Genomic DNA, 63,978 nt, shown 5'->3' on the forward strand with positions numbered 1-63,978 from the left:
TTCCCAGCCGGTAGAATGTTGTATGTTATACCCCCTCTCTTGCTGTGTCTCAATTCAGGGGCTGCATCCTTCAGAGGACACAGTCTACCCAGCCCACAAAGACCCTGAATTTGAGACACAGCGTCTGTCTCTTCATCAGTGTTTCCACTCTCTCTGGACCGTCAGTTATTATTTCCCCCTTAATTTAAATATTTGTTTTTTAGGATTTCAAACACAAAACCTTTCAGTTAATGTCTTAATTTAAGATTTGTGCATATAGTCAGTACAGAAGATGGTGGACACCATTCACTGCCCGCACATTTAAATAGTATTCTAGCAGTATGTTAAATATCATTCTATTTCTATTGAAATAGAACAACCAACTCCGTATTTTTTTTACTCCCCCATGTGACACACACTGTTCAACAGGAGTAAATGATGCGTTTGAGGGTTGATCTCAGGCATGACTTGAGAACAAACTACAGTCGGCCATTTATTGTAATGAATGAACATCTCACTCTGTGCAAAGTTCTAATCGAATACACTTTTTTTTGTCAAAGTCAGCGAATATATCTTCTCATGGTGTATGCTGGAAAAAAATCTGATATTCTTTCACTGGCACTGGTTCGGCTACAAAACACTTTTCCAGCGATTCAGCGACAGTGGGCGTTCATGCTCTTTTTAGCCAGTTGCCAAGAGCGGCTTTATTTGCACGTTAATGCTGCCAGGACACTTCTCAGGCATGGACACGATTAACCAGTCACTCAGCTGCCAAACTGATGAAAACTGGTCCCTCTGATCTGCCAAATGTTTGTGTGATCAGAATACGTTTTACTTCTTTTATGTAACACAACAGTAAGCAATTCTTTTTGGTTGTTCTCTTATTATATTGTGGTAATTTTCTTTTTAAAAAATGGATTTCAGTTGCTAGAGCTCATCCTAAGGTTCTTAAGGGCTTATGCCAAGGGCCCATGCACATCCAACAATCTGTATACTCGGGCCAGTGTGTGTGTGTGTGTGTGTGTCCTGCCAACAACACTCTTTTTGCTGCAGTTACAATATCAAGGTCCCATGTGTATGACCACGATAACCATGACCTTTGACAGTCAGTCGCTCGCACGCACACACGCACACACACACACACACACCCTTGGTAAAATATGGTTTAAAACAGGCTTCGTCTTGTTTATCACATCACATCAAATTAGCAAAAGATACATTTACCTTGTCACTCTTTATATAATATTAATATCATATAAACGTGTAAAGTTCAGCCATATATGTGCAAGTGAACTAAAAGCCCTTATTACTATATTCCATTTTCTAATCCATATATCTGTTCCCATTCCCTCACATTCTTAGCAGTGTCTAATATTTATTAGAATGCAGTAATGAAATCTCTTATCCCAGATTAAATCTTTTGCCATAAAATAGGTGAGTGGAGCGATTTAAAAAGGGACAGAATGATTTGATTGTCCTGCAGGTCTGAAAGGTTTTGTAGGGTTGCAGACCAACGAGCTGAACTCTCACTGTCACATCATGATTGAAGATGTTGGTGTTTAAGCTGAAATCTCAGTTGTATCTCAGAAGGTATCTTCTTCATGCAGTATATGGCACCTCTTTATTCATTTCTATGAACAGAATCTGCAGGCGAGGGACCAGATTTTGGGTCAACATTAGTCTTACTTGTGGAGAACAAACGAGGCAGAACATTGAATGAAATGCATGGGCTATCATCTTTTTAATTGATTTCCATTCAAATGCAGATACTGTAGCTTTTAATTGAGATTAGCCAAAAATGTATTCCCGTTTGTGTTTTATGTGAAGAAAGGTTTGACTCTAAGTCAAAGTCCTGGCCCAGATTTCTGCTGTCTACTCAAAAAAATCCCCAAAATATTGCCCGTTGCCCCAAAGGCTAAATCCTCATCAGATGATGTCTGATGAGCTCTGAAATTGCATCCTGATATTTGTTGTCCTCCAGTTCTTGTCCATCATCTGTTTGAAAGTTTATGAAAACAGCCTCTCACTTGCTGTGAACTTTCCAGATATGTTCCTGCTGAATTCTCACATGGGCTCAATGGTACATTTTACCAGGGGGCTGGCAGGAGGAGGCAGTTGCTATATGGATATTTTATGTTCTCACATGAAGCCCCTCAGGAAAATTTCAGGATAATGTCCTGACCTCAGAGCATGTATGAAAGCGGCTTATGATTTTGAATAGAACTGATATCTCATTTTTTCCCACAAGTACTGAGATTATGGAGCCAATGATAGGCAGCTCTATCACTGGTACTTTTTAAAGATTACATTGACTTCTCACCCAACTATTAACTACTTTGTTTGTTTAATGGTCTTTGTCAGTTCAAAAAAAGACAACTGAGAAACTGGGTGGTGATTTTTTGCTGGGGCTCCTCCTAAATGTTTAAATGGGTCAAATGTAGGGAGCAAATTTCCCCCAGGGAATCAATAAAATGTAAGTTACCATGATACTGGGTAATAATATTGACTGTCAAAGAGAAAATCCCACAACACTCACTGCAGCTGTCAACAAAGCCTTTGGGCAACGTCTTCCTTTTGATCCATATATCTCTTTTTACTGCCATTCCAGTAATATCTGCTTCCATTTCCCCTGCAGTAATTATTTAATAGAGTCTTAAATATATGTTTCCTTTTAATGCGAGGCTCATGACTTCCTCACCCTGGCCGTCTTCCCACGTCCTCCATGTGCCGTTGCCCATCTTAAATGGATGGAAATGAGCTGCTCCTCCAAAATCTACTTCTGAGATCACCTGATTAATTTCGCCTCTGTCTGAGGCTCCTCTCGCCCACCATAAATAAAATTGACTTTGAAATGTCCTCTTGTCGTTTATGCTCTCTTCCTGGCACTGGTTGCTTTGTCCTCTGGCAATTTATTCATACCCAGGTGAACCAAAACAAATGATGGGAAAAAATGCAAGCTTATTGCAACAGGTTTGGTTTCATGCACAGACACACACATTGCTCACGCACACTGCTTAGTCAGAGTCTGTCATGCCTGACTGCCACGGCTCGCTGCCACTCGGCCAGGCCACTCGCCAGTGTGTGGAAATGTGCACACATTTGACTTTTAGAAACAAACGCAGGGCAAAGTGTCCTGTCCTGACCTGTGTGTGTGTGTGTGTGTGTGTGTGTGTGTGTGTGTGTGTGTGTGTGTGTGTGTGTGCGTGTGCGTGTGCGTGTGTGCGTGTGTGTGCGTGTGTGTGTGCGTGTGTTTTAGTGAAAGGAGATCATCGCTGAACATTGCACAACTGACACACCTTTATTCTCAAATTTGAATACATACAACACACAACACTACAACGACCACAGTGTTGTTCATTAACTATCCATAAATAATATTACATGAATAATATATAGAGAGACGCATAGATTTATGGGATGTGTTAAGATGTTGAAAATGCCTTGATGCATACTGATGTATGTGAAGGTTAATGAACGGATAGGCTGGGAAATTAATGGATATGAATATGGTAATACATTGGAAAACCCCTGAATAAAAGAGTGACTGAATAAGATTATAGTTACATGCTGGAAAGTTATATTTGTTGGCTGCGGCTCAGGGGATAGAGCGGGTCATACATTAAGCAGAAGGGCAATAGTTCAATCCCTGGCTCCTCCACTCTTGCGCTGTGCTTTAAGAATGTTGCGTAATAGAGAGAACTCAGCATAAAGTTGTAATGTGTGTGTGAATGGGTGAATGTGTCTTGTAGTGTGAAGTGCTTTGAGTGGTCGATAAGTAAAGCAGCATATAAATATGGTCTGTCATGAGGTTACCCAATACCCTGTAAAATATAGGGTAACAAACACAAACGAGGGACATACACTTCTACTTTGTTCCATTAAGCTGGTTAATAGAATTGCGGTTATTTGTCATGAGATACGTTAACATTATTGGTTGCACCATCTCAGTAGCATTAGCATGGCCGTAGCATTAGCCAGCATGGTAGCATGTTAAGCTAGCACTCACATAGACTCTAGATCTTGGTATACTGAACTTACACACAGAGTCCACAACAATAACGTCTTACCTGTAATTCTCCCCACCCCTCACCTTCATGCACGGTTTCCTGGTCCCACTTGCAAAGAGGAAGAGGGAGATTCCAACTCCATTTGTAGGGGGGGGGGGGGGGGGGGGGGGGGGGGGTCTGGAGTGTGCCACATGAAAGTCAGTCCAGAGGGGTGTTTTAACTGCTATCACAGAAATGCTCTTTTAAGTGCCCATGTAATATAGCATAGTGATATTTCTGTGACAGATAAGGTTGGGTTAAATGCTGACAGGTATATACATGTTTTTGATTTCATGTCTTGCAGCGATATTCTAATTGATTTTGTCTGATTCATGGTTTGTCTTGTAGGAGGGGCTTCAGGTATAAATCCAGGGGGTAGATGATGCTCTCGAGAGAGTGGAGCTTGGACCTGGAGGCTGCATGTACCAGAGCCCTAGAGTCAGGGGCCTAGTAGTGGTTGTCTTACTTTAGTTTGAAGAGTTTCTTGGGGTTTTTTTCTAATCATTTCTTTTTATTGTTATTTTCAATTGTTTTTTAAAACCGCACTGGTGACAACAATAAAATGTAAGCACCAGGTACCATATATCCATTCATTTTCTACATGTGTTAACTTTAATTCTACTGTATATGAATGTGAATATAGTAGGCTAATATGTTTCCAGATCTTGGTTGTTTTTCTTCAAGTATCATAACTGATGTTAACTCTTTTGTTTTTGGTTTTGTGTGACCCCAGAACGTTTCTGCTGCTGCTGTGACATCAGCTGACTGGGATCCTGATAAAACCTGTAAATGTAAGTTAGTCTTTATTTTGCCTCTGAGATTAGTCTAGTGCAAGTTTCACAAATGTAAAGAGCAAGTATAATCACTTTTCCACCCCCGGGCTAACTCTGAACCAAGACCCATAGTTTCCATGGTAACAATCAGACACATGCTGACGAGTGACACCAGATGACAAAAAGAGGACAAACATGTCTTTTATTTAGTGGTGTGGTAACAATGCTGTGGTTCCTGAAGGACAATTTTAATGCAACGAATATGATGTCAGTAATTTTCTTTTACCACAAGAAGATACCCTGAGCCTGAGAGGCAGCGAGCGCTGCCACATGAAGAAGCCACAACATCTCAGCCCTGTCACAGATCTGCACTGAGATCGTGTTCTTTTGTGATAGCATCGTGAACATCTACGCTCTCTGCTGCGTTCTACCAGTAAAATATTTTTTAAGTTTGAAAACATTTTGAATTTATGCACATTTCATAGCAAACAAGTATTTTCTTGCATAATAAAGAAGTAGACCGCTTTGTGCATCAAATGACTTCATGCATACATCTGAATTTTTTACAAAATCTAACAGAGAAAACACATGTCAATTATTTGTACATGTTTTCTTGGTATTAGTGTCAAACATTATTGCATCATTTATTATTACATTTTTTAGATAACAATTCTGGGAAGTGCCAGTCATGTTGTTTCAAAGTCATCTTCTGTGTTTGAGGTGCAAAGACCTTGCCTAAAATGTCTATAGAGAATCTTTTTGACTACTCAACACGCTTCTCTGTGCAACACTTTTTCTATCAAACCCTCATACACTGTTGGCCCAGCCGTCAGAGGCAATTTCTGGTCTCAGTATCCTGCCTGAGGACACTTTCGAATGCAGACTGGAGAAGTCAGGGATCAAACCAACAACCTGTAGGTCAGTGGACCTTTTGAACCACTCAGTCTTGTTGTGGACCTCTCTTCTGCAGCTTGACATAATGTAAGCCAGGATTCGACGCAATCCAAATCGCAAAAGCATTTCAGTCAGAAAACTCACATATAAAATATTTATTGCAACAACACAACATAGTCAGCCATTTTTACACACTTTTCTGACGGTGTACTCACCTTCACTGAGGTCTGAGGTGTTTCAGGACCACTGTATAACATTTGTACAAAAAGTGTAAACCCACAAATGGTTTGAGGTCGCTGTGTTGCTTCCTGTGACTCAAAGCAAACACTCCTGCTCCCTCACGTTCTCTGTGCTGCTGCCAAAGCTCAGTATTATTCAGATTTTACACTCTGTTGAGTTTGTTGTCATGTGTCTTGCTTCCATGTGCGTGCGTATTTGTGTGCCATCATTACTGTCGACATGGTTAAAGGCTTCCCTTGTGACCTATAGAAACAAGCTCTCACAACATGTCCAGGTCAAAGGTCGCACCGAACCACGAATTGCATCCAAGGACAAAGGGTGATTCATCTGTCAGATCAAATCTGCCATAGTAAATGTCATCTGCAGTTGTTTTCTGATTAGAAGTCCATTTTGGTATCAATTTATTTTATTATAGTGTGTGCAGTCAGAAATAAACCTGGTGGAACCTTCTCAAGGTCGTTTTATAAGAGCCAGATTTTATTTTGAAGCAGCAGTTAAATGTCAAAACACAGAGCTGATTCCATTTGATACAAGCTCCTGTAAAAAGACATTTGATTCTTATCGTCTTTTTAAAGTTATTCAATCACATTAAACCTTTATTAGATTAATATAGCTAAGATGTCAACCTTGTGGACTTAATCATTTCAGAAATATAATCAGGATAGCAGAGGGTAGTAAGAGCAACTGAGATTAAATATTGTCTTGAAATAACGCAAGAAGTTACACAATCTACACAACTATATACTGCACATGTTTTCTTTACTGTTTTATTCTTTCCTTGCCTTGCAAAGAAACATTTTATTATCATGTAGGGTGATCAGGCGCTAAACCAAACAAGAAACTGGTTCCTCTCTTAGAAAAGTAATGCAAAATGATTTGCCTTAACAAATGAATCTTTTCATTTAATTATTTAATCTTTATCTTTGCAGAGGAAGTAAAGTTAACTAACTAACTTAAAACTTATCTGTGATAAAGTGAAACACAATTTTTTACAATAAATAACTTGACGTGAGCTCCCGCTGCCTTTTGGCTTGAATGTGTTGTGGAAACTGAAGCTCAAACAGAAACCTTTTATGATGTAAAAACGTGTTGTGTCACAGCAATAACATTCTCGTTGCAGTGCGTGGCGGTGCATGTTAAGTGTCGGTGTAATCTCACTTTGCTCATGGGTATTTGCAACTGAGTTTCTTTTCAAGTGTTTGGGACGTAGCGTCAGAAAGGAGGGTGTAAAAATAGAGGCATGTTGAATCAATTAGAGCAAATATGAAAAACATGAAAGTAGAACTTTCATTAAATTGTTGTGTAATTCAAATAAAACCTTTAAAAGTTTATAGTAACATGTGTTTGAATCATATTCTGATTCATGTAAATAAAAAAAACATGATTTAGTAAACATTTCAACAAAAGTAATATATATTGGCACCATAAAAGTAAAAATACATAATTCTTTTACACATTAATGAAAACAAGAAGTTTGTTGCCTTCTAACAATATTGTGATGAACATCCATTGGGGCTACACTTTTGTTTTTCTTTCTACTCTGCATTGTCACCAGTAAGACGGCCAGTTTGTCCCTTAGAGTCACAATTATCCTCTTTGATTTACCAATAAAAAACCTGTCCTGTCCATCAGCCAGGGCCCATATGGTCCACATTGTCCTTACTACCTGCTGTAAACCATAAAAAGCAGCCATTGCTGTTACGTACCTGCCATTAACCACAGCCCCCCTGCTAAGCCCACGACTTAACCCTTCACTTCTCCTTCTCCACTGCCGCCCTCTTCCTCTCTTTTTCTGCATCTCATATTGAGATTGCTGCCTGTGTATGTGGCCGTGCATCAGGAAGCCGAGGGTTAAGGCTTCGCGCTGAGCAATAGACGGGACATACAGTGTCACAAAGCATCTACTGAACATCTGCAGGCAGGAAGTGACAGGTGTTGAAGTGTGCACTCTGGAAGCAGTGTCCTTCAAACGGTGTCCAGAGGTCAGAGCTGAGCACAGGGAACGATGAGTTTTGTAAGAATTGTAAAATAAATGAGCTACAATATAAAGATAGAATTAAACAAAAGATAACAACTGCTCTGGAGGATTCTTATTATTCAGGAGATATGTTAGCTTGTTTCTGACGTCCAGATGATATCAGGTTTTCCTTCAGCTCGACCATGTGTGTTTGCTCATGTGCATGACCGTGTGAGCACTCTGGATCTACATGACAAGGGCTCTTTTTGCCCTAGAGCCTCCCCTTCAGCAGATTTCCCAGTAGAGCCACCTCAACCTTTCCATACACTCTCTTGTTTACTCCGTCCATTTGTGACCACTCTGTTTTTTTGTGTGTTTTTTTTCACTTCCAGCTCCACGCCATTTCAGCTCATTGTTTGATCCTGAAAACCTGCTCGCCCACTGCCTTCCTTCATACAGTCTGTGGCAGAGAGAGCGAGCGCAAATTAATTGAACATAGTCATTTAATTTGATCATTTTAATCTGCAGCCGTGCCCTTTTAACTCAAACAGCATTTTGTACAGGGAGGAAACCGGTGGGGCGGAGTGTTAATTAGATCAGCGCTTTTCTAAGACACATTCACACGTGTTTATAAATAATTACTCTACGATGACTCTGAAACGCTGTTGCTGCTCTAATGATTTTGTTTACATCAGGTCTTATTGGTTTTAATTACTGCTTTGCCTCAGATACAGTACAGAGGCGTGTTACACTGTAAGGACTGTAACAGTGCGGAAAGCTAATGACTTGGGAATGTGCCAATATATACTGCACCAGGAACAATTAAAAACCAGGCTGTTTCATCAAGTGAATTGAAAATTATATCACTATTATTAATTACATACTTATTTGGACCTGCATCAGCTGACACGTTGTCATGGTGACCCTCTTGGCGATCTTCATTTCCAACTCCATTAATTTGGAGTTGCTTTTCTGACCTCAGTATAAATCCTAGTCCAATTTCCATTCCACTTTTAGCTCCACTTTGGTCTCCACCACTTCCTGAGTAAAATAAAAAGCTCTTTAGGTGAAAGATTCTCTCCTGTGTGTCCTGAATAGTTACTGACTTCATCTGTCTGCTGTTTGGTGCTGAGCAGGTAGAGTACAGTGCATTTTGGAGCTGCAGCCCAAAATGACAGCTGAGATATTTGCCTTAAAAACCAAAACGAAGAGCTGAAAGATGCTAAAAAAGATCTCCTTGTATCTCATAACTGAGCCACATAAAGATAGGACTCCCCTTCCACGTTTATATCCACATGGCAGGTGTTTTATTTGTGGACATAAACTGCTCTCTGAGGACCGTTGCATCCTACTAGAACGTCGAAGAAAGAGTTTGTGGGTCCGGCGTGTGAATCGCGGGAGGATTTCCCCTCTGTTGATGTTGGTGGGCAGAGGTTGCGCTATTTAGCCTGTAATTAAGAATCCTTCAAGCCTAAATGTTGTAACATTTATCAGCACCTCGAGGTCTCGTCTGTGCACTAACTACAATTAAAGTAAGGCCATCACAATGTGTAGCTGCCTCGCGGGGATTTATCGCCTCAGTCAGGCAGCTACTGTACATATTGTTCTCACAGTCGCAGTGGTGACCCGGCTGAATGAGTTAGGATGCAATTGGGCGATGACGTCTGGAGGAAACCGCGGCGGCCAGTAATGAGCTTGTATGTCAGGACAGTAAACTCATCTAGATGTAAATGTATTCCGCTACAAGTTGGCCCACTAATTTATTCATCCAAATGTAGCCTCATCTATTTATTCCTCATCTCAGTATCAGCACACGAGTCCGTCTGAGGAGAAGAAGCGGGGACGTCCGATTCCACCAGGAGACGTGGTTGAAGTTTTTCTTGGCGGCAGGGGAAAACATAGAGAAAGAGAGCAGGGGTTTTCTTTTTTCACCTTAAATGCAAGATTGAGAAGCTTGTGTAAGGCTGTGTAATTGCTCCATATTTAATATGACAAACATGAAGCGGTGGGTGAGAGGCTGCCTCAGACGAAAGGAGTGGTTGCGTGCCCTCGTGCTGCTACTCTTGCTTTTATCCTTGTCGGGCCTGTTTCCGGTATGCACTTCTCGTGTTTGCTGCAGCGGTGCATAAAACGTGTCGCTGGATGAATGTGGCCAAGCACTCACGGCGAACCTGCCTCCCTGGTGTGTGTGTGCGGACATATGTGTGTGGTATCAGGTTAGTCGTGTTAAATCGTTCTTGTCTGGTTGGACTATTTTTGGAGGGTAAAATGGAGACAAAAGAAACCTTAAACTACTGTCTTCACCTCAAATCTCAGTTTCTTGTTCGGTCCCCGCTCTGTGGACGTCTGCTGGAGAACTGATGTTGCTCATTTGTCAGATCACTGTTGCTTCCTCAGCAGAAGACGCTGGGGTTCAAACCGCAGCTGCAGATTTTCCTCAGGGGTAAATGTTGCTGTTGATTCAAGGGCTGGAACCATTGAAGTCTTCATCTACAGAGTTTGTACTGATTCTCACATCACCTCTGCTCACATGCAGATTTGCTTTGCTCCAGCTCAAAACATTTTTTGTGCGCACAGATACTCCTCAGATTGCTCCTGTTCCTCAGTGTCAGTTCTTCTCCTCTCACTCAGGCTTCTGTGCGATCGCAAATTCAAAGTACATCTATCCTCACTCATACGTTTAGGTCATGGTCACTGGACGTCTGTGAACGTGAAAGCTTTCTGTGTGTTTTATATACGTGAACAACCTGTAGTGATGTAGTGATGAGCTATGTCTCGTGTGTTATTTGTGTTATCCCACAGAGATCTATATAAACTTTGTACATTTGTTTGTCTGTGTTGACTGTAACATTCCTCACTTGAGAAAAACCTTCTTCGATGAATTTTTAAAGGGATAGTTCACCCAAAAAGGAGAAATCCATCATTATCTAGTCACCACAATGCCAATGGAGGGGTGGGTGAAGTGTTTGAGTCACACAAAACACTTAGGGAGTTTCAGGGGTAAACACTGCTGCCGCCAAATCCAATACAGTTGAAGTGACCGATTCTTCAAACAATGACGACTGACTGAAAACAACTTGAGCTTCCTGTGAGTGAATGTCTTTCTTTGGACGAAGGTTCAGTTAAGTGGTCTCTAAAACGCTGTCAGTGTTTATTAGATGATAGCTCTCTGAAAAGGTCACCAACCTTGTCTTTTCACAGTCGCTCACAAAACACAAACATAACCGTCACTCCTCTCCTGCCTTTCCCTTAAGCAAAGATGTGTAACGTGACGTGGGCCACAAGACTGAAGGATAAACACAGAGGCCAACGTCATTAACTCAAGGAACTGGGATCAAATCACGGTGTATCACTTCAATTGTTGGTTTTCTTCAGCTGGTTAGAGGGATAATGAAGGACGGTCCGTGGTGTTTAATACCAGATGAGTTCAGATAAATCAGACAGTAACAAAAGAATCAGATGCCAGTTCAGATTTAACAATTTCTGTGAAGCACAAAGTCTACAAACATGTCTTCAGTATTTCAAAGATACAGAAATATTTCTTCTAATTTCATCAAATACTATTTAAAGCAGTTGTACACTCTCTTAGACATGTTGTTCAAAATCTCATAAAATAAAATCAAAGGCTGTCAGATTCAAAGTCACAACTGCATTATTTTCACTCTTGTGTTTCAGTCACTTACAGTAGAAAAGTCATATGGCTCATATATTTATTTTTCTGAAATAATTTTGAAGGATGTTTTTACATTTAGTATTAAATCAGTTTTTAAATCATTAATTTAAAAAAAGGAACCACAAAGTTTTTTTCATACAAACATTTCTGAATCGTTTTGTTTAGGTTGAAGCTGATATTTAGTTGAATCTTTAGAATTTTTTTTTACATTTTTAAAATAATTTGAAAATAGATTCAGTTGAGAATGCAAATGCAGATGATTCTGACATTTGATGAACCATGTTTTTGATATTTGATAATTTTGCTTGAAGAATGACTGAATATTAATTGATTCGACTTTATTTTGATCAACTGATGATTTGTTACAACTCATTTTTTTTAGATCGATTTCATTGCTTTGAAGGACACAAGGTTTCAAATTCCATTTATTTTGGAGGAAGCACAGTGTATTCTGACTTGTCCTCACCACCAGAGGACCCTGTTTACTGCAGTTTTATTGTTGTTCTTTTTACGGTTTACAATAATATTCTCTTAACGACTGAATGAAACTCCAAAGCTGATCTGCAGTGACTGATGTTGCTGAACAAACAACATTACAACACACTGCTTAAATCTAGTTTCAAGTTTCAAGTCTGAAAACTTTAGAGTTTTTTTTGCACATTTTCAAAACTCTGTTTATTGAGCTTTGCCAACAGAGACATCACAACACTGCAGCGTTGTGTAAAGAAAGAAAATAAACCCCCAATCATCCCAAATAAATAAATCAGAAGATGTTACATACATTAAAAAGAAAAGCTGTAGGCTGTGCCAGAGCTAATTGCCATTACGTTGTCCTCAAAATTTAAAGTGAGAGGAGAATGTCTCAACAAAATCCTGCCTCACATGTCAAATGTCACGTTAAATTCCTGTGAGGTTTTACACTTAAAACTGCCTTTATGAAGATTATCTTTTTTTTTAATGTCCTTACAATTTCTTAAATCCTGTTCCAAAATCCATACATGACTACAGAGATCAAATGTGCAGTAATGTGGTCTCATTTCGAAGGGGTCGAATAAGGTTGCGAACGTGTGCAATTAACAAGGATGAATTATTCATGCACACATGAAGATCCAATACATTAACCATTCGTCCCCAGACAGTGACACATTCTAGACCCAAGCTAATGGAATAATTGTCTCCTCTAATTTTGTCAGTGGAGTCCAGTGAACAGACATTTGAAAGTTATTGACTCGAGAGGTCGTTGTTGACGTCGGACTCACATTTCAGCGGATTTAAAAAGGGGAGGGGGAGGGGATGATTACAAGGTCAAGTCTGTTTGTCGATGACGTTAAGAAATTGTTTGGGTGCTTGACGACATATTTACTGTCTGCGTTTAGCTCTCTGACGCTCATGAAGGCTTGATGTGTCATTATTTCCTTTGGTACCCTGTGTAGCTTTAAGTGGTATGAACATGGAAGGGGCCTTGTTTAATGAAGCTGTGACATGTCTGAATTAGTCCTCAGTCTGTTTAACAGCTGACATCCCTTCATTTCAGATGAAGCGTTTGTTTCACACCGCTCATCTCCCGCCAGTGGAGGGTCAGCTCTACTGTCATTGGTTCTTTAAAGGAACAGTGTGTAGAATGTTGTGATATCTAGTGTTGAAGTTGCATGTTGCAGCTGAACACCCCTCACCTCACCCTCTCCTTCCAAACATGAAAAAGAACCTGTGGTAGCTTCAGTTGTCATAAAAACTCATAAGGTGTTTAGTTTGTCCAGTCTGGACTATTGTAAAAAACATGGCGGCCTCCATAGAGAGGGTCCCCTTGATGTAAATTTAATGTATTTACATATAAAGGGCCTTTCTATGGTAAAGAAAACTACAATTCATCCAATTTAGATGAAACAAACTAGTGAAAACATCATGAGGATTATTCTATGTGGTGTCTGAAATGCTATGTGTTGTCTTCCCTTTAAAGGAAGTGTATCCTTGGGTTTGAGGCCCCCAGCTCCTAAGAAAATCTGAGGAATTTTAGGTTGTTTGAGAATAACTGAATGTATACATTAGAGCATTAGACCACGGCTCTAACTGACACCCTAAATTTGAGCTGGTGCTATTCCCTTCCTGGCACCGGACAATCTGGAGGAAAGCCAGATGCATTTTCTTTAGGTTCACGCAAACAACCCTCCTATATAAACGAGGAGTTGAAGTTGCCCCTCAGAGGAGATTCACATTGGCCCTGAATCTCTCTCCAGGCAGGAGAGATGCACATTGACCCCGGATCTCTCCATATGCAGATTGCATTGCTTGTATTGATGCTGAACTTTTTTGTAATAAACATTTTATACAATTAAGACGGTGTCATCGGAGATTCCTTCATCATCTTCACATCATCGCAACCCCAATATACGACATCTACATTAAATTTCTGCCAATAGATCCCTTTCACCTAAATCTTAAACACTGGACCTTTAAGTTGTGTTAACATGTTCTGCATGTTCTCAAACTTCAGACCCTTATGGACGCCTGGGGGGGGGGGGGGGGGGGGGGGGGGGGGGGGGTTGAGAACATCCACTCTAAGAAACACAAACACAAGAAATCGATGAAACAATTAATCTGCTTTTGTGGTGCAGACTCTCTCAGTGTTGTTCTCTTGTCTCTGTTGAGTCTTTGGCTTCATGGTGATTACCTACAGGATGAATCCCGTTGGGGGGGCGGCTGAGTAAGCTGGAGTCTTGACATGATCGACTGCAAAGATGGACAACGACTACAACTGAAAAAATGCTGTGTCGAGACTTGACCTCAGTTAAATCACAGTTTCCCATTTCATTCCCTCCATCATGACCCTGAGTTCACGTGTCACTGTAGTCATTTTTTTTTTTTAACTCTTGCCTGGACTTTAATATTAGAAATGAGATTTTGTTCTGAGTAGATCACTACCTGTCTAAATCAAGCGCTCCCTCTGCTGAATATCAATGAATTCAGTGCCAGTGCACGGCCAAGTGGAAGTGGACTCACTTTACCACAGACTGAATACAGATCAGGCCTCGACGTCACACTTTTAAACCTCTGAGCAGCGAATCAGCCGTGAAACAAGCCACCAAAGTGCCATAAAGATTTACTCAGACATTCAGGGCGTCTCGTCTCGTCTGTTCGTGTCCTGCTGGTGATGAAAAACATCCTCGGTTCCCTTTTTCTTCCCTCCTGAAGATTCTTTGCTGTTACCTTCTGTGTCAACTAGAGGTCAGCAGCTGACAAATTTTGGTGGGGTCCTATCTTTATGCAGATCACAGTAAAACGTTGGGATGAGATCATCTCTTATACAGTTTTCCTGGGGATGGACAGAATATTATTAATCTAATGCAACACAGTCAGAATGTAAAACGTAATAAATGTCTGTTTCAAGGTTGAATGATGTTTAATTGTGGATGATTATATATAAGAGGGCGTGATTCTTTTTTTGCAATTTACTGTGAGGCAGTATGCAAGTGTACAATACACTCATGTGCAATATACTGAGATCTGACATTGGGCAATACACTTGGATATACAATCAAAAAAGTTACACTGCTTTTAAAGTTGTTGTATTTTTCCTATTTATATTTATTTTCAATATTTGTGAACCGTCAGTTGTATTGTGAGCCCGACGCAACATTTCATTCAAACTTGTCTGGAAATTATTAACTATTGTGTTTTATCGTTGACCAGTAATTATGCACCGATTCAACTTGGTATTATATATATATATTAAAGTGTCACCTATGAATTACAATGACCATTTTGCAAAGGAACATCTCATACAGTCTGCTGGCATATTAGAACACTACATCCTTTTTTAATTGAATGCAGCTTAGGCAAAGGGAAATGCAATAAATGTCTGGTTTTCTGATTTAAGTTTATATTATACGTTTAATTAAAGAGACTTATACATATGTGGTGGTGCATTTCAATATAAATGTGTTTACTTTAATGTGTTTATGTGTTTAATACTAAGAAGTATCGCATTGATAAATCTGTCCTCTATAAATGACAGTGACTGTTTCACATGTTTAACGATATGCACGGACTCTCAGTACCCATCAGCAGAGGACAGTATGTGCCTATTCTCCATCTGTCTCCTTTCTTCTTTTCAAACACATGTTTTCAGAGCTGTGAAATCCCTCTGGCTTCTCAGATGAAGACATTTCCTTCGTAAGACATCTGCATGCTTGTTTTGTCCACCTCTGTGTCCTACGCCCGTCCTCACTCTGCTGTTTAATGGAGAACAAATCAATGCAATGTTAGTTTTTCAGCTTCGCAGCTGTAGGTGCTCGACTCCAACAAACAGACAGCCGCTGTGATGATTGTGACCCCATTAAATGTGACTCGGTGCCAAACCGGACTGCTGCTGCTGCTGCTGTTGTCCAGTTTGGCACCGAGTCACATTTGATTGGGGGGGTCCATTTATTTTGTTGATGCTGATCTACAGCTAGAAGTCATGATGCTAATGAGGTACACTGATGTAGGTCAGATCTCTTAGGGGATCAATCCTGAGCAATGTGTGTTAAATATAAGTCGTGTATAACTGTCACATAAGTTACAAGTTATGTTTTGTAGTTAAACACAATTTAGCGAAACTTAAACATAAATAAGATAATGAAAAGACGTTTTCACATTTAGCTTAATTTTGGGGATCATGTGGTGCTTTTTATTTCTAAAGACATAACCTGTTTTATGCTGTTGTTTGCTGAAAGACAGAGAATTAAAACTAATGAGAAAAGTTGTATGCAGGAGCACAACAAGGGACTGTGGGGGGGCCCTAAATCCAGCCAAATTGATCGCCCCCCTAAAAAGAAATAAATCACACCCAACCACATCATTACAATCTTCAAAGTTAGGTTGTGTAAACAAAGTAGAAACTGTGTAAGTACAAACCTCCACCATCATCCCAGACACATGCATTCAGACATTCTAATCTTCAACCAAACTTAGAAAATTACAAAGTTCTTGGAGGAAAGTTAGTGGCACGGGTTTGGTCATGGGGGTTTCTGACCATACTGTCGCTGCATTCTCTTGTACAAAGAAGATCATATCATTTAAGTGGGTTCTCACAAAAGCATTGCTGTGGACAAATGTAATCAGACATTCTCGGGTGCCCCTCCCTGTTGTGCTACAAGGCCTGGTTGTAGATGAAAACATATTCTGTTCTTTATTTCCAGTCTAGCCTGACCTGGAGAGTACAGGCATTCTGTTTTTTGTGTCCAAACTGAAGATAGACCAAACCAAAGCTTTTTTTCTGAACCCAGCCAGACTCATTGTGTATCCACAGCCTAATTTGCACCACTTAGTGTATATTACAATAATTATGCCGATAAAGCTTCGTATTATTGATGGCACAAACAAAGGTGTTTTTTATCTTGAAAAGCAACCACTATGTTACCCCAGGAGGCTACATGCTTTCCTCTGTCAGCCTCCATTTTCATATTCCCAGGCTTAAATCACATCAGCATAAGTTGCTCTCTATAGCAGAGATGTGCTTCAAACAGCAGGAACGAGTGAATGTACATTCAGAAACCACGCGGCGTGTGTGCTATACCTCTACAGCTGGACTGATTGAAGTGCACTGGGGTGTTTCAGCCTGAATACGGCTGTGTCTGGTCGGCACCTCTTTTCTTTTTTTTTTTTTCCTTAAACCTCGCCTCCACCAGACCTTAATCATTTGGCCGGAGAGTCGTCCATTCCTCTCCTCTGGGTACAAATCAGACTCAAAGTGAGAAGTACAGTAAGAGCAAAACCCATTCTGCTGAGCTTGTCCACTACAGTGTAAGTAGTAAGTGAGCATTGATTTCACACCAGATCAGATACATCTTGAACTTTGTGATCAGCAGTCTTTGCAGGTTAATGCTGAATGCAAAAACAATAAAGGTTCAGATTTGAGTCGGTGATGTTTCACACGCTCGCTGCTCTTGAACAGACAGTTCACCATAACAGTGGATTTGCTGGATGCCCCTCGGTCTGCACTCTATCGATCAGCTCAGCAGTCTTTGTTTAGACATCAGTGACAGACACTGGGAGCTGAGTCCTCCAGTCTCAGCTTGAGACAACACAGCTGTCCCTCCCCCTCCACTTCTTCTTCTCCTCTGCCCATTAAAAAAACTGCTTGCTGTGATCTGTCCTTTCTGATTCTGGCACCATTTCATTTTTTCTTTTTTTACACTGTTCTTACAATCGTTGTGTCCTGTGCAGTACATTCTTTTACCAAGTACATTTATTCAGTGATATAACTCAGAGAAATCACATTTTAGCAATGTCACTACATATGACTGATAATTAGCTCATAACCATTGACAGTTATTGTGTATTCTATATACATATTTTTTTTAATGCAGCACTGTGAGCTGAGACGTCTCTGATCTCCAAACCACAAGTGAAAATCTTCCAACTCACAGTGAAACTTTCCAGTTGACTAACGCAACATTTTGGCAGATCAGCCTGGATTAAAAGAGAAGTTGACAAGAGAATGGCTTCATCACACCAGATTGTAGATTCATATTAACCCAGTTTTCTCAGCCTCGCTTTCAACTTAACAGAGCAGACTACTAACTGACAAGGTCAGTTTACCCTGAATGTCTGGTTAGTTGGCTGGTTGGTATGATGGCTGTTTAGTTGGTTGGTTGGTTGGTTGGCTGGCTGGCTGTTTGGTTGGGTGGTTGGTTGGTTGGTTGGTTGGTTGGTTGGTTGGCTGGCTGTTTGGTTGGGTGGTTGGTTGGTTGGTTGGTTGGTTGGGTGGTTGGTTGGTTGGTTGGGTGGTTGGCTGGCTGTTTGGTTGGGTGGTTGGTTGGTCAGCATGATTATGCAAAAACTACCGGATAGATTCCATGGAGGCTGTGGAAGAATGGGACGTGAACATAAAGAGAATCCATAAGATTTTGGTGCGGAGCCGGACAAAGGAGCGAATCCAACAATTTCTCATCTGGTTATTTTTAAATTGGGAGATATGGCTTTTGTTGACATGTTCAGCAATTTCTTGGGAATTGTATGTGGACCCTAATGGAAAAAAGGGGGCTGATACTTATCAGTGTTGCGATTTTGGCATTGATACTAATATAAATCTGCATATAGTGGATAATAATTAAGAAATGTGCAAAATTAAAACATCTGCATTCTCTGATAAATTGAAACAAAGATTAGTATCTCAAATTAAAGACTGAGTCTTGTGAACTTTTGTAGATTTAATCCACTGTGTTGATAACGATGACACATTTTCTAAAGCAAAGACGACTACTGAGCATGTTCGTTCTGTAAAGTGAGGATCCTTCGCTCGTGTCCTGAAAGCAAGACCAACCGCTTTGAAGCATCTTCTCCTTCTAATGACTTTGTCTTCCTCATCTGTTCTGCTGCTACTAAAGCAGTGTGAGTGTGTTTGAGTGTGTGTGATTGATAATGAAAGGGGAGATAAATGTGTGGGTCTGGTGTTTGCATGTTTATTATGTTAATAATGCTAGAAAATGAGAACAGTTCTTACACAGTGAGGGGGAAATTAATGGCTTTTTTCCTCATTAGTCTCTGTTGGTCAAGGTTATAGTCTCTAGTTTTTTTTAAATGTGCAAATGAGGCAGTCAGGTAAATTATTCTCAAAGTTGTACTTAAACATATATTCCCCTCACTTGTAAAAAAGTTTTTATTCTTCCAAAATATTGGCAACAATATAACCATCGGATATAATTGTCTATCCTTATACGTAGTCTTTGGTAGTAAGGTGCATTTGACCACTTTTGCAACAAGTGAAAGAAATACACACCAACAAATCTTTGAACTGAGCTAAGGAAACAGTTCAAATTTGTCATTTCCACTAAATGAGCTAAATAGCTAGTATTCCAAAAGTAGAAGCTATCGAATTTCTTGCCTTTCCCATTAAATATTGCTTTTCAAATGTACTTAAACACCCTGTTGTGTTTGGTGAACACTCTCCACACATGGAGCATTGCTGTCTTTTTCTCTGGGTAACCCTCTAACCTCAGCACTTCTTTACTTTGGGATTTGATCATGACAAAGCACTTAAGCCTTTATGCAAATACAATTAAACTTCATTTTTATTAGTTAATGAAAGAATTATATATTTTTTTATTGTTTGACTTCAGGAAAAATGTGATAATCCACCACCGCCCTGCTCGGATCTTTTAAAAATGATCTTCACTGCACATTTCTAATCCTCTTCACCTCGCTCAGAACAAAAAGATCTCCACCGAGCCTCCCAAATATTTGTGATCTTAAGCTCCAGCGTCCTGGCTGAGAGGTTGATCTCCAGCATAACATGACTGAAAACATTCACCATGCATAAAGAAGACGAAGGGAAAAAAAAGATTTGTAATCTCTTGACAGTCAAGCTGAACCTGACACTTTGACGCTTTCTTCTCCCGAGTTTTACATTTATATCAGGATTTGTCACAGCTTTCAAGTCCGTTCCCTGATTGTGATCACAGGATTTATTTCTTCACATGAATAAATGTGGAGAAAGGCAGCTGGATATGTTCACCCTTTGCGACAGGAAATCTATATAGGACACATCTGCTGGAGAAATCCTCTCACGTCTCTAATTGAGGGAGAACTTGGATTCAGAGAAGTCACGACTCTGATACTTCAGAGTGAACTCTGACCCGGTTAAGAAGTGTGGCTTTGTTTTTCTGTTTCTTTTCAGACACGAGGTTATATGACACCAGCCTGACCCAGGTCTTATCTACTTCCGCTACTACTTGAAATCTTTTTTCTTAGTTGCAGTATGTCACAGAAGAGCTGTCAGAGTAATCCATCATGTGTTCTGTTGAGGTATTTCATCCCCACTTGAGATCAGATCCCTCGTACACACATTTTATCTCTGCATTTTCATTTAAAGGAATTGTCATTTCATGTGAGCATGTCTGAAGAGCTGTTTGGGATTCAAAAGTCTGTATTCTGTTGATATCATTGATAACACAGAATAATTTGGTTTGTGTCCTCAGTTTGTGTTCTGCTGAAAACTACACTCCATGGTGTGACATTTAATTGTAATGTGTGCATCTGCCACAGGTTCAATAGCGAAGGAAACAGCCTGACGTTGGCAGCCATGACTCTGTCTTGTTGATTTGCTGTGGCTTGTGTGGTGGACGGATTAATCGCCCGCACAGCTTTTTTTTTTCCTGGGAAACCATCAAAACAATGTCAGCTCAGCGAGATAGAGATGGAACGTCTGCACGGACAATCTTCTCGCTTGAATCATCCCTCAGCGACGCGCCACAATCTCCCGCACTATGTTCAGTGAGCATCTCTCATCTTCAAAACGGGGGATGTGATTTTGAAAAAAGGCTGCTGCCGGGATGCAGGTGAGACAATAGCTCAACGAGGGCTTCTGGGCACGTGTGAATTTAAGCGGCAACAAACAAACAACATCTCCTTCTCTTGGTTCACTGCCTAATCCATTACATTTAAAGAAAAAGTAGAGTCGAGCTGTGTTTTTCCTCCTCCAACAGGATTGTTCCAGTGCGTCTCCATTCACAGAGCACTCTTAATGGAGTGGGGAATCATTCTGACACATATATGACCTATAAGATCCAAACCAAAAGAAGCTGGAATAAAAACTAAATTGTCTATAGAGCGATTTAGTTTCTGTCTCTTTCCTGCAGCTCTGTGCTTCGTCCGTTTCTCTCCATCTTTCAGATTGAGTTGCAGCGAGACGGCGATATACGTCTCGCAGGATGTACGGCCGCAGACTCTTTAAGGTTCGGCTTCTTTCCCCGTCTTCCTCTTCAAAGCTCTGTTGTAATCTCACAGAGCTGTCAGATGCGGGATAGTATAGATTTTCAAAGATCTTTTTTTCTCTTGCCCACACTGCTGTCGAGCAAATGCTTTCCACTTTTCCACCTTTTATTTCAGAATCTGCAACGCTGAAAGAGTCTTTCAGAAGTGATGTCTATTGTATTAATGAATGTAGCTGATGTGCACTGATGCTCGGGCTGCGTTGCATAAAACTGCATATTTTAACATTCGTCTCCGTCCCTCCACACAGAGACAACACAGTGAAAATCTGTTTTTAAATAGTATTTATTGAACATTTTGTAACAAAACTGCAAGCTGAAAAAACCTTGAAACCCTTCCTTTAGTCAACCACAAGAGACGGATTCAATGATTGTAAATAGGATTAGCATACACGTGAATAAAACGTAAGAAGAGTTGAGATAATATAGCTTCAGGAGAGATAAGCAAAAAATAAGGATAACAGGAATTATCAACTTTTACATCAGGTATGAATACATTCATAAGACGTGTCCGTGTGCTTACTAAGCCTTCGTTTTCTTCCGAGTACGAGCGCCTCACGCCAACAAAAGAAGAGCTGACGTCTTATCGAGCGAGCCGTGTTACATCCCAGTCTCTTTATGATGCAGTGGATCAGGATACGTGTTCTCCTGCACTTCTGCTCCCCTGGTCACATGACAGGTGGCCTCACAAAGGTACTGGTCTCACTGGTTTCCGTCCTTTCTCCACTGGTGAGGTTGAGACACGTTGATCTCAGGCACTTTCTGAAAACATGAGGTTGTTGATCGACAAACACAAATGTAATGTTCCATAAACAAAATGTAGCCTGTTGTCTATAGACGTAGATTCTCTACATACAGCACATCCGTATTTATTTCTTTAAAGGATTAGGGCAACATTTTCTCTCAACCAGCGTTTTCCCCAAAACGTTGACAAATTTATAACCAACTATCAGAAAAAAACACAGTTACAGGGAAATCAATTTGCATCTTCAGCTCAGTTCAAACTGTCACAGGACTTCATTTAAAGATGGGGTAAGTGATTTTCAACCCAAACTGTTTTTGTCAAATTCTGCTAATATCTCCTCACGTTCTGTGTGTGCACTGAAAAATAATCATTCCTCTGCTTTCTGCTATTGAGGGATGGGAGGACAACCTGCCCTCAGATTACGTGCACCGGCCTCTTTATCTAATTTAGTCACTCCGCAGCAACAGACAGCAAAACAACATATTCTTGTTAAATATAAGTTTAAACTGTCCTTCAGCTTTTTATGAGATCAGCGGTTCACCTTGAGGTGGAGCTTCTGAAGGAACACTGATGGGAGGGGTGTATTTGTTTTGTTCTTGAATTATAATACAAACCCCAATATCACTTACCCCACCTTTAATTTATAATAACTCAATTATTTGCAAAACTCTTTTTCTTTAGTTACAAAAAAAGAGTGTTGCCATATTTCCAGTCCTGGGTGATACAAATTTCAGGTTTTAAGCTTCGACATTCAAATCAGTGGAGTGTGAGACATCGAGGACAAATGACACAGTGTCAATCCACTCAATCAAAGCTATGATAACACAAGGTCATAATACTAAAAGTTAAAATTGTATGTGAATATGTAAATTTCCCAACATTCACAGTGTTGTCCAGTGTGTGGTAAACCCACGTCCGTCTTACACCACAGAAAAGATCAACACAGGACTTGGCCCAGGTCTGGAAATAACTCAGCTTTAATTCGCTCAATGGTTTTGCTCAGTGTTGTTTTAAGACAAAAGCAGGGTGGGTTATAAAATGACCCATTTTTGACCTCTCATCAATAAAAACAATACGACATTGGTATTGAATTACATGTATATACAACAAGTGAAATCCTTCACAAAGTAGTAATAACCTGATACGTTTATACATTGTGGAAATAGCCATTTCCTCATGTTTTAAGGCAAACAGTTATTGTGCACGAGTCTAAGAATCAGTGATGCACAAACTGAGGATCAATGGCTGAGCAACGCAAACTATCTGAAGCTCTCACGTTAAATAAACTCTATGTACATCTACGGGTGGACGGTTCCGTGTGTTTAAATCAGTGTTGATAAACTCATGCAGCCTGAAGTATATGATAGAACTCAACAGCTAGTATTACTTTTTTTTAATCTCAGCCTCCTGAGCCGAGGCTCGAACTATATGTTAAACTCATTTTCTAACACATGGATGCATCTAATTTCAGATGAAAAATGAAGAAGAAATGATAATCAAGCAATTATGTATTTTATCTATTCCTCCTCTATTTAATGTCAAGCACAAAGTCAAGTGCGTCCATTAACAGGCGTATTTCAGCACTTAACCCTGACACAATGCCCCCGCTTGTTAAGTAAATTAGACAACCCAGTGTTGTGTGAATGTGAGCAGATTTTCAGGTCCAACGTTGTTTTTCCCCCCAAAATTTAAAAACAAATAAAAAATCAAGCTGAATATCAATGATATGATAATGTGTTTATTTAAATTGTATATAACTGAATGTATGCTGTGTTCTACCAAGAGGATGTTTGAGGAGAGATAATAGACAACAAATAATATACCTGTGTTTTTACTTTCTCTGTACATCTTCACCTTTAATCCCAATCAGCAATGGATTGAGTTGGTAAGAACGTCTGAAAAATATTTTCTAAAAGCGTCCACTCTCTCTCTTTCTCTGCCATCTTTCACATCCCTGTCAAGGCAGAAGCTGCATCTTGTTTTTTAATGTCTCTCAGTGGCTTCATGCATATATGTACAAGTCAAACGTGTCCAGATATTCTGGATAATCCAATCTGTAAAAGGAAGAGGAACAGACCAGCTTCCCAAAGTCTGAGTTGCTGAAAGTGATGCAGGATTGACTCCATATGGTGATCACACATCAGATCCAGTCCACCACATGGGAATAAGGGCATCGTCCTTCCTCCTCCCATCCTCATCCCCATACAAGTCGACATACTGCAGCTGCAACAGCTAAGACCAGCTCTGGTCAATGAAGCGCAACAAGCGTTCGAGACCTACAAGGTTGTGTAGATGTAGACAAAGATGATGACTACCAGGTTGAGGATGGTCCCAATGATGCCCAACATGGCCAAGATGGACTCCTCCTTGCCTTCCTTGTCTTGGATTCCCTTTTCCTCATCACTGTAGACAGTATTTACCATTTTCCCCGGAAAAGTCTGCAGTTTTCGTCTCAGACGAATCTGAAGCGAGCAGATAGGAGAGAAAAAGAAAATCCATGAGTTAGTTACTTCAACTGGTTAATATGTTTGTTGCACAGTGTGTGGTGGTGAGCGATAACGTCAATGTTATCTGTTGGTGAGATGATTGGCGAAGCAGTAAAATGATTAAGAATTATTTTCTTTTTTTTTAATCTTCCTGATGTGTGTTTCAAGGAAATAATGAAAAAGTTAATTGAATTACATTCGCTGGAGAGAAAGCTGCATATTAATGTCTGATTATCAAGACTGAGACCAAATCTGTTTTCAGAAGAAAATTAAATACCTTGGAAATTGTTGTGGTCTAATCAACAGATTTAAGAGTCAGAGCTGGGATGGAGAAAAAAAACTGTGGGGGTTGGTGCATGTAGTTTGACTGTGTTCTGTGTGTGAAGAAAGAAAATGTGATTGACTGGACAGAGGATCTACGAGAGTCCAACACACACACACACACACACACACACACACAACTAGATTTCACCGTACTGCTGCTTTCTGTGAAAGATTTTCCATCAAAAATAATACAACAATTTGTGTGAAATGCAAAACCTAATTGGTCAGTTCCAGGAGTTTTGGATAATTATACAGATGCAACACTTAATACATATAATCTATGCACGTGAAGTCAGTTCAGGTTATCTATACAGCTTAGTTTATCTATATTGTGAGAACTTGCGATAGCTGCAGTTATTAGTTCTAGCTGATCTTGTCTCGTGCCCCCTGGGCGAGAACATAGAGGCGAGAGCTGGTGCAGTGTTTGTGCACAAACATAAACAGGGCTCCTGAGGATTCTAGGTTCTGAGTCAAATCTGGATGTCGGGGCTTACGGACACTTGACACCACAGGAGCAGTATGGAGGCATTTTAAACATTTTTCTGGTGTTGTTTTTACATTCAAAGAAGTGGTCGCTATCTACTTCAATTGTATCAGATTTGCTGCAGCACTGTTTACCCCTGATTAGATTTGACTGGATTCTGAAACTGTAAAGTAAATTTTTTACTCCTATTGTTTGCAACAAATTGAAGGCTAAACCATGAATGGCTTTTGGGTCACTAAATAATTTAGACAGGTATTATGATACTCTCAGTTTTCATTGCTCTTTGTCTGTCAGGACTACTCAAAAACTACTGCACTGATTTTATTGAAACTTGGTGGAAGTGTGGGGTAAGGATCTGGATTAAAGTTCCAGTGACTTTAATTTTTTCTGACATTTTTGTGAATTGCTCACAATATTTATGAAAAAGTTAAGTTATCTGTAAAGTGCTCATTTCCATGAACAGGTGAAATTTGGTGCAGATCTGTATGAATCTGATCTCAAACATGCAATATGGTGATAAAGTGGCCTCGGTGGATGTACGTGCCCTTTAAGTTTCTTCTATAACTACCCAGATGAATTAAGACATGGCTCTCTCCACACAGACACTTATTATTTTTCAGGTACTATGATCATGTTATTACTATTTTGCTGCAATACACGGAACCTTTACTTTCACTGATTCCTTTTGTGATATGCTGGACATCTGAGGAATGACCACGGCAGCTCTCTGAGACACCAAGTGAAGAAAAACATTCATTCATGCACTCGACTCTAATCAGCTGTTTTACTTCTTGTACGTGTGTGTTGATTTGTGGAGCCCGTGGTAGGGTATTAGAAACTAGCTGTATGTTTTCAGCCCATAGGCGCAGCAGTTTGTGCAAGTTGGCATCAAAACACCCCCCAGGAGGAAAAACATCCTTTTGCGGGTCACTGGGTTTTATACGCCGGCTAGCAACAGAAAAGCATGTAAGCTAATGCAGAGTAAAAATAAACCTGCGATCAGGGAACTGTTTCTTTTTGTAAAAAGCTTAGAAGCAAGATACACTCAACATTTACCTCCAGTGAGAGTTTAAAAAAAGAAGTTACCTGAAGTACAAGTACACAATGTCCCTCTTTGGCTGATACACTTTGAGTGGAGAGGACATAAAATAATAAAAACAATCCTGAAATACGTTTCAATATGTTTGTGAAGTGAAAACACTTTGTTAGAAGGAGATGGAGCAAGAATATAAAACAACACGTCATGATGTTCTCCACTTTTCTACCAACTCTGCTAGTTTGCTTTCTCTTCACTCTGCTGAATTCACCTCAAGTTGTATCATCCTATAAAAATATATAGATATTGTCCATTCCTGTGTTAAATTACTGTAGAAAACATGCCTTCTTAAACATTTTTCCAGATAAAGATAAATGTAACTTCACAGAGTTGTTTAATGCAGTTAACCTTAATACCCACACTATTATTTACAGGTGTAGTTTGATTTAATTCAAATTTATTAAACCTTTTGGTCACCATTTCAACACTTTGCTTTTTTTTTTTGACGACTGACTGTGTTCTCAGAGGGAAACAGTGTTTGCAGAAATCCCAATTTGCCAGGAATGAGATTAATTACATATAATAAATAGAATGGGAACAAATTTCATGCATTTTTAGATTAGATTAGATTCATTTTCAATCAAGATTAATTAAATATTCTGTGGGAAAACAGTGAAAATGTTGAAAATCTCCCAATGTTACAGTCTTGGACCTTGGATCCATCCCTGATCCATATCTGCAACAAATCTTAATGGGATCTTCCTCAACCCATCCCTCATCGATCCACCAAGGTTTCTGAAAATCTGTTTGGTAGTTTTTGTGTGATCTTGTTCACAAACAAACAAACGGGAGAGGCGTGAAAATATTACCTTCACAAACACAATGAGAATTCAGTCATATTAACACGTTGTACTTGAGGCCAGAGCTGCTGCAAAATTAATAAGTCAAAATGGAAATCACTGACATAAGGGCCATCATGGTTTTTGTGTTTATGGATTAACCTATGGGTTGATATAAAAGGCCTTTCATACTGTGAAAGTCAAAGGCCTCTTTGCTCGGGCCTGTTTATGAGGCCAGGAGCATGAAAATGACTGTCCTCTCTAAAGGCTAACATCCCACACAGTCACTCTGAATTACAGCGATGTCCAATCATCGACATGCATTGTGCTCTCGACGTACATAAAAACCCCATCAGGCTGCTGTTCCTCCTCTGATCTGTGACAATGGGCTTTGATGGCCTCTCCTGGGGTTCACCATAAACGGGGCTTTCCTCAACCTGAATGGAGATGTTTGTGTGGCGCGCTGGATGTGCCCTCATGCATGAAGACACTGCTCGCAGCTGATACACACGGCTCCGCGGCAAAAGAAAAGAAAAGAAAAAACGAGGGGGGAAATCGTGTCTAAGGGGTTGTGGGTGCGGGGGAGATGGGGGTGGTGGTGGAGTCCAGTCTCTGCCAAAACCTGAGGACGTGGCGAAACGCTGGAGCGTAGCCGTACGTCACAGAAAATAAAAAAACCTTCTGGACGTCCTCCAACGTCACCTTCTTCAGGTTCCAACAGAGAACATTCTCCTTCTAGTGACTTTCCATAAACATTAACTACCCATCCTAACGTCCTCAGTGTGTGATGGCAGGACGGAATCAGAGCTGTTCTACTCCAGAGGAAAGTTGTGGATTATGACACAATGCATTGAATGAGGAGATTATCAATCCAGCCAAGATACAGTACAGCCTTCTCCACTCCTCCTCTTATTGATTAGCCATTTGACTTATTCTAAGGTAAAGAGGATTTAGTTATCTCAGCATCGATTCCTCTTGTCACTCAAGAGCTCATTCTCACACTCTTAACTCTTTTCCCTCTGTGAGGAATCTGAACAAGCCCGTCGCTGTCAGGATTCAAATGACACACCTGGCGTCTCTGGATCAACATTTCCTCCCTCTGTTCTGAAAGTGAACAGCGTCTCCTCAGGGGGCGAGCTCACACCTGGTTCTTCACTCGTACAGCGACAGCCGGGAGCGTTTTCATGAGCAGACAGAGAACGAGACAGTAGAGTGGGGGGGGCGACGCCATATACCTGGGACAACAAATCTTTGCTGCACCTAACGGAAGCTAACATCCTCAGATCAGACCAGTGGAGAGTAAAAGCTTGTGTCACTTGAATAATCCCGAGCATGTCAAATGACTCCAGATGCTAACAGCGTCTGACAGGCAGTGTCGCTTTTGGCATTGTTTTTAAAAATGGAATTAAAGCAAACGGCTCACCGTCCTCTACCACGATGCACACACACAAATACACACAGGGACAGGTTGACGCCCATCACTCACAACACACGCACACACAAACACACACACACATAAAGAACCCTGACTAATAATGCATACAAGTGTATCAGAGAGGAAGTAAGGAGGAAGAGAAGAAGAGACGTGTGTTGGTGAAATCAGATGAAATTAGTAATGAGCATGACCTATTTTCCAAAAACCTGTGCTCGTTGTTCTGTGATGGAGAGGAATGCGACAGATGTATTTTGGATGGAATGTGAACTGTGTTTACTGGAAAACATTTTTATCATTGAACAGGATAAAAAAAGAATCACACTAAACAGTTGAGATGAAGGTATCATGCAGGTTTCATGTTTTGGGTTATTTTCAGATGAATATGATGTAGAACAGAAATTCAAAACATGAATTCAAACTTCTGTTATAACTTCTGTGCAGGATCTCATCAGGCACCAAATTAAATGTTTCATATACAAAAACCTGGAGAGATGCTGCTATGATCCTTTGAAACTTGTTAAAGACATGCATCAGCAGCAAGTCCCACGGGAGTGTGTGGACATGCTTCCTGGACAAATAGCCAGCAGCTGCAGCAGCGGCAAATATTATCCGTCAGAGTGAAGCAGTAAAAGTGTCTCCGCTGCCTCAATCAATGATTCATACAAAGACAACTGAGCCTGGAAATGTCCCACATTTATAAAGAATATATAACGATGCATGATCCATTCACAGCTTGCACCCTGTCATGAGACATTTCAGAAATGGTAGAAGTGTTTGTTGACAACTGTGCACATGGTGATGAGTTCTGTGACAAGACTCTGGGAGGGAGCACGACCTACCTTGCAAAGCATCAGGAAAAGCATAGCATCGGACATGCTGGAGGGGGACGCCTCTCTGGAGTGCACAGGCGTCCCTGGCAACTAAGGTGAAAGTCGACCCCTCTCATCCTTCGGAGAGCAGGGTCCAGAGAGGGCTGACTCGTCTTCCAGCTGCTCCAAATGTAGGGCTCTTGTTGGATGTCGTACCCCGCGGCGTTCCGGTGTCTCCTCCCTGAATTTCATCTCACCACAGTGGCCAAGTTCTCGCTGCCATCACTTTCTCCCCCCTCAGCCTTTTGCGAGAGCTGAAACTGTGCTGCCCACCTCCTCCTCTTGCTGCTTCACTCCTCTTTCTCCACTCTGGGTTTTGTTTCCCTTCCCTACCTCTGCTGCCTCTCTGCTCTCCTCCTCTCCGTCTCCTTCTCGTCTGTGTGGAGGGGTGATGTCAAGTTGAAGAATGGAGTCAGATGATGGGCAGATGGGGGTGGGAGAGTAACAAAAGCACTTTCATATGAATTTTTGCATCGTCCGTTGTCTCACATGAAGCCTTCAGAGAGAGAGGGAGAGATAGTTCAGTCTTGTCTTTGCTGCCAAGACGCCTTTTCAACCCTTAATACAGGCTGACCCCTGCTCTCAAACTTTTTTACGGCTCAGCACCATAAAGCGTGTTTGATGTTGACCTCTCGGCGTGTAAGTGTTTTATAATGAAATCTTTAAAAAGGAAAAAGAGGAGACACCCCTGCTGATGTGGTGGAAGCCCCTGCTCGCTCTGTAGGATGTGGAGCCTGGCAAAGCTTAGCTCGCGCTCCAGTGGCTGAGCGTGTGTGTGTCTAACTACCTGAGCAGAGCGGATGTCTGACGGAGAGAGAGAGAGAGAGAGAGAGGGAGAGAGAGGGAGAGAGAGGTGCTGTAGAGGAACCAGTCGCCTCACACTGGCGCTGTTGTGGCTGTTGTGGCTGTTGTGGCTGTGATCGCTCCACAGGCAAAGAGGTATCCTCTGCTCCCTCTCTCTCTCTCTCTCTCTCTCTCTCCCCCGTGCATATTAATGCAGCCATGGTTGCCTGGCAACCGACTCCGGGGAGTCACACTGAGCCTGATGACAAGAAACATCCATGACACAGTCCGGGATCATGGGTGAGGGTCTCCTCCTCCCATATGTTTTTTTAAGGGGGATTTATGTGTGTAAGCTGATAGAAAATATGCCAGGTTGACCAGCCACTGGTCAGTTTGTGTGTGTAAACCTGTGAGTGAGATACTGTGTGTGTTTCTGTTTTAGTGTTAAAAAGCACAAGCTCCTCTCAAATCGATGGAAGTGTGAGAGAGTTGACTACTCATGTAAAGAATTCATACAGAAGTGCAGTTTTAATATTTTATGTGTGACACCAGACAGATATCGAACACATTTTTTTGTAATATAAGAACATTTGCAGGAAAAAGAAAATGTTTGTGAAGAATTCCGTGATTGTCCAGCAGCAAGCTGCCTCACAGTACTGACCTTTGAGGCAACAAAAAGCCAGAGTCATAAAGGGAGGAAGTCAATGGGGCTCATTAGCAATGACCGTTTGAGACATATTGCTCAAATGCACCTTAAACTGACTTAACCTATTATCAGTTAGCATGTTTGCTGATCATTAGTTTGTACGCTCAGACAGCTTTAATTTCCATCCATTCATTATTTATACCACTCATCCGTTCTGGGCGAGTGGTGGGGTTTTACCATTTCATTTTTTGTTGAATGAAATTGTTGGTGAACAAAAACATACCCATCACATCTACATACCCAATCAAGGCAATGCTAGCTTTTCTTATTGTAATAATGTTAATTCATAATGATGTCATCATGATGTCAATAATACCATATGATGATAAATGATGTTTAATCAATATGAACTGTAGGTTGTGTCTGCAATCTGGTTATTAAATGCAAAATACACCAGTCATTGTGATGATGTCATTAGGATCATGAATTATTTGTGACTTCCTAATGATGTTATCATATGGTGGAGAATATTTTTCTGATCAGTATAAGCTTTGAATTCTCTTTCTGGCTCTATTAGTTGTGGAGATAACTTGGAAAATGTTGCACCAACCAATACTGGCTCTCTGTGTTCATCAGCATTATCAAGGAGGTGGTCAACTTGAAAGGAATTTTCCAAAGGTTAAGTGTGAGTTAGCACATATTTTCAACAAAAACATACAGTGTCAGCTCAGTTTAGAGTGTGTGTGTCACCTTTTACGCTCGATTCACAAACATTTTCCTCATCATGTCCATTCACGTGCCCAGAAACGTCCTTATGTCGCCCTCGGACATCGGGATGCGACTCATCAGTGTCAGCAAGTAATAGATACACTGATCAAACCCTGCTAATTAACCTTCCAGGACATTTTACCGTGCAACCCGACAACCGGTCCCGTTTTCTCACTTGACCTCAGCCAGGGGAAGGACACGAGCGCTCAGTATTTAACTTGTGAGCTGAGAGACGTGTCTGTCTTTTAGAAGAGGAGACTCAGCCGGGCCAAGCCACACATTTCTCATTTAAAGAAATGAACAGTTACACTACTTGAATATTTATATCTATTCTTCAATTTTACAATCGGGCCGGCTACTGATACATGTTTCCAGTAAGAATGAATGTTGCATCTTTATATGTTTCATTATGACTTTCGAGTTCCCAGATTGTTTTTGTTTTCATCACCACAAACAGAGACGACCTTGTTTCAAGCATTATTCCATTTGTCTTCTTCCCCATTTCTTGCAGTGTTTCTATGAGAAAAGAGAATAGCAACTGTAAATAGAAGAATATATTTGATGTTGCAGTGATTCTAGTGAAAATTCTGCAGCGCATGTTGTTAGATAAATAGGAGTTCAGAGACAGATTCTCCTTTGGTACAATATGTAATTATGTGGATGGGCTTGACAGCTAACGTAAATGTTTAGATTGTGAAACAGCTGCCAACAAATTAGTTTAGGCTTGATGTTGCTTTGCGCATGAAATGACCCAGAATGGACAGCAATAAAAATGGAAATGTAAAGAAAGCGTTCACCACCACACTGAAACCACTGGTGTGCATAATTTTATTGCCGACTGCCATCCCTCTCTGCCAAAAGAATAACTAACTCAGACTCTCGCTGCCTGCATGGGCATTTGTAACAATTAATGAAGGTGTCCAACGAATTTGTTCTTGTCGTCTGGAAACAAAACCAAGTTTTTTCTGCAACTGCGTCATGATTATCTTTGTCTCACATCAATTCTCATTCAAACTGTGCCGATCGGTTTCAGTACACGTTCATTAAATTGATTTCGAGCAATGTGTGCAATGTATTCTTTATAATGATGATACAATGAGCAGAGTCTGTGTCAGTTTCAGAGTTCAAGCTGCACTAATCAATAATTTTGTATTTGTAATGGATCAAATGACTGTTTAATGTGAAATGCACCTCCACTTTCTCCTGTTGTACAAAACTGAAGCTAATATATTCTGATTTTGATTTCATTTGGAGCCAGAGCATGTTCTGTAGTGATGGTGGAGGGAGCGGTGGTATTAAGGTCAGTCTCAGCTGTCAGTCATAAAGTTTCACCCCTTTTTTGAAGCATCAAATAACGAATGACACCAAACATATCAAAAACAAGCACTTTAACAAACATCGAACTGATTAGAACTACCTTTCTTTGATAAAATATACAGTAAATTAAGATACTTGTGGACTTTTAATTTTGGCCCATGTTCCATCCACTAACATGGAGGATGTAGGGTTTTCTAACTCAATAGTTGGTGGGGACCAAAACAGACCTAATACAAAGGCCAAGTATTGTTTTTATATTGTCTGTGTGTGGACACAAATGAATAATGCATTATATCATCTGGATGTGTAAAAAGTCAACCATCCAAAGCTTTAGAAGACAGTGTCGCTGTTATGTTTACAGCTGGTTTTAAATGTGTAAAAATAAAAATCTATCATTCTATTGTACAGCCTTACCAGTAACTATATATTTTTCTGGGGCAGGAGGGTCGGGGTCAACACTGCGTTTTCCAGTGTCCTTGTAAACACACCCGCCAAGATTAAAGTCAATCCGATGAGCGGTTGTCAAGAAAAACAAAGGACAGACAGAAAAACAGAGATCTATGGATTTATTAGAAGGATAAACATGAACTAGTTCGAGCTGGAAAACACACACATCAAGAAGTGAAGTTGGACGAGGGTATGACAGAAATATCTTTCATGTAAAAGCTGAAAAGAGCGCTGAGCGGGTGTCGGATTTCCAACTATGAAAGCCTTGAGTTGACTTTAATTAATTTCACTGGGTAAACCCGCTTACATTTCATGAGGTAGAGCTGAGGACACAAAGGCCTTTGAGCAAACTGGCGTGAGAGAATATCTCAACCACACAAACTCCAGGTATTATGGTTTTAGATTCAAGGGTACAGCTAATGGAGTCTGAGGGTCTTAACGATCCAAATTAGCGGAGACGTAAACAACAACTAATGCCTCTGCTCTTCTTCTTTGCATCTTTGAGTTTATATTTGCTCATTCAACCCAGAGCTTTCAATTTGTCCATCAGAGGACGCAACCTTGTCACAGCATATGTTATTGAGAGGCCAGAAAGTTGCACCCTACGTGCGAAAAAACTCCAACAATGAATGCATTCAACACATCGCATGACAAGGCCGTGCGCCTCAGGTGATTTCAGAAGAAATGCATGGAAAGGTTTGATACGGTAAATCTTTTTGTAAACCTTGAAGACACATCAAACACTGAGAAGTACAACAGAAGTGTTGGCTGGTCTTGAAAGAAAGCTGTCGAGAAATCTCTGCAATGCTTCAGTCTCCGCACAAGCTTTATTCCTCTTTTGTGCTGGGAAGAGAGAGACACGGTGAACGTTAAGGGGGATCCTAAGATCCTAGGAGTGGTTGAACGAGGCTAAGGAGTGAGGCGATGTCATGACTGCCATTAATCCTAATTAGCAGGGAACATGACAGCAGCATATGGGTGTCCTCCAGTCAGGGAGCCAGACGGCTGCTCTACCCAATCCTGTTCCTGTCGCTAATGGAGATGCCGAGACAAGGGGGAAATAAAAATTCAAACTTTGAAAGATGTTTTACTCCTTAATTCTCTTTGGGATAGATGGATGGCTCGTAAGCAGAGGCCGGACAAAGTAAAAGCATTCCTGTTGATCATGTCGTTATAGTGACCTCAAATTGGTGCAGTGTGTGGACCAAAGAAGGTAAAATAACAAGGACGGACATCAGAGATTGATTTGAGGGTTTTGTTTTTATGTGTTTTTTTTATCTGCTCCAGTAGCTTTAACGTTTGATAGAATAAAAAAATGCTCAGTTTAAAGAAAAAAAAAAACCTAAATCACTCAGAAATAGTTTTACTAATGCTTTTAGGCTTGATTGGTCGAAGCCCGATATAAGACTTGGCCTCCCATCGGCATTGTCATTCAATTATTTAATCGTGGAGTTTCATAATCAAATAAGATGCTATATATTCACCAGGAGTCTGATTTGACCCATGGTTCAAGATTTTTCTTCCATGTAGGACTTTAAATTAGACGAAGAATTATATATTCCATTTAAAATAATGGATGGAGGATAGATTACTGCACATACTGTGATTAGGAATGTAATATTTAAAAATCAATCTAAAGATAATGGTTTATCTGGACGGCTACCACTGCTCCTAACTGTATTTTCAAATTCTGTGTTGTTGTGACAGATGTGTTATCGTGGGAGACATGACAGGTATTTGTTTACAAGATCATTTGGAGTCATTTCTCAGATAAGCAGGCTCAACGACGGCAATGTTGAAAATATATTTATTTTTTCTTACCATTATTTTTAGAAGCAGAAGAGTTTGACTGTCCTCTCTCTTTCTCTAAAGGCCAGCCCGATATCCTCGCAGCCTAATCTCAGATTCTACTACTTACATCAATAGCCTGTCAGCCCGAGCACATGAAAGCCTGTTTTCTGAGAGCTGCTCGTCGTTCAACTGGAACGCTCAACCCAGATTTCATTTCTATACCGCCCCTCGAATGTTTCACAGAGGAGACGAGGTGCGAGCCCGCACCCTGAGATGTCCAAGGGTCAGCACATTTCCGCTTTTTCAGATTTCTTCAAATGTATGTGTATCCTGAGTAAACTATAAAGTGTGAACTTTGCAACATAAACAAAACCTCATCGTCAATTGAGCTGAAGTGGGGGATAGATAAAAAAAAGACGTGCAGCTATCAGCTTTGATGCTCAGCTCCTTCGATATAACAGCCAACTTTCAAAGTCAGCTATGGCGGCCGTCTTTGTTTGCCGGCAGGCATTCAACGCTACTTCGCGCTGACTTCAGTAGCTACAGTAAACAACATCTGGCTTTGTGGGATGTTTTCATGACATTTACGCATCTCTGAAATATAGCTCCCATGCTGACACGATGTAAATTGATGCAGACTGTGTATTAACAGCTTCGTGAAGCTCACGGTGCATGTTTGTTCTTGAAATGACTGGATGAATGTGCGATAGTATCTAAGACGAGGGAATGTCACATTGCCAGCAGCTTCAGGTAGGAAATGAAATTAATTGGTTTAATCATTTTTTAAACAGTTGATTAATAGAAGAAAACAAAAGAACAAAGCAGCAGTTCAAGTTTTCAGTTTTGGAAGTTTCTCTGAGAGCATTCTGTCTTCTGAGGCTCTGACGGTACAAACAGAAGGTGCAGTAATAAATCATGTGTTGCATACAGAGGCATCACAATAGCTCCGGGGTTATTCAATATTGAGATTCTAGCGTCTGAATCACAATGTCGACAACAGTCTGTGTCTGCTGCTCGTTCAGATCAATGTCTGCAAAGCATCAGTTTTATTTGCAGGTGGATTTCTCTCCAACGCCGTCTTCACCATCATGGTTTCACTTCAAGTCAGTTAGTGCACAGCTCGATAAGACATCTCACATATAGAAATGCCAAAACAAAAATTCTTCCTAAAGAAAATTAGCCTTAAGCTATGAAATAAAAAGGATAATAAGCAAGAACAGAGCGGCATTAGGACGACTAAGAAGCCCCCTCCACATCAAATGATTATTTATCACTCCATCTTGGATAAGTAGGCCACTGTGGAGCTGAGAAATAGATAATTATCTGGATATCTGCCGTGTTGAGAAATGATTCTGGCAATTCAAACATGTCTTTTATGTTTGGTCCTCTGGGTAGTGACAACGTGATGTTCATCCTCCTCATCTTTTTATACAGCCTGGGAAAAAAAAGTCTGTCATCGGCCCCACTCTCAGTACATCCTCCTCTTATTTTTTTTGTTTCAGCACATAAATACGGGCGTTTGTTATTGTATCGACAGCGATTCAACCGTTGAAAAGCACGCAGAGGTTTTAAAAAGGGGTTGTTGATACATCTGTCTTTCCTGAAACGGTTGCAAGCCCTACCTGCCAAGTCCGTCTGACAAATGATCAGTTTGGTGAGAGACATTAACATATTGAACACGGGGGATATCGAGCCAGGGGATTACAGAAACAGAGTCCTGGATGGATCCGATCCGGAGGTATTAAAAATGAAATAAGAAATCTCACGGCCTCGCATCGGGCTGCTCTGCTCTGCTCCGCTTCCTGCAGGTGATTTAGGAGGTTTAACAATAGCACTGATCCTGCGGGATGATAAGTCTTCCTCACTCTGACCATCACTCCCACTCATTTCTCTCTTTTTCACACTCACACACAAAATGAACAAGCGGTTCACACTCAGACATGAGAGATTATCGGTCGCATCTTTGGACGGATTTCATGCTGAGGTCTTATTTTTTATTGATACCGTGGTAGGAGCTCAATAACCAGCTGGTGGTTGTGAGGGGAGTCAGAGGTGTTAGACCTATGCTTGATAAATGATTCAACCTCAGAATGGATCTTTGCCACTTGCACACAGAGAGAAATACACCTTTACTTTCAGTTTAAAGTTACATTTTCATAACTTTTCAGTTTTTTTGGTCATTTTTCATTGATCAACCACGAATTTCATAAGAAAATTAATTAGCTCAGTTGTAAACATACAAGAGGATAAAACGGCTGCACAGGAACAACCTTAGTACAAATACTTAAAGTTCACTGATGGTGTTGTCGAAATGGTCCAAAGGTTGAGTGTGAAACAATGAAGCCATCTTGGCAGCATGGTGGAACAAGAAGGACCAGATATTTCACAATTTGTGTGGAATTGGTTGTGGAGGACGAGGACTGTGTAAATCTAGATTTGCACGTGGATCTAATCATGTGTATTTCTGGACCACGATGGCCCTGGGGTTTTCAGAGTGGAGCTGTAGCCATGTTGAATGGGGCTGTTCCACCTTTAACTGATGTGACTTCATGATTCACTCTATAACTCAGTTTGACTTCTTTGTTTTATCATGTCTATTTAATAACGAGGACGATGGGATGTTGATATGAACACATATTTATTCACCCTCCGAGAACCAGTCTTCCTCCACTATCAAAGCTGTGTCCTGGTTATTAAGCTCTCTAGATACTGGCCCCAGTAGGAAATGATAAATCCGCAGTGACTGCTGATAACCCTCTTATCTCACTATCCTCACGACGGGGATGAAAAAAGGGGGAATCGCTGGCCGCTCAGCGAAAAAAGGCTGATATGGAACATGTCATTTTTTTCCTTTGACGATAAACTTGTTTAACTCCACTGTACTTGACACTGCGCTGAAAATATACATGAGTGAGCATGCAGTATTAAGACGGCCGTTCAGGCAGCCCTAATGTGCAATAAGGGGAGGGGTCCTCTGTGTTAATCTTACAGGCGTTCCCCTGCTGCTGACTGTGCATGTATCAAACGTTAGAAGTCTCATTTCATAATTATATCCAGCATTTGCATATTTCACAGAAGATTTCAGAAGACGGGAGGAGTCGACACTCTCGCTTTGATTTCGAGTTTATCTGAACATAGATTTCAGAGGACGTGAATAAAGGGACATGTTCATCTCTTTGTAAATGTCGGCGGGGGGGTTTTGATTGGCCAAAAATCTGCACAATTTAAGGGATTGAACTATCACATTTGAGGGAGAACAGAAAAAATAGACGCCTATTACCTCTAATGTTGCACCAGTCGACTGATGTGATTGGAGGAATGTCTTCTCCTTTCTAATCTTGCTAACAACAGCAAACAGATCTAGTTAATTGAGATGCAGATTCCTGAGCATTATCATTTGCAAATCCATAAACTCAGTTTTGAAATATCTATGGCAGTGTCATACATTAAATATAACACAGAAATTGCTCTCTTCATCTTCTCTCCCTCTTCTGTTCAGTTTTTTTTTAAGTCTTGATGCTTCCACCTCTTTATGCAGAAGAGATTGCATCAGCACATTCTGGGAATTTATTAGGATCCGTGGGAAAGTTTTGACTGTCAGAGTAATCTCCCATAATTTCATAAAACCACTAAAGGGAATGTTGATCTGTTTTCTGCCACAACTTTGATTTATATTACACATAAATCCAGAAGGAACAACATATTTCTGTGTCTGCTTTAAGTATTTGTAAATTGCTGCTGTTATGGATTGCGAACTGTGTTTTCCTTTTTTTTCACCCACAGGCAGATAAGTTAAAACTCTGAATTGCAAATTTTTTTTGTGAAAATCTGACACTTTTCTGATCCCCACGTGTGTTTATCAATCTGTCCACAGCTCCTTCGGAAAACTGACAAACCACAGGCAGATTCATGGAAAAGCCACTAATAAGCATTTATCCGAACTGCTATTGTCGCCCCTCGTTAGTCGTCATTTCAGTCTGCGACCGGCTGAGTGTCAGCAGATCTTCATTTCGCTGGAGCCACAGCGCAGGCCCTCGCGTTGCCCCAGAGCAAGTCCAGGGAGGGAAGCGCACGTCAATAACAGTAAGCCAATTCAAATCACTCTTCATTTAAGCTGTGATCGCCTTTCAATCCTCATCCATCACACCAGCAGACTGCCTTAAAGGGTCGGAGGGATAGACTGTCTGGCTGATTCAGTTTCTCACACCAACCACCTGCAGCTTTTCAGAAAAAATCAAGCAGGCCCGCTTACACAAGCTGTTCTGAAGAATAAACAAAACCTGGAGCCTTCGACAGTGAAAGCTCGAGGATTTGATTCTGTTGCAAAGCCACAGAGAGAACAAGGAGCTGAAATGTCGACTGAATACCAAAGCAAAGGCAGAACTAACAGTAAATAACAAAACTGGAGAAGAACATACAGCTTATTATGAGCTATTAGGGTGTAAACTTCTTCTCGTGATAAACTTTCCAGAACTAATCATTGCAAGTTTCAAGTTCATAAAATGAGTTTTTAAAGTGCAGAATCAGTGGATATTTTCTGGAGTTTATTTTTCACATATGAAGAACACAGCAGGAACTTAATATATATATACATATATATAAATGGGTCTGATGTGACGTCCCCTCCACCCACCCCATTAAGGGTTCGACCCTCATTATTGCAGCTCCTACAAAAACTTCTTCGAATGATTCTGTTACATTTATTTTTTATTTGCTTCCAAGTCTTTTACTTATGCTTTCGCTCGGGCTGTGAGGTTTGTATTTGCCAGCTGCCTCCTGCATATGGCAGCTGAAACAGTTGCTTGTAGCGTGGATTTAATTTTTTAGTTTTTCATTTTTATAGTTTGTCCTTGGATGAGAAATATACTGTTTGAAATATGCTGCTCTGCTTCCAGACGAATTATCCGTGTTGGTGCAATCACCAAACAGTTTAACTGAACACACTCATGGAGAGATGAGGAAAAGTTGAGATGAGTTTATAACCAACATCCTGTGACTGTGACTTGTGTTTGTTAGGCTCAGTGAATCCAGATGATGAATAGATCTCCTGAATGTGTTGGAATTGCTTTGTAGTTCAGGACATACAGACTGTAAATAAAGATGGATGACGTGTCTTCACTTCCTCAAAAATCAAGCTCAAAATATCTTGGATTGAAATTCTGCCATCTTACACTTTTGACGTCCTTTGGTGCTGAAGTCTGCACAGTTGTGATCGAGTTGTGGAGCCGCAGTGCCGAGGTCCCTCCAGTACACATTTCACCATGTTTTTATAGCATCAAACGATTCATTAAAACCAAATTTACCATAAAAAGGACACTGGGACAAACATCAGTGTGATAAGAACTACCTCAAATCACACAAAAACAAATTGAGAAAAATGTATTAAACATGTACTTTGGCTTTTTAGTTTGTCCTCTCTGCTAACATGGATGAGGCAGGGTTTATGAACTATACTTCTGCCAGCCACCAGGAGGATTTGACTATACTTATAAATCAGCAGGAGGAAGTAGTTTGTCAATACCTCCAAAAACTGGTAGAGATTATAACTTTCAAAAACAATTAACTAAAACTTATCTTGTACAAAGTTCTGTGTCTCTATAGCAATGATGCTCTATTTGCATCTTTTCTCTTAAAAGATAAGAATCGGGTCATTTAAGCATTTGATTGGTCAACGCTGTCTGTGACAAAAAACTCTCACAGTCTATTTGCTTTCGACCAATCGTCAACGGATAGAGGTTTTTTTAACCATAACCATATCAGAGTCCAGTGTTTTCTTTACTCTCAACACGACCTCTGCTGACATGGGTTCAAAACGAGTTTCTTCAGCGGTGTCAAATATGCATCACAAACAATCTACTTGATGATCAGCTACCTGAAGGTCAGATAGAACCCGAGCACCGGTCCAGAGGCGAGGCTTCACTTCTCTTTCTTCCTTTTTCTTCCTTCTGACTCCGTCTCGCTCGCTTTTCAGGAGGCAGAGGGGGTCAAGCAGCAGCGTGGGGGCTGGTGGGGCGGCGACTCGACATGAATTGTAAATGAGTGAATAAAAGTGCGAATGCGAGCGTCCATCCGCAGAGCACCGCTTCAGCCCTTTTTGCTTACTTTGATTTAATACTGTCTTGTAAGCATACCTAAATGTTAATAATTCCGCTACTTGCAGATGCATTTCCACCAAGCTTTCTGTTTTCTTGCAGACTCAAAGGCCTTGAACTGTCAGTGTCTTCCCCCCAGAGCACACGCAGCACACTGTATCAACGTTCTGGTTCAGCAGCTTTGATAATAATCTGACCTCACCTGTTTGGTTGACTTGGGGAGTTATGATTTTCATCCTGCATGCTGTGTGAGCACCACAGAGTGGGTGTTAGTATTCATCTCGCCCTCCTTTATTTTACAGAGGTTATTTTTGTGAACACCATCCTCCTCTAATGCAGTGTCGTCTGACGCTGCTTTGTCTGGACTCGGGCCAGTTTTTTTTTACAAATCACTGCCAGTTAACATTAAAAGCTGGCAAGAGATGGCACCTCCATTTTCATTATCCGCTGATAAAGAGCAGCCGCACAAACATCCATGAACAACACGTTAAAAGGTCACAGCAGCAAGGTGACAAGCTGGGGATGACTGTGAACTCTGGAGGAAAATAAAATCCAAATAAATTTGTTATCAGTTATATAAATTGTAGTTTGAAGAAACCTGCAGCCTCTATACATGATTACACATTTTATAACTTTCATAAAATAATAATACACTGAAGAGGGCGGCTGCTGTTATGCATTTGATTTATTTATAGTGACGTTTCAGAGAATGTGCGTACAGCTGACAGACCTGAAGTAGGTTATATGTTCTTCTACACTTAATACACACAGAAAGTGTGGGCCACATCTGGCTCTGCCTCAGCCCCTGCTCCTGCCTGCAGGCTGTTTCCTTATCATGCCTCCAACACTGTGTTTTACAGCCCTGTCAAGGCACCAGAGGTGGCAAGTACACGTATTCAGGTAGCGTATTTAAATATAGTTCTGAAGTACTTACTGATTTTCATACAGTATTTTCTTTTCCCCCATTTCAGAGGAATTGTAACTCATAAATAATCTATGATTAAACTCTTTTAACTATGACTACTTTTACTGTTCAGGCTTTACCTATGACCAAGGTCAATAATACACAGTAACTGTTTACATTTTAACTAGTCAGAGCTGATACCTGATGGTGTGTACAGTGGATGCTGTTGACACTGTGATGTGAAGGGAACTTTGTCGACTGCAGGAGGGATAGAAATGTTTGAACATTTTTATATTGAATTGTAACTTTGGTATACGGACGTTTTTGCAAGTAAACATGTTTATATAATGAGATGGATTCTTAATATTTAATCATCAAATAGATTCAGTCAATCAAATACTGATATGTGGGCATCAAAAAGCTGAGAAATAACAAATATTTTCACTCTTAAAGAAAAAAAAATCTCTTGATTAGAAAAAATCAAACACAATGAAGCAAAGCCTGCAGATGGAACATTTCTTCCTCTGCCTAATTCTTCATAGGTTAGAGTTGCAAGCCGTGATGCCAACAGATGCCACCAGTGGGAAGACGGTCCTTGATGCAGCGGCACCATGGCAACGCTTTGCCTGTCGCACCCTCGTGTGTGTGCCAGGGAGGCCTGTGGCAGTACTCGCTCTCCTCCTCAGCACCGTGGCAGCTCCGGTGTTCCAGGCCTCCACATTGTTTCGGCAATGATTAATTACCGTCCTGATGAAATGTGAAGGCTGTGGAAATGTCACAGGGATGACATGGGCTTGTCAGAGTGGGCCGGCAGGGAGGAGTGTATCACACACAGACATCTGGAAGGATACGCAGCGCCAGCCGCTCACTGCCTTTTCAAGGAAAGACCTTATTATTACTTCAGCTGCTTTCTGTTGGATTTTTATGTAACTTCATTTCCAGCTACCTTATTATATCCTCACACAGGCTGATGTGCACTGCCTGGATTTTGAACCTTGCCACAGAGAAGCCAGGATCCTTCACCTCATCAGTTAAATGCAGACCCAATTAAGGTCTAACCAATTTATTACACAATGTCAGAGAGTGAGTTTCCTCTCCTACAACCCCACAATCAATATTAGCTCACAGTAAGTGAGCAGTAAACACCTGAAATTAGTAATTATTACAATGCCTCCAAACGGGCACATGCTTACCCGTCTGATCCGTGGTGTCAGCGCACAACAACCTCTCACGCTGATGTACTGTAGCTTCAAGATGTCTGCGTAAATGTTTAATCCATTTGTGTTGGTGAAAAGAGCGGGGGAAGGTATCGCTTGATGAAAAACACAAATGACATTCCAAATTTCCCTGATGAATTGGTCCATTTACTGAAATAAATTGAATTGATGCAAAGGATCCCAGAGGAGCAGAAAATTGTTCAGCTATGGATGAAAACCCTCTCGGAGCCACAGCACCTACAAGCGGTGCAGGCGTATTTGTATAACGCATAAGACTTGTAAAGATGTGCTGACAGCCCCCTGTTCATCCCACTTAATAAGAGCAGATAGCTTTTTTTCTCTCTGAGCTAAAATGTTTGTTAATTAACTTGGGACAAAAACAGGAACAAATGCAATTATTTCAATGAGTGAATCTGATTCCTGGATTATTTTAGAGGAGACGCCCGTGTTGAAATCTAAATGACAGGTTTGATTCACAGTGGGAAAACTCTGTGTTTGTCAGTTTTGGCCCCCGTGCACAAGGTGAACCCCTCATTAAACATCATGTCAATATAATGAAGGAAATAGTGAGTGATTGTATATTGCAGAGAATTTGGACAATTGCTCAACCTTGGTCCTATTTCACATTTTTAAAAACAGTTCTCTGTCTTATATCTTGTATATCTAGATTATTATTTCTACTTAAACCTATTTGGTATTTTTGTTTTCAATTCATATCTTTATTCTTACTACATTTGCACTGCTACTTCTATGTGCTGCTGTTTTTTATCTTAACTTAAAATCTATTAGCTCATGTTGATCCGTATGTTTGAAAATGTTAAAGAGGCAATTTCATCCTAATTCCTAGTTAAGCATTGGCCTTTTAAAGTCACTTTCAAAGATCCACTCACATATGTTCAAGCCTGTGAGTGAGACATCATAAGGATTTCTGGATTTTTTTTCTGTTAGTTTGGCAACAGTTAGTCAAACATCCATCTCTCATCATCGCCACTTTGAGATTCCAAAACATATGGTGAATCACCAGAATGGCTGCGTGAGCAGATGTTATTGGTTAATTGAAAAGCATTTGATCTTGAATGATTAGTGTCCATCGGAGCATTTCGTTGCTTGGCGTCCTAATGATCGGGCTGCTGTGACAGCATGTTTCCTCACGCTGAGTTTATGGGCAACTTACTCACACACCATTGCCTGTTCCAGATCACTGATGTCAGCACTGGAGGTCAATTTATGAGCATTATCAACTTATCTGGATGCAGAGATAACAACAACATCGTTAATTCAGCGACATGCAGAATGAAGGGGTAAACCTACAAGTCTCTGTTGACTGAACTGTACTGGAGGCATGAGACACCAATTCTTCCCTCATCTTGTAAGCTGATGATGGTGGTGGAGAGAGCATTTCTGAGCCAGGAAGGATCCAGTGGTTGGCTCCCTCTTGGTCTAACTGTGCGTCTGTGGCAAAGCTAGTATGCAGGGGGCTGAGCTGCAGTGAGAGAAGATACTCAAAGTCACAATGGAATGGTAGAGCAGCACAAGCTGTTTGGCATTCACGTTCGACAGAGTTCTCTGAAGGATGCAGTCCATAGATTGAGACCTCTTTATATACAGTCTATGATTGAGACACAGATTCACTCTGTCTTACTCACTGGTTGCTCTGGCCGGTCTGCATGTGTTCTATCTCTGCTTTGTGCTATATATTTCAGTAAGTTGCAGGAACCAGTAGTAGATTCTAGTTGTTAATTATTTAATGTTTTCAAATTATTTGTTTCTCCGCCTCTGAATTTTGCTATTTCCAATGACCCATATGTTCTAGATCACCATACAAAGGTTGATCTAGTGACTGTAAAGGCCAAAACATATGGTTCACATAAAATTCATACTCATCAAACCATTCAGTGACCCATCGCGCCCTATGAAAAGACGGGGGCATTGTCATCCTGGAAGAGAGCACTCCCTCCAGGAGTGTTTCATCACAGGATGAAGGTGATCGCTCAGAACAACTTCCTATTGATTTACAGTACAAAGAGCGGAGCCACTACATCTTCACTGGAGAGCCATCAGGCCTTTGCTGGCGTCTTGGTGTACGCCATGACACCAGTCCAGATGCGCTCGCTGCCGGTAGAGAACATGGTGACGTTTGATAGATATGACCATATCATATTTTTCCACATCTGTCGACCAGCGTTGATGTGTTTTGCACCACTGAACTCTCAAGTGTGCATCCATCTCTGTAATGGGGGATTCATGCACTGCAACCCTGATGTAAAAGCCCTCTCCATGCAAGCGGCAACGGACTCTTCCTGCTGACACAGTCTGACTACGTCCCGCATTGACATTCTCACTCACCTGAGAAAGTGTTGCTCTTCCTTCTCTCTGGATGTATCGCACTAACACACGAGCAGCACGGTCCTCGAGTGTGTCGACTTTCTGAGCCTGTTTCCTGACGTCTTTTTCTCATGGATCTAACGCAGAGGTCACTTCAGTCACTGTTCTGTTGCCAGCTGAGCATCTTTCTCGTGGCTTATACCATCCATGCCTCAACAATGATCTCTTTTTCCAACATTCCAAAATCTTTTCACTCACACATTTAAGGAAACATCTGCATTTGTTATGTGTCTCCACTCATGTATTCAGGTTTTTCCTTTCACTGTACATTGAATGGTACAGTATATATTTCCAACCGGGTTGAGGGAAAGTACACTCTGATGCTTTCACTTCCCCTTGACCTGCTCTTGCACCCTCAGTGGAAATCGAAGGTCAGCTGTAGCTGAATTCCCAGGGACAAGATGCTGGGTCAATCGCTTGAAGGCAGAACTGTTAGACAGCTCCGTTCCACAAGCATCTCCCCAATCTACCGCTCAGACCTTTTTACATACTCAAGCTTATACATTAGTGGACTCTACTGACTTTTTATGCTAGAAGCATACCTAATATGTGATGTGGAGTTTGACACAAAGTCATCTCTGTGACAGACTGAGAACTAATTAAATACATTTAATGCTTCTTCTAAACCTGGTAATTATGTGTCGGGAATTCACAGCAAGAAAGAAATCCTTTAAAACTAAAGGTCTGAGAGTTTTTCTTCTCATTCTAAGATTTTCAAGTCATGTTGTTTTTAATTGAGACAGGCAGTGGGTGATTCTAGTTTGTAATTAAAAACAAAAAACAACTTCTAATATTTATTCTTTGGGTGAAACTATATATTTTTTAAACACTCTGAGCAGTGGACCAGACAAAACCATAAATTCAGTAGCAGATTCTATATTAAATAATCACACACCTTGTGATTTACTTTTCATGCAAATGTTCTGTGCCAATGCAGTAGAAAGTAAAGATGTGGAGTCTAGACTGGGTCCTAGATCTTGAAGAAATGTCATTCTATTTAATGTAGAATAATCCTCAAGATGTATTCACTAGTTCATCTCATCTAAATTGTACGAATTGTAGTTTTCTTTACCCCAAGGCCCTTTATATTTAAATACTTACATCGAGGGAACCCTCTCTACGGGGGCCACCATGTTTTTTACATTAGTCCAGACTGGACAAACTAAACACCTTGTGACAATTAAAAGCTACCACAGGTTCTTTTTCACTTTTGGAAGGAGAGGGTGAGGTGAGGGGTGTTCAGCTGCAACATGCAATTTCAACACTAGATATCACAAAATTCTACACACTGCACCTTTAATGTATTTTTGAGACTTTTATAGTTCATTCATTTCAAATCCTTTGGGCTTTGATTTATTTATAATACATTATATGAGAGGTTTAGTAAGGAAATGTCTCTTTGGTGGTCAGAAAACTGTATAAGCTTCATGCCAGACATGAAGCCTCGATTTGGTTTGACTTGATTGTGATCAAGTCGAGTGTTTTCATATAAAACGTGCAATGTACCTCACCGACGATGCCATGACTCTGAGAGGATGAAGTCAACAGCGTTGTCATCTCGTCTGGAAAGAACTCAAAGCTCAAAGCCTGACGCACATATTTAATAAGCTGTAGCAGACAGGTATTTTCTGGTGTAGGTGCTCATTAAGCCATTTAACTGACATAAACAGCATATAGCTTCCATCCATCCCTGGCTTGTTCATTTCTGGCAGCCATGATAAAGAAGGATAGAGCAATAAGATAGTGAGAAAGACTGCAACAAGACTAACAACCTTCTATCAGGATCATTTTGCAGATTGCCTGCTGGGCAGGATATCATCAAAACTCTGAAATTTGCTTCTCAGTATGAGATATAATCAAAAACCAATTGCAATATCACAATTTATTCGTAAGTATTTTCATTTTCAGCTGTTTGTCAGTCAGCTATTGATTTCAGAGGAAAGCAGTCGGTTAACATCAAACTAATTGTTTTTTTAAAGAAAAAGGCAAATTATTCCTGCAGAGAAAAACCTGCCACCAGCGCATACAAAGCCCATTGCTGTTACATTTTAATCACTCTCGCTTCAAACATTCTCCCGACATCAAAGATGGTATTTGGGGCAGAAGTCAGATAGTTACCCACAGAATCAGAGGGATCGGGAGCTGATTTACAGGAGGAGGATTCCTGCCGAATGGTAATGTGCTGCTTCGCCCTCATCTTGGCAGTGACCCTCTGCCCCTGGTGCTTTTGAAATGCTCATCTGATTGGGGAGGTCACGCAAAAAGAAGCAGAAACGGGGGCAAGAAGTTCGTCAAACACACAGGTGATTATACAGGCGTCCTGTTTCATCTGCAAATGAGACGGTCTGCAGCAAAGTGTGGTCGAGACAACTTCATCTACTTTCAGACATGCACTGAACTCTAAACGATCTCCAGAGGCTTCACGAGTGAACGAAAATGTCCAGCTGAGAGCCTCCGGACTTTCTGTGGACTTTTTCTGGCCAACCCCTGGTAAAACATCTGCATAATGTCCAAAGGATCCGATTACAAAAATCAAGATTACAACGTTACTTTCTACCCAAGCCTGCTGAAACACCCCTCGCCTGATTTCTGTGCTGTTGTGAAAGCGTCTGAGCGGAGAATCTCCTGCTGCGTTGAGGATGTGTGAAAGGCAAACTCCTGAGGAAGTCCAGACAGAATTCATGACGTCCTCCGGAGGTCACGTCTGAAAACAATTCCGTGTTTTTTTCCGTAGGAAGTCTCTCTTGAAAAAAACTCTTTAGACTGCAGTTTCTCTGGTCATCATCTCCTCCTTACCTTGCATTTTTACATAGTTTACCTCAAAAAAAAAAGTCGTAAACAAAAAATTGGAACGTTTGAAAGTTCATAATAAAGCAAACTATACTAAAATGCACCAATAAGCAAACATCAGCCGCGTCAACACGCTTCGCTGAACAAAACAAAACAAGGCAAAAAAAACAGCAATCGTGCTTGGGCTTGTTTCTTGGGGCTGGGCAAAGGGGCAACCTAAAGACCCAGAGAGTGTGTAATGAGGATTTTACTGCTCATGGGGAAAAGGAGGAAAACAGTAGTCTGCTGCCCTGGTGGCTTGTGCTGGGGATCAATGGTCATTAATCTTTCTAGAGAGGCTCCGGCTGCACTTTTTAGGGGGTAGAAGGATTGCTGACCCAAGTGCAGGACGTCTTTCTGGGTCCAACAAGCAAGGTTTTCTGTGTTTGGATGCCACAGCACTTCTCGTCAGTTTTGTCCAAGCTCCAAGTGGAGCTGGAGCCAGGGTGGACGCTCAGGAGTCGAATGCAGACACAAATCATAAACACAGCAGTTGACTTCCTCCTCTTCTGCTTTTTGTGATTCTGCAGGAAAATATGAAATGAATTAAATATGTAGGTAGACATTGATTATGCACTTTAAACACACACTTTTCCATATTGACCACTTAAAGCACTTTACAGTACACGTTGCATTCATTCACACACATATTCATACAGCACTTCTATTCACACACTTGACATACATTGACACAGCAGTCAGAGGCAATTTGGAGTTCAGTCCCTTGCACAATGGAAAGCAGAGTGGAGTTCCTCAGGATCGAACCACCGACCTTCTGGTTGGTGGATGAACCGCTCTACCTCTCTACCTCGACCACAGCTGCCCATTAAAAGGCATGTATCAAATGTCACAGTACATTAATCCAGTATATCCAACATAGATGTGGGATTGTAATGCACTTTATTGGTTTCATATATTTAAAAACATGTAAGTAAACACTAAAAAAGGGAAATAGTTGAACCAACGTAAACACATTACTTCACTTGGTAACACACAAATTAATTAAGTGTGCTCCAATTACAATGAACAAGTTAATACAATTGTCAAGCATGAAAACCCTAATATTTATGGCCCCAAAATAATTTGATACTGATATTTTTTATTGGAACATTACCAATAAACCACCCGGGAAAGAGAGCAGACCTCCCTACTGCTGTGAAGAACATTTGGAGTGTTCTTTTCATTTTAAAGTTGTGAAATTGAATGACTTAAAAATATGGTTGAATAGTTTAATGAACCTGCATATCCAGTATAATATATAATCCCTGTGTGATTCAGCCGCCCACACACAGTGTTCACAGAGCAGCAAATGTAACAGTATAAAGAATCATTGGCAGTCATCACATAAAACATGACAACATTTTATACTGTCTTTCCAGTATTAGTACAATATTAGTACAATATACCATATGGTATTATTGTCTACTGTATGTGAAATTGTATTGTTAAAGTACGCAGGAGACTGTGACTGTCTTACTGTAAATGATAAAAGACAAAGAAGAGAGGGTGTTTTCAGAGTTACAGGCTGTTTCAGTGCCTCTGGTGGATCAACACAGGCTGATTGATGTGAATATCAGACATTAATGGATGACTTGGTGTCCTTCATCAGTCCTACACTGTACACACTTATGTTTTGGCTGGGTGTGGAGTGTAAAAGCAACCCAGACATCACCAACAGCCACAGTGCTGTTTGACTGATGTCAAGGGCACTTAGCGACATGATACTAATAGAGGTTGGCACAGAGACATAAAAAATACAAACACATTTAGTTAAAAGGGCTTCAAGGATCTCATCGGGCAGAGCTGTAACTCTACACCCCAACAACAGCACTGCTGCTTTTGAGGAACTGTAAGGAATTCAGATGGAGCTACTCTTCTATGTACCTGAGATTCTTTGGGGCCTCTGCACAGCCAAATATGGATTTTCATATATGTAAAGTGAGTTCTCCTTCAATTGATAATTCACATTTTTTTGAATTGGTTTGTTTCAGACTTTTAAGTTTAGTCATGTGTGAACGGTGCCACGGACTACGGTCCAGACCAACGGGACCAAATTGAGTCGGACCCAAAGAGTTGGTCTCTGTCCGGATCAAAGCCCCCTTTTTTGATAGTTTGGTCTGTCAGAGCAGCTGCAAGAAGCTGAGACTGCATTCACTTAATTAGTTCATTTATTTTCAACAACTTTGTGTGATCCCCTAAATTCTATGATCGGGTATGTACAGGAGACTGCAATGACCCCATGGTCAGAAACCTCCTGATGGACCCTATGCCACCAGATGTCTGCCAGATGACGGTTTGGGAATGGTGGTGGAGGTTTTCACTAGAAATAGGTGAATGGATGGATGATAGGTAGATGGAAAGAAAGATACTTGGTTGATTCTGAGGAATCTATCCATCTCTATTAGGTGCACGCACCGTCTGGACCTTGTTTAGAATTATGATATAAGAGATGGTTTCAATTTGGTTCGATATCAGGCCTTCCAAGTCCATTTTTGTCTGCATGGGCCCATGAAGTCCCTTGAAACTCTCCTGACGACAGTTGCCTGCAAAATAGCATCAGGGCAGAACATGCTTTCCTAGAATATTTGAATGTGGTGACTGTTGTCATTGAAATGGCTGAAATGACATGATGAAGGCTCTACATGGATCGCAACCTTTCCTCCACATCGTCACTTTACTTTTCTCTCTGTTCCACTCTTCACATAATTTTTCCTTTGGTCAGTATCACACTGGCGCAGAGGAAATATATAATACATTCACTCATTATTCACTATGTCTAATTAATGCCACACTTGAAATAAGGAAAGTGCAATTTAGCATCTCCTGCCCGTCCCTGTAGGCGAATCCATTTAAGTGCAATGTAAAATCCTCTTTGATGTAGAAATGTATTTTTTATTGGAATCCAGGACTGTTGATGTGCAACACAACAGCTGACCCTCCCAAGAGGAGTTCACTCTGCTGCAGCCCCTGTAGCTATTTACAATCATTTCAGGTTTAGTCTCCTTTTATTATTTTATTTTTTTGGTTTTAATTGGATGTTTTTGCACCTGCTCTTTGGAGCAGTTGATATTTGGCTCACATGTTGAAGAAATGAAGAAATAAATGTGGAGAAATCCATCAGCAATAATGACTCCATGTTTTCCTATAAACCATTACATTTTAAAACTAACAGAGGTAAAATGGCACTTAGAGCACAAACACCTGCCCAATAAGTCCGGTATGGAATCACATTTAAATTCACTAGATGCAGATTTTTTTATGGATCTGCATCAAATTGTACACACTCATAAATATCAGTTCCCTAAACATGTCAGAATATTTTACACCAAGATCCACGAATTATCTACTGAGAAGTAAAGGAACATATTGAGATTCCTGGAATTCTGTTTTCTTGTTTCTGTGTAATCTTGATAACAATCAAATATCTGAACCAACCATAAAACAATTGGCTGAACTTTGGCATTTTGTCCAGCAGCATCTTATTTTAAACCAGTAGTGATAATATTTGGATGACAGGTGGTGGAGCATGACTAAGAGGTTAAGGACCCATCCACCTACACTTGCACCGATTGGATGGGATCAGATTTTGAAAAGCAATTGTTGCATTGTATTGAAGAAGATTTGAAACTTTAAATTCAGACCATAAAATGTTTAGTAAAATGTGGGGTCATCTTCCCTTAGAATTTTATAAAAACAAATTTTATTTTGTAACCAGTGGAGTCCCCCTTTGCTCATCTGGCGAGAAAATACATATTTCAGGCACTTCCTCATTTGCTCCACCGTCCTGGAGTCTACATCAACGAGTCTATATATTGGAATGACGAGAATTTACAGTATAAAGTAGCACAAAATGGAAACTTCCAAGCAAAGTGGTGCATAAGATTAAATGTAACCAGTTACTTTTCATCATAGAACAAAAATACAACAAAGTGCCCAGTGACCATCACAGAACATTACATCTCTGGGCACGTCCGCTCTCCAGACAGTTCACTCACAGCACAAAGAATGTTACACTTTTTCAATTAGAGTATCCCACTTATTCAAGACATGTACGAGCAAATATAATAACATAGAAATTAAAGGTACAGATGGTAGAATGTTGTGATATCTAGTGTTGAAATTGCATGTTGCAGCTGAACACCCCTCACCTCACCCTCTCTTTCCGAACATGAAAAAGAAACTGTGGTATCCTTTAATTGTCATAAAAACTCAAAAGATGTTTAGTTTGTCCAGACTGGACTAATGTAAAAAACATGGCGGCCTCCGTAGATATAAAGTATTTAAATATAAAGGGCCTTTTCTGGGGTAAAGAAAACTACAATTCATACAATTTAGATGAAATGAACTAATGACAACATGATGAGGATTATTCTACATTCTCTAAATTTCTGCCAATAGATCCCTTTCACCTAAATCTTACACACTGGACCTTTAAGCTCTCAACTGAAAGATGAGGATAAGCAAACAGGCTTCTTGTTATAGTGAGAACAGAGCCTGTGTGGACTATGGTGGTTTAATATTTAATGATCTTCTCTAACTCCAGGAGCAAAACTTGGCAAACCACTGTGAAGAGCCCTGATTATATTTATTAATGCAATGTTTTTTAAAACTGGACTCCTTTAAAGCTCGTGGTGTACCAGCAGTCAGTGCAGTTTTTCTGGCAAGGTTACCAGCTGCTTCTCATTCAAACTATTAATAGTGGGTCTATTTGTCTTGACAGGAAAATATTTTCTGTTTGTTTGTTAGAATTACAGGTTGTTGTTTTCCTTTTCTTGGCCCACAGTAACCAGTGAAGGGCCCAGATGATCCACATCAGGGCCAGTTGAGCTGGACAAAAAAAACATTGAATCCCTTCGATCTCATCTGGTCTTCACTGCGGACAAATGAAGGACCTCAGCTGGATCTGAGCTGACCACATCCTGCAGCCACAGGAGAGACAGAAACACTCAGTTACTTTCTAGAAATATGTATCCACCATCATACAATCATTTACCCTTTTAAAAGGATTGATGAAAGCGGAACCAAAAGCTTGAAAATGTCCAGAAAACTGGGTCCGGACAGTTTACATATGAAGAATGCATCGTCCAGGTCAGATACATTCACAACAGGATACTCTCCAGAACATTTGTCTGTCTAGAGATCATGCAGGAGGCCGGACATGACGTATAAATTCTACTGTGGAATCGCGTGTTTCTATTTAGAGCGCATCGACACCAGCATCTAACCCTAACCCCATCTCTAATAGCTCTACAATCTGTCTTTCCAAGTGGACATCTTCATTGGTGTGTCTTCTACATGTATGGCACAAAGAGGTGATGCTTTGGTTGGTTTGCTTATTTGTAAGCAAGATTACACAAATACAACTTGACTGATTACATTTAAACTTAAATTTTGTTGCGAATATGGATCTGAGGCCGGTCCAGTCATTTTTTGTATCACCTTATTGTGAGATAACATTGCATTTTTGATATTTTCACTGATTTACAAGGGAATCATTTAAAAATCAGGCATAATTTGTGGACTGAAGTGTGTGCTTTGATTGGATCTAAGGGGACCGTGAAGTGTGCGCTCTACTGAGTGCTATTCTAGTGTAATTCTTGAGTCAGTCGCTTGTTGACATCGTCAGCATGGCCACTCTCTCGGTGTGAATTTTTCTTCTTGCTGTTGTCTCACATGGGCTCACTCACATTTTACCAGAGCACTGGCAGGAAAAGTCTGCATAGAACCGATGTCTGCTCATAGATAAGCATGTGTAAAAACTGACAGATAAATACTCTTTATAAACTCAACATGACTATTTATATGTAAATGTTGCTATATGTGAATGCTGCACATGTGTAAGTCTTTGAATCTGTCTATTTATGATGGTGGATTAACATATCTAAGGCCGTAGAGTCGCCTGTAAAATAGAGCTAAATTGTTGTCAGGATACCTACATCACATTAGCATTTTCTTCTATAGGCAACAGTTTTCCTGTCATTTTACCACCTAAAGAGCTGAAAATCCTATTAAATCTCTTTCAACATTCTTTATGTTAATATTTGAGCCATCCCACATATCCCAGCCTATATTCCTGACAGACACTATTCCCAGTAATTAGGCTGACGCCAGCGAACAGGAAACGCCGCCAGCTTTGAGTTTCCCCAGTGACAAAGTGGCAAAGGTATAAATTCTATTTACATGTAAACTCAGCCAGTGGACCGTGTTGCTAAAGTGTGCCAGCCCTTCAAACGACATCATTTAGTCTTTCCTGTCCCACAGTGCAACATGCAGTGCGCAGCATTAGCAGCAAAACTAATGTTTTATTGGCTTGTTTTTGGCTCAGACATCCTGACTTGAGCTCGTGGACATTTATCCACTAATGCTGGATGAGTCAGTGACTTCATTTAGTTTTATGTATCACACTGAGACTTCTATTTTTGTCCTTTACTCTTGTCTTTTTTGGCTCCACTTGTTTTGTTTGAATGAGTACAGAATTTTCTTTCATAAAACTATATTTTAAACTATATATTAAAAAGCCTATTATATTGAAACCTACAGGTCAAAATGTTTACCTTAAAAAGTAAAGCATTTACATTCCTGTTTCATGTTGCGTCTGGCTGAACTCAGAAAGAAAGAAAATTATGTTATGTAGATTGAAGCCTCCGAGAGCCGTGTCTATCAAAACATTTGTCATCCAAACTAATCAAGACGAGACAGCTACATTCATTAGCTCGCCTCCCTCTGTGCCCACTTGTCTTCAGACTCCAAGCTCCATTATTGCTATGGGATAGCTCACTGACATTTGGCTACCACTCTGAAATGCCCAGAGTGCACTGTGAATGATCAGCCGGCCGAGCGTGCTTAATATACAAACATCACTCGGGATTGTGCTCTGAATGGAATTTCGGTGAATGATTCACATTGTTTGAAGCATTTTTATGTTTTGTTTTTAACAGTTTATGGCAGAGATTTACAATTGTTTTGCCCTGTGATCCCTTAAAACTCGGCTTTATATTAACCCGAAAAACATGAGAGTTGTATCAATCAAAATGTTAAACTATCTTTTGAGGCTTTCTAACTTATGGGAACATGTTTTATTAAGTTATTCATTTCTAATTCAACTTTAAAAGCACAAGGCAAATTGTGTCCACCATAGACTATAAAGATGGATGATATATTTCCACCTCCTCCCACTATCCATCAGCCACGGTAGATTATAGATGTTGATACAATCGACCAATCACAAGTCAGTTTCAGCTGTCAATCATGAAGTTTCAACCTATTTTCAAAACATTGAATTAAAACCAAGCTGACCAGAAAACACTGCAGAATTTCCGAGGTGGGTGGGAAGCTGGTAAACAACAAGAATCTCCCCCTATGTTCTTGTTGTGGAGATGAAAGTAAGAGTCTCTGTCAAAATAAGGGAAGAGAACCTGACGTTTTTTCTTAGTAATAATAACTACAGGCAAGATGTTAAAGATTAATGAGAAGACTCTGTCAGAAAGGAATCACTCAAGTTAAAAAGCCAGTCATCACAGGCAGAACCAGTCTGCTGCCTTATTCCTATCTGCCTTTTCTTTTTCTCAACGCACCTTCCGTCTCTCAGTCTTCCATTCTCTCTCTGTGTCAACACAAGATGACACACTCCACAGTGAAGCCACAGCCCGCATGACTAATATACTGTACAAAACATGTCTGGCACCTCATCATGTAGCCTTGCATGCAATCAAATCGTTTAATAGCGATTGGTGTTATCCTGCGACGCGACAGACACCGAAAGGTCACCTACAAAAAAGTCCTAGACAGCATGCAATGCTAAAAGGCTGGCGTGACCTTCAGGCAGTGGCATTCTGGGAAGAGTGCCATTATGATGTGGGGGTAATTGAAACACAGTGCCGTGATTAGTGGAAGATTTTATTCGTGACTTCATGGAAGTGAAAGGTCGCGACAAAGCCGGGGTCGTTCGTTTTGATCACAGATGTTAAAGAATTATCCAAGTCAGACGCTCCAGCCAGTGAACCTGATTTAAAAAGTGTTTCCCATGAAAATGAACCAGTGTAGATGCAGGAAATCATCCATCATCCCTTGATTTATAGTGTGAGATGGTTTTTAACCTTCATGGTATCACAGCTTACAAGATCAATAGTTCACAGCTTCCTCCTTAAGAGATAATCAATCGTAGCCTGGTTCCCACTTTTTAAATGTATTCAGCCGCCCAGAGGCATATGCTCTAACGTGAGGTTAAGTAAGGAGACGCTACAGCAAAGTTAGTGTTTTCAAGATGGATTAGTAACTTTCCAGAAGCAGGCGGAACCTTTTGCATCAGAATGAACGAGAAAAATTTACAGTACGAGACCTAAATTATTCAACTGAGATAATCTGTTGTGGTTGGCCCTTAAAAAACTGCATTTGCAAATGTACTGTTTTTCACACCAGGTCTATAATGTGAGACAGGGTTGGCTGTTACTTCTAAATAAGAAGAAAAAAAATCCCTTTTCCTCCAATAATGCCATCCCATACTATTACACTGGTTGTCAATAGCTAATATCCACATGAATACTCCATTGCATCAACACTCCTATAATCTTTAAAACTCAAGGCACTACATTTGATTCATCTTTAAATGTCCAGACAAAAAAAATCAAGTACAAAGCCTTGATGAGTTGAACTACAAGAAAAGGCTGGTTTGCTCTGTTGCTGCTGACACCCGGGGTAATTGCCCTGCTCCACTGCTGAAATGTCACGGCTGCTCTTATCCCAGGTGGGCTATTCCATCAACTAATAAATGCCATTGTCCCTCTCACAGCACCGACGCACGCTAATATGATACAACACTTGTGAAAATCAAAGCATCACCCACACCTCACCGCAGACGTAATTAGCAGCACTTATCAAGATCTAATTTGCTTGCTGCTAATATGAGGACTAATTTGAATGTGGCTGGTGTCTTCATGCTCTTTGTAATCATATAGCATTAAGGGGATTAGCAGGATTCTAAATAAGGCAGTTTGCCAGACTCAATGTATTCATTTGGTCTTATAAAAAAAACAAGTATCTTCATTATATTGTGTCAAGACCATCAAATCAGCTTTGTTTGTTCAGGAATATCCTGCAACAGACAGACGTTTAAGTAAATAAACTGCCATGAAGCTTTTAAAGACCAAATTTCTTCTGTTTGTCCCACATTGTTTCAACAAAGACAAGAAAATGTACAATCTAAGAGTAATAGTCAAGCAAGTAAGTCAATCTACTGTAAAACGTCACAATTTCTGTCTACATGCAGACAAACCAGCTCACACTCATTGACTGTTTGGCTTTAATTTCAGCCAGCAATCATCAAAGACCTTATCTCATTTATATGGTAATAACACCTCTGATGTCGCCCCAGCAGAGTGGATTGCGAGCTAAGCAGGGATGGCCTTTCGTCGCCGGGGCTCGTTCGCTTCACTCTCCTGCCTGACTATGCTGACCGGCAGAGAGAGGTCAGTGTCTGAGGGGATCAAGCAGCAGCTCCAGCCTGTTAGAGGGGGTGGAATTTAATTTACTGTGACATATTGTTGGGAGCACTCATAGAGGTAATATGTAGTCTTTTGTTTGGGGATGTGGGCACAAGGGGGTAGCTTGACCTTCTGCTGCGTTTATTAGCAGCAGGGAGGTTGTTTGTTATGTTGTAAATTGGCGATGCTAATAGCAAAAATAACAAATGACAAACAAATTTCTCTTGTTGCGTGTTACAGTATTGTAACTGCTGACAAATAAATCTCCTACATAGAGTTTGGAGCTCCCTAACCTTTTCAAACCAAACAACACAAGAGTTTTGATTTAAGTGAATTTCAATCACGTCAAACATTTTTAAACTTTGACAGCTTATGGGTGATTGGCTCAATGCCAGTGTTTCAGGTCGTGTTTAGATGAAAATTACAATGAGCTGGTGGAGTTTAAAAAGGGCAAGAACCAAGCATGTGACCTAGGAGACATGCTTAAGAAGACAGTGTTCCTGATTGGACTTTTTCAATAAGCAGTGTGTTGTCTGCGCTAGCATAAGTTGCAAACGGTAGCATGTCTAGCTAAATAGCTTAGTACTAAGGCCACAGAGCAAAATATGTGTGCATATACACACATATTTGTATATTTGCAGGGTTAGCTGTAAATATTTTAGAGAATTGAGCAAAATCAGCAAAAGACACCATCTGAGAGAGAGACTGAGATAATGAGGTACCAAGGCTCATTTACATTCAAACTTTAGTTACGTTGTGTCAGGGCTGTGTCAGAGTGAAATATCAGCTTTATCATATTGTACACCATTGTAGGACTGAATAGCTCTATGCTGTAATAATCTTTGTTCACAACAGACATTTTACTTTTACTCAGAGCAGGAAAAAAAGGGAAACGGATTTGCTAACGATGGCTCAGTTCCATAAAGTATCCCAGTGTCCCAGTGAGCCAGCACAATAACCAGGACTCAGTAACTCTTTTTAATGTTATCAATTACACCTGTACTTTGGCAAGGCAAAATGTCTGCCATGGGAAACGGCTGGAGAAGGAACAATGCTTCAATAATCGACAAGTAGGGAGAGCTGACGTTTGGCCTGGGACATGCTCAGGCTTAACATAGAGCCATCCAGTGCATAAATCAGTCCCTTTCTGATGATAAAAAGTAGCCAGTGTGAAACATCTAAAAGTCAGCTCGCGATTAAGCAACACATGGAGCTAAGGTTAATTTAAAAAGTTGGTTATCCTCACCTGGTAAAATCTCATAGTAATAGGCATCAGTTCTACATTAACGTGCGTTTGCATTTCTTTCTCTGAAATCAAGGAACCATTGTTTTGAAAGGCTGAAATTGCATTATTTTATAGCTTGACAGGTATCACTACATTGATGAATGGTGGCAGGACTTCGTGATTGATCCTAAACCAATGGCATAAACTGATAATAATGACTAGAATGGTAGAGCAGTATAGCTGCACTAAATCTCATAGCAATCAGCCCCTTAAATATACCCATTTTTTTTATTTTCCATAAATGATTCCCTGGTGAATAGGCAAAATTTTCAAAAAATGCCCAATCTCACAATGTCAAAGACATAAAAAAAACAGGATCTGTCCCCTTGCCTAGATCTGCACCAAAATTTAATAAGTTATTTTTTGGCGCATTCTCTCGGTCACTCTCCTATTCCTCCAACAGGTTTCGTGGAAATCTGTTGATCTGTTGTGCAACTGTTGTGAGTTTGTGACAGAAAAGTCATACATACAGATTAATAAGCAGGTGGAGGAAATATGAAACATTTTTAAAACGTCCTATCTTTCAATGTTAGAGGAGTGGAAAAACAATATTGCAGGATATGGATCCAGATTGGGTCTAAAAATAAATGGGTTCTTCTCTGACACACACCACATACTTCCACCAAGTACAGAAATCCATTCAGTAGTTTGTGTGTAATCCTGTTGGCAAACCAACCAACCTCAAGACTCCTTGGCAGAGGTCAAAAAAAGCAATGTCCCTTAGCAAACATGTAGATTATTATACTCATAACTGACACTATTCCAAAAATCAAACATCTTTCAACTCTGACACAAGAGCTTTTTAATTAAACCGAGTCTCCTTATAAGTCATTTCTGGCTCCTCATCAGTATTCCAAGAAAATCTCTTGCAAGTGTTTCAGGTAAAAGTTTTTTTTTTAGGAAATTTAGATATAATTCTTACCTTTTTACCCAGAGTGCATTGAGAGAGACTTGGCAGGAATGGCCACCACATCTGAGGTGCCATTTGAATATTGACCCGAAGCAGATGATAACCATGTCAGACTGTGATAGCTGTGGCTAATGGGGGGGTCAGCCAGAGGTCGGGAGAAGGTGGGGACTGTGCTGCGAACGTGGGATGTGAGAGTAATGAGATTTGCCTAAATTATCTCGGAAAAACGAGTTCAGCTCTATTTTTTCACTGTGGAGACTTTTCAGTGAAAAAGCTCTTTGACTGGGAGAAGTGATAAACAATCTCGCCATCTGTCAGCTATGCTTTCATGGCAAAAAAATTGTGTCATCAGTGTATTTATAGCGAGAAGGTTTTTTTCTCCTGATCGTCAAGTGTCTGCTGCGACACACCGACTGCAGACTGCACTCTGTTTGATCTCTCTTTCCCTCAGTGTTCCCCGCATGTTGAAAAATCTGACCTGTCTTCCACACAGCAGTGTGAGGACATTAATGAGGAGCACAGTATTGATTTTCTATGAAAACACTACATTGCTTTGTTGCATTTCCTTAACCTTGGCTCCCATGAACCCGGGGATGTTTTTCATTTTCATTTCATTAACTCTTGTTGTTCCACCCTGTTCAGTTGGGTGGGGGGGGCGGGGTAAAAACATGGGAAAAGTCCATTTGTTTTAACAAATTTGCAGTACTCTCAGTCAATGCTATAAACTGTATATAAGATGGACAACGTGACTGAAGCTGAAAGTGAAGCCAAAGCATCTCGAACGCCATCTGGTGGCTGGCTGCAGTATAGGTCATAAATCCCGCCTCCTTTATGCTAATAGATGAGACATGAGTCGTGTCTCAATTCAGGGGCTGCATCCTTCGGAGGATTCGAGGTAGGAGGCGGTCGTCGTGGGTCGTGTGACCACGAAGGCAAACCTGAAATGTTATGGTCTAGTCCACAGAGGCTTCACCAGCTCGTCTTATTGCTGTTGCCTAGCAACAGAGCTTAAGTTGGACACACTGAGAAAGTTTAATGCCCAATGTGTATTTTTTACGTATGCAACATTTACTATTGTTTATTTGAAGCATGATACTCAAGCGTCGGACATCTTGTCCCCTTGCCGGTGCCATTACTTCTTTAAAAAAGGGTTGAATCCTGGGATAGGTTGAGCCAGGAAGGATTCACCCGTTGAAGCCTTTGTTTCTCGGGGGTGGAAGGTTGCGTTTTCGAAGTGGGACAGTCTAGTAGTACAGCACTTACTTAATCGATCTCAGCCTCTGAAGGATGCAGCCCGTGAATAGAGACACAGATGTTTTTATAATTATTGTTACTTCATTTGGATGTTTGTGTGAGCACAAATTTGGTTTCAATCATTTATTTGATTCTATAAAAACGCATCATGGCTGAGACTGACTCGTAATTGGTCGAGCACATGTTTAGTCGAGATCTTGCTACCCGAGCTCCATCTCCCGACCACCACAGAGTATACATTGGCTCCAAATGCTCAGGATGGCAACATTTGTATCTGGGATCATTTTGCTTAGTTTCTGAGTAGCTGAATGAAGTGGAGGCATGTCGTCCATCTTTATATAGAGTCTTTGGTCAGTGCTCAGAAGGAAAGATGTCATACGTACATTTACAATTCCAAAATCTCTGTGTTCTAAGACTTGACAGATCTGTACTGTCAACTCTCGAACAATTCTCCAGTGCAAAGCTTGTGGCAAACAGACACCCACTCACAGATGAGTATCAACAGCCAGCGTTTCATGTTGCGTTTTAAGCTCATTTGAGCTCAACTATCTTGGCAGGTCAAAGCTGCGCTGTGAGCACCATCAGGCTTGTCACTGAGCTGAAGTTTTGGATGATTGGAGGTCTGTTTAATAGGCGTAACGTTTCTCCCGTCAGCCTGGCAGGTGGTTGAACTGACTCTGTGCCTCTGGATGCCGTTAAAGTTAAGTCCTACGACCTGTTTGGCTTGTGCCACTGCAACTGTTGTCTATCGCTCTGATAGAGGAGGACAGACTAGAAAATGTGTGGCACAGACATGACAAAATTCAACATCTAATAATACATCCCAACTTGAATTTCCAATGCTGTCGAAGGCCAGACCCAGTTTTTTTCTTTTTCTTTTTGATAGCCAAGGCTACACGACTGCAATTCTCCAGCCCCCTGCCCAACCTGTAAACTCCTGATGTAAACTAGGTCGGTGCAAAGAGAGAGAGCGAGAGAGAGAGAGAGAGAGCGAGAGAGAGCGAGAGAGAGAGAGAGGTGCTGCTGGGAGCGTTGAATTATTCAGCCCAGTCCACTGAGCTCTGATAACACAAGCAGCACAACAGCAGCATATGAGCTCTGCACAAGACAGCTGGAGAACCAAATCATTTCATATGGGCAATACCTCACACCCTGTTTGGAGTCCGAGTTAGCTTCACCCGCTTTCTGAGGAAGTCTGAAGAAGGTGAAAAGAAGGAAATGCCAGGAACGGCGTTCAGCATTTACAGCGGCTGCAGATCGAGGGCCTCCTGTGCTGACGTTAATTAAAACACTTCTCATAAACACACATCATCAAATTTCTCTCCGAATACAGATAGCATCCAGATTTTCAGACAAGAAAATATCATAAGATGAAGAAACGCTGAAATCTCACTCCCCTCTGCTTGGCCCCCATCTAAACCCCATTGTCAGGCTTTGATCAGCATAACCTTCCATATGTCAGAGTATGTTTACTGCATTCCTATTATATGCAGAGGTTGTTAAGTTTTACAACCTCTTTTGAATGATGGGGGAAGTGCATACGTCTTCACAAAAAACTGTTGAGAAAATCTCTTTTTTTTTTCTCCCCCCGTCCTCATCACAGACTTTCTGCCGTGTCTGCCAGATTCGAGTGAATTAGATGTGGATGCAGTCGAGCTCATAAATCTTACAAACACTGAGGTAACGTGTTTCAGACTTGCTTACCAGGTGTAATTTGTCAAGAATGGGTAACTCTATTCCACACAGAGCGCGCCCTTCTGCTTCAGTGGCTCGCTACAGGCGTCAGGGTTTGGTGTTCTGCATGGCATCGCTGCATCAGGCCACGGCAGAGTTGTTATCAAGACAAGACAACGGAGGGTCTCTCAGAGGCAATATCACAACAACACAACGTGTCATTATTCTTTATTTGGTGTTATCATACATGAATAATTGTGAATTATTTAGGTTTACGGAATGTATCTACTTGACACTTTGTGAATCAAATATCTACTTACAAAATATATAATTGAGGATGATGACAGGCACATGTCTAATGAAAATGTTAAATACTTTCGTCAATACTTTTATTTAGACACCATTTCTAATGCAAACATTTTTATTATTAACTTTACGCAAGCAGTGGATCTACCAGTGGGACTGCAGATGACAATAAACTCCGAGGTAAGTCTGGTCCATTGACAGTATTTAAAGATGGCATCTGGTGGCTGTCTGCAGCATTGGTCATAGATCCTCTATGTTAATGGTTGGGACATGATGTTATAAGAATGAGGTGAAACGTCACGATTGACAGCTGAGACTGACTCACAATTGGTTGAGTGACTTTGTGTCCGGACCTCGCTACT

At 40.7% G+C, this 63,978-nt stretch overlaps 1 protein-coding gene across 1 annotated transcript; it reads right to left on the reverse strand.

Annotated features, from left to right (window-relative positions):
- Positions 1-21,585: 21,585 nt before the first annotated feature.
- tunar (TCL1 upstream neural differentiation-associated RNA) lies at positions 21,586-30,431 on the reverse strand. Its single transcript, XM_069536094.1, has 2 exons — positions 29,500-30,431; positions 21,586-24,518 (listed from the first exon to the last, which is right to left on the reverse strand). Exons 1-2 carry the CDS (start codon positions 29,533-29,535, stop codon positions 24,333-24,335), a joined length of 222 nt encoding a protein of 73 aa, XP_069392195.1. The 5' UTR covers positions 29,536-30,431; the 3' UTR covers positions 21,586-24,332.
- Positions 30,432-63,978: the final 33,547 nt, after the last annotated feature.

This window comes from Paralichthys olivaceus, chromosome 12, assembly GCF_024713975.1.
Source record: "Paralichthys olivaceus isolate ysfri-2021 chromosome 12, ASM2471397v2, whole genome shotgun sequence".
Lineage (NCBI taxonomy): Eukaryota > Metazoa > Chordata > Actinopteri > Pleuronectiformes > Paralichthyidae > Paralichthys > Paralichthys olivaceus.

Excerpts from the sequence above, each read along its gene's own strand:
- tunar (XM_069536094.1), bottom strand. The coding sequence starts at position 29,535 with ATGTCCGATGCTATGCTTTTCCTGATGCTTTGCAAG. Across the intron at positions 24,519-29,499 it reads TTTTCCTGATGCTTTGCAAG|ATTCGTCTGAGACGAAAACT; the intron begins GTAGGTCGTGCT and ends TGCTCGCTTCAG.